General features: G+C 47.6%; 1 protein-coding gene across 2 annotated transcripts; it reads right to left on the bottom strand.

The window, feature by feature from the left end:
* Positions 1 to 35,883: 35,883 nt before the first annotated feature.
* GATA5 (GATA binding protein 5) lies at positions 35,884 to 46,986 on the bottom strand. 2 transcript variants are annotated; one of them, XM_062504914.1, is made up of 6 exons: positions 46,467 to 46,986; positions 44,198 to 44,364; positions 38,598 to 38,723; positions 37,585 to 37,672; positions 36,961 to 37,085; positions 35,884 to 36,039 (listed from the first exon to the last, which is right to left on the bottom strand). In XM_062504914.1, exons 1-6 carry the CDS (start codon positions 46,984 to 46,986, stop codon positions 35,884 to 35,886), a joined length of 1,182 nt encoding a protein of 393 aa, XP_062360898.1. The 2 variants fall into 2 exon arrangements, with proteins under 2 accessions (XP_062360898.1, XP_062360899.1); XM_062504915.1 differs by having other exon boundaries at positions 35,884 to 36,056; positions 36,984 to 37,085.
* Positions 46,987 to 71,272: the final 24,286 nt, after the last annotated feature.

Genomic DNA, 71,272 nt, shown 5'->3' with positions numbered 1-71,272 from the left:
TTCCAGTGCATCATTCAGTGTATTTAGTGTTAAATACTTAATTAAATTCTGAAGGTGTTTTCTTCTTTAACCCCTGACATTCACCTTTCTTTAACCTGTCAGACCACTTTTCAATTCTCTTCTTTCTCACCAAAGAAAACCCTCTGGATTTCTTTGGTTGTCAGAAAGCAAGACTTTGAATTTGGGTTTGATCCAGAAATACTTCACTCACTCAATGCCAAAGGAAAGGCATTTGCAATTTTTTTTCCCATTGCACAGTGCAGAAAGATGTTTAGAGAAAGTGGGGTTGAAGGGTGGCCCAGGGTGTGCCACATTCCAGGGACCATCTCCTGATGGAGCCACCACTAGAACCTAACAAAAACCAGCTGTTTTCCCCCCTAAAACCCACACAGCCTATAGGGAACCTTGATGAGGACATGGCCTGCAGGGAAGGCTGCTCTACCCTGCAGAAAGTGTCTCTGGAAGCCCTGTGGCCAAGGGATGGCCGCTGGGAGCCACCCACCCAGGGGTCTGGGAGATTGCAATCAGGAGTCAACAGAGATGAAGGATGGCAGAAGGAGAAATCCTGTGTTTTCTCTCAGGGTGGTGTTTTCTCTCCTTTATCTGGTGCAGGCTGTGTGTGTGTGTTAACTGTCAGTGCCTGAGACACTTCACATATTCCCTGCTGCTCAGCATCCCAGGGCAATCCCAGAAAAGGCAGTGGCTGCAGCAGCACCATTGGCAGCTCAAGAGCCTTAGCCAGGGTAGTAAGCACCCATCCTTCTCCAAAAGTCCCTTTTTGAGTCCTAATTCTGTGCTTGCTTATGGGCTCCTCCAGCTTCTGGTGCTCAGGATGAGTCCCCAGCCTGTGGGGTTGACAGGTCAGTGCCACAGCTCAGTAAACTCTGGTCATTAATGGTAAATAAAGGCTTAATCATTTGTGTAATCTTCCTTAATTACCAAAGAAAAGCAACTGGTCTGAGCCCACCCAGAGGCTGCAGTGTCAAACACTTCTCCCTGTGGTGATTGATGCTGGGTCCCCAAAATTCAAACTGATAGGACCATGTTGAGTGAATGATGATGGGCAGGAGAAGGCACCTGGAGGGGACACATCAACCCAGGGCTTTATTTTTACCTCAGAGCCCCTCAGCCCATGGCTGGCAGTGGTTTCTACCAGGGCAGTCCATCATTCTTGCTGCAACCATCCACTCATGAGAAGAAAACACATTAAAATGCCACTCCTATTATTTTTGCTTTTCTTTCAGGCCAGGATACCCTGTTTCATTGCAAAGAAACTACTTTTTATTTCATTTTACCTGATGGTTATGTGCTTTTCTTCTTATGAGATCCAAGTGCTATCCATGGGTACTGCCCAGGATTTCAGATCTCTGTGTCCATTCAGGCCTCAGTGGAAATGAGGGAGAGATTTCTTTAGTTGTGTGACATCTTTGCAGCATGAATTGCCTCATGTTTTACAGCCCTGACTTGCAGCTTGCTGTGCATGCACGCTAGAGCTGATAATTTTTTACTAACACTGGTATTAAATCATCAAATAAAAACTAATGAAGGAGAGAGCCAGAAGATGTGATGATGATGAGGGGGAGGAATTCAGAGTAGCAGAGGGGGCCAGGCATCATCCACCCAGGGCTGTTGAATTTATGTGTGTGTTAATTAACATTTTGATTCATTAAGCTTGGCTCACGGTGGGGATTCATGGATGAGCAGAGAATTTAGGAGTTGGTGCCAAGCAGAAGAAGTTTCTCCATCTCCCATTCTCCCCTTCTTGTGCTGGTGAAGGAGAGAAGTGGATCTTAAGTGGAATTAAAAAGAGGGTGTAAAAGAGAAGGTGAGGGTGGAAGGCAAGAGCTGGAGGCACTTGAGAATGGCCACAGAAATGCACAAACAAGGCTCCTGCCCACATCAAGTTTTCTGAGACATGGCCGTGGTTAAGAGAGCTCACCAAAATCTGACATCTGGGTCCTCCAGCCTTCAATTATACCTGTACAAAGCTCTGTGCATCTTCTCCTGGATGTCATTCCATGGCACAGAGGTTACTTCCATGGGGAGAGCCATGAACACATCACTCTTGCAGCCAAGTGCTGAATCACCTGGGTCCCCTTATGAGATGCCATCAGTATGTGCTATATATTTATTTTACAGAAGGAATATTTCCAGGGTGCTTTATAGAGCATTAATATCCTTTATATGTATTGCTTCTTTCATCCCTTTGCATAAAAAGCCAGGTGTATTTTTTTTTGCCATGAATTCTGGCCACCCGGGACTGTGAAGAGAGAAGAGTTACAGCTCAAACATTTCAGAAATGTCTAAAATGTACCTGTAATGGACTCCTCATCCAACACTGCACTGTTATTTTAAGCTTCAAAACCCTGGGACATCCCAAGGCTCCAAGTGAACATTGCATGTACTCTTTTCACACCCTCCTAGAAATTATCGACCACAGTTAAGATGGACCAGCTTCTCATGGGTGTAAATCAGCTCAGCACCAATCCAAGCCTTGCTGTTGTACAGCAGCAGAATCTAGAGATCTAGATAAGGAAACACTGATCCAAGAACCAGAGGGAAAGGAATGATTCTTCTTGAGGCACTTCAGTATCTTCTCCCCTGTTCTCAAAGCAGGAATTACAGGGACTCACAAACACAGAAAACAACATGTTTAAGTCTAACTCAAATTCAAGAAACAAAAGGGTCAAAATCAGAAACTGATAGTTATTGTGGCCATCCTGTTCTGCCCAGTGCCCATTGTCCAACATTTTACTGATAATGCTTTTCCTCCAGCCAAGTTACTCTGCTGGCTCACTGTACTTTTAAGAAGTGCATTTGGCCTCATGAGGATGCATCAAAATTTTGATGTTTAGCAGAAAATAAAAATATTTGCACTTGGTTCATTTATAGAGCTGCACATAAAATCCTCCCCCTCAGGGCATTTCCAAGGAAAAGACTGGAAATAAAAATATAAATTCTAAACAGCAGTAAAATGTTTATTGCTTTGGGGGTTATGAGTGTTCAGCTTTTATTACTACAAAAATCAATTTACTGATCTTGGGTTTACTGCAAAATCACAAAAGTGAAAAGCTGAATTCATTTGTTGTCCAGGGTTTTGTTGCTTTTCCCTTCCAATGTCTGGGGAGAGATGTGTCCTGCACATCCCATCTCTTCCTCCTCCCCACCACGGCTCCTCTCCTGACACCAACACTTCCCTCCCTGCCTGGCTGCCCACCTGAGTCCCTCTCACTGCACCTCTCCAAGGAGACCAAGAGTCCAACCTGAAAAAACAAAGTCTGAAAAAAAAAAAAAAAAGGGGAAACAGCCAATTTCCTCTGGCAGGGATTTTGGTTGTCTCAAGAGCCCAGTCAGGAGCTGCAGTTTGGGATAGGAGCGCAGGATATGGCTGAGGAAAGGGGCTGCTGAAAGGATCCTGTGTGTGAAAATACTCATGTGGACTTCATGTGTGGATTATCTGATGGAAAGTGCTAATCTGCGTGTGCAAAATAATATTGTGATGTTGTGTTAGTAATTCCAGTGGTCAAAATAATAAAATAAGAAGAAAGGAAAGCAAAGTAGATGCTTAGATGTCACTCCACTGTGACACTTCAGTGGGTATCATTCAGTGCAACCCAATGCTCCCGAGTAGCCACTCCTCTATTTTAATTTTAAGGCAAAAAAAAAAAAAAAAAAAATCAATGCATATTTTAACAGATTTAGTGGAAAGCAGTGCAAAGAGTTTGGATTAAAATCTTCAGGCATGCTGCCTCTCAGCAGTGGCTCAGAAGGCACTCATGGCTGTGCTGCTGTGATGGTGAAACTTTGCAAATCCTTCACAGTCTGAAGCATTCACCTCCCAGATACTCAGCTCTCAGTCAATCCGAGTATTTAATATAAAGAGAATTCCGGCCATGCTGACAATTTATAGGGAAAAAATGTAGTAGAAAAAGACATTTTTTCTCCAAATATTGAAGGAGGGTTAGGTCAGCTCTACAAATAGTCAAATCAAATATTTTGGGGAGCGATGAGGAGGATGAAAGCTGCTGAATTGAGTGAGTCAGCAAATAGCTGGGGATAGCAGCAAATTCTGGGAAGGAGAGGAGCAGGAGAATGTGATGGGGTGGGAGGGTGAGACTCCCACCTGACATTAATGGTTTTGGCCCTCTCTCCATGCTGAAATGTGGTCAGAAAGACACGGAAACAGCGTGCAAGAGGGAAGGTTCGTACAGGTTGTGCTGGCACCGGTGATGGGCAAATTTATTTAAATCCCATTTTGCCCGTGCCGTGACACCCCCGGGCTGTGGCAGTGACAGCCTTTGGACTGCACTTTGAGAAGCTGAGCACAGTTTGCTTCCATCCTTGCTAGGATGTCTGGATGTCACCTTTGTGTGCTCTGACAACGTGACCCACCCCAGATGCTGATGGGACTCTTGTCCTTTCCCTTACACCTCCCCACTTCCCCAGCAGTCCCACCCCAGGAGGATTTTCCAGCTCTTGCACCTAAGCAGCCACACAAGATTTATCTTGCAAAAGATGGAAAGTGCTTTACAATTGTTCCAGGGGTCACCTGATAACCCTGTCAGGTTTAATTGTGCCATAATCAAATCCCACTCCCCCACCCTGGCACAGGGCAGGATGGATCAACTGAGAGCAAACACCAGTGACAAACCCCACCAACATGAAAGGCATGAGCTCACAAATAATTAATTAAAAGTGTACATGTTGGAGAGGATTAATTTTCATTTCCAAAAAAAAACCAACCCAAAACAAACAAACAAACAAACAAAAAAGGTGTCTTGGCTTGTAAGGCAGCAAATGAGATGGGGAAAGGCATTGAACTGCACACAGACATGCTCCTCTTGGCTCTGCAGTGCTCAGAACACAGATCTCCCACATCCTGCATGAACAACCCCTCTGCTGGCAGCTGATGAAAGAAGGGGAGCACCTTTCCACGCTGCTACCAGCACCCCAGTCCAACACAGTGTGAGCAATGTCCCGATTTCCAGACTCCTTTGACAACTAACACCTGAGTGCTTCTTTATCAGCAAAGATTCCACAGTTCTATTCACCGAGCTGTGCAAGCCAGCAAGGATTCCACAATAAGTATCTCGATTAATCAACCCTTAAAGCTACTGATTTCCAAAAAGAAAAGTGTAGATGCTATGTAGATTATTTGACAGACTTCTCCAAAGCCACCAACCCCTCTCAGTTCCCTCAAGCCGTGATAAGAACCATGATGACACGGAGCTGGCACCATTGTTTCCCATACAACTACTGCAGAAGTTCCATCAGAGCAACCTCATTTCCTCCAGGACCAGGAGGAGCAGCTCACATTAAATATGGGAAGTGACTGCCACCTCCAGCCCTCTGCCTGCTACTGGAGCCAGCGGCTCCCAGTCCTCCATGGGTGACTCTGGAAACTTTTTTTACTGCCTGCTTGGGCTGGAGATATAAACAGTGGGGCTGGAGAGCAGAAACACGAGATGGCAATTAGCCCAGAGCTATTAGCTGTGCCTGAATATCATACACTCCAAGCTTCCTTGATCCACTGGAATTTATATGACTGTTAATGGGCACTGTAAATTGTTGTCAGCGTGGATAACTCAATCCTTGCTTTTTTAGAGAGGTGAAGCAATGGGGGAAGTGGAGGGGAAGAGGGGAATGTGGCCTGAGATGGACACAAGGAGCTGTACAACAGCTTTAAGGCACTGCTGTCTACTGGCATATAACAGATAATAAAAATATGATTTAATTTAGAATGCAAGGATATGGTGTCAAAATAAAATGTCTCAAGGACAAGTAGGGAACATAAAAAAGTCATAGCCCATGCTGCGAACATCAGCTGCACTTCATAAAGATACATTAACGGTATATTTCTTTAAAAGAAATTTTCATACTTCGGAGTTTTATGAGAAATAAGATTTTTAAATATCAAAAGTGGAAATTTTATGATTGGAGGGGAAAAAATGTTCAGACAAAGGTGATGGGAACAGCAAGGGCCCAGAAATAAAACACTGGCACCTTTGGTGGTGTTGCAGTGACCAAGGGAGGTGACCCTGCTGTGCTGAGCCTGGTGTGCCAACCCTGCTCTCCATCCGTTCTGCAGCCATGGAACCAGTGGGATTTTTTTATTAAATGGGAGCACAGCCAGGCCCCAGAGATCAGAGATGCAGGGACAAAATAATGTTGGATTGTAAAGCAACAGGCAAGCAAAGATGCTTAAACCAGATCCACTTGTACGCCACTGGTCAAAAATAAAATCAATGAAAGAAATGTGTTTTTTTTGTAAAATTCAAATGTTAGAGATAAAATCAATTAATCTGTGTAGGGATTATTCTGTTTTTATTCTGAGCTCAAATAAATATTATAGAAAAGATCACAGCATTGGAGCATCTTTGGTTCCTGGGTTCATCTGGGCTCTGGAACAAAAAGAGTCCCATGAGTTCATTTTTATCAGGGGAAAAAAAGCATTTTTAACCCAGTGACTAAAATATCCATTCCTATTGTTCCACTTCTCTGTCAGCCAGTGGGAAGAATAACCTGGCATTTCCTTCCCATGTCCTGCAGCTAGATCTGCAGGTTTCAAGGGAAAGCTCACAAAAATGGGGAATTATAAAAAATTTGATCCCATGTACAACCATCAGTGGCAAGCAGATGTTGTTGGCCACTGTTTGTTGACATGGTTCTGATATGAATTTCACTGAGAAGACTCTGAACAGTCTTGCAATCATTTGCTGCTTTAGTGTGCGTCTTTAGAGAGTTAAACTGGAAGAAGGCAGGTTTAGATGAGACATTAGGAAGACATTTTTCCCTCTGAGGGTGGTCAGGCCCTGGCACAGGGTGCCCAGAGAAGCTGTGACTGCCCCATCCCTGGAAGTGTCCAAGGCCAGGCTGGACAGGGCTTGGAGCAACCTGGGACAGTGGAAGGTGTCCCTGCCCATGGCAGGGGGTGGAATGAAATTAAATTAAATCCCTTTGAACCCAAACCATTATAGGATTCTGTGATATTTTTCTGTATCTCTTAAAGATGAAGAAATTTTGCTGCAGAGCAGAAGGGTCTAAAAATGAAGGGCATTGCTTGCCCAGATTGCATTTGGGATCTCATGTTCGGAGGATGGCGCCTGCCCTGCTCCAAGCAGACACAAAGGACCATGTGAAGAGAGCTGGGCTGCATGGTCAGGCTGCCAGCACATCCCCAGCCTGGGAATGGCAGATCTGGATCAGGAAGGACTAAAATTCCATCCAAACCTCTTAGAAAGGCATCTTTATCACAACTATAAAGCCAAATTTGCAATGTCTTGGAGAGTATATTGTGCTGTGTAGTGTGAGTGCTCATGATGAATGAATATCAATGCCCTGCATCCAAAACTTCTCTCAGGGCACTCAGTGTCCACCAGCAAACCCACATGGCCCACAAGAAGAGATCCCTCCCTCCTGGCATATAAAACCTGTTCTCAACCCAGTTGTGAAAAAATGGCAACTGTGAGCACTGCTCTTGTAAACCTTCTAGGACAAACATCCTTGAAATAAACCAAACCCTTTTCTCTTGGACTCCTGAAGCCACAACAGCATAGCCAAGGACCAGGAGGATTCTCCATGAGGATAAGGTGGCACCCCTCTTCCCCATGGTCCATAAAATGTGCCTACCATTCATTGTTGGGCTGCTCAGAGCCTTGTGTGGTCCATTATATTTTATGCCAGTTTCCTAAACATTCACAGTTAAATAAACTATGATAACATTTCATAAACATTTTTCTAACATGTGGAATGTTTGACATGAATTTCAGCTATTTTAAAACTAATAAACAATTGTCAATCGGATGTTGGAGACTAAGCAGAAGCCAAAACTGTTCTTATGGAACATCAAAGGCATAATAAATATCTGATTTTTTTTTTTTTAAGTGAGTGTACTTTTGCCTATGAGCCTCTGTTGAGAGCGTGAAGGGATGAGCACTGGGGCTGTGTGTTATTCACTGCTGTGCTTTGGGTTTTCAGCAAAAAATAGGAGAGGTTGCACTTCATGGGATCAGCTTACTTTTCAGAAATCTCCTGGTGTTTTGAAAACAAGCTGAGCAGACACCAGGCTCCTGAAAGTGCGGATACACTCTCTTCTCACAGGTGAAAGGCACCTTGCAGAGCTTCACTGGTCCTGCCACTCCTCTGGCATCACTCCTGGGCTGAGCATGACCAGTGGCACTTTGATGGCCACAAAGCTCACTCCCCAAAGGGCATCTCTGGAGGATCCACACCATGTCCCTCAGCATTTGGGACAGTGCCACCAGGCAGGGATGGCAGCACGGAATCAGGGCCCTGCAGCCAGCCCAAGCACTCACAGCTCCTCCCAAGGGCAGGACCAGCCCTTTGATCATGCCCTGATGGGTGGAAAGGGGAGACGGCTCAGAAAAATATTTGTCAGGAGAAATACTACGTCAGTGGAGTACTTTTTTTCTGAGGAGTGCCCTGGGTTTGGGGAAAAAAAATAAAAAATGAAGAAAAGAAAAAGCTGATTTCAAATAACAGCTCATTTAGCAAGAGATAGTCTGTCCCCTTTAATCTATTGTTCACAACATCCCTACTGGTTAAAGGCTTCCCGCCCAACAACAAGAGCTTGTGAGCTTCGGAGAGGAAATCAGCACAGCCTAATATTTATCTCTGGGCACATCCATCAGGAAGGAGGCACCCCTGGCAGCAGAGCAATCAGGCCCATGCTCATCTCTGCTGTGCCACGAAGGATGTGCAATTCCAGAGAGATGAAAGCTGTTCCCCTGTTTGGGATGACGGATGGTGGCCAGTGGGGGGGGGGGGGGGGGGGGGGAATAATTGTGCTGCTTTGCAAAAACTGGAGAGTTTTGGAACCAAATCTGAGGGAAAGTTGTACAGTCTAAGGACCAGATGCACTGAAATCTCTGTTCTCTGCCATGACACAAGACAGAAGCACTGGACAAGCCCTTTAAAGCTGCCCGTGAGGCTCACAGGGATTTGGGATGCTCTTGCCAAGCTGCTGCAGAGCCAACAATCCCCAGTATAGGTCTGTCCTTGTGCCTGAACACCTCTGCCTCCTGGAGCCCCTCTGCCCTCACAAATCCTCCACTCACTAAAACCCCAGAGGTTCCGAAGATGAGGAAACTGGAAGCCATGAAGCTGTCAAGTCGCTCTCCCCCGTTTCCCCAGTGCTTGCTGTGGGCTCCCAGGTGTGATGCCCAGGAAAACAGTGCAGGGAGCTGCTGCAGCTTCCACTGGCTGGATGCTGCTCTGCTCCACTGGACAAAACCCTCTCTAAACTCACACCTCAGCTCATACCATTGTGAGCAGTCGCGTCGTGCAGCTGCTCAGGCTTTGTTCCAGTCCCTTCTGCTCTGGGGTGTCACTTCTTGCTGACGTATCCGTGACTCTCACATCTCTGGTGCCTCTGTCCCCTGCATCAGAGCCACAGGAAGGTTTTTCTGGCCCATTTTTGCCCCTCCTGCCCTGAGTGGCTGGGACAGAGCCGTCACCCAGCTTTTCCCACCGGCAGGAAAAGGCTGGTGAGCCCCACTGGAGCCAGTCTGGCTGCTCTCGGCCGAGCTGGGCGCTGGGGCAGATAAGTAAACACTTGCAGCTCTGACATAAATTACTTTAGTCCTTGACAGCAGGACACTGACCAGGGTCGCCTGATAAGGGAGGGAAAACCTTGCATGTCTCTCAGTCCCACTCAGATATTTCACAATAAATGTCACTGGGAAAGAATAGACACTTCTGTAGCCATTAGGCAGCTGCATGTTCCTGTCACCTTGAGAAGAAGGGACGCATTGTCAGAGCTGTCGGAGCAGGCAGGAACCAGCTGTTAATCTGCTCTGACATCCTTTTTCACAGAGCAAGTGTGAACGGGGCGTTGCTAAAACCCAGTGGAAAGGTGATTAAAAATAGGCCCTCCATGACCATCTACAGGATCTGTCACTGTGCTGCTGCTGGGGAGCCAGAGGACAAGGATGGAGGCACCATCTCCTCCTGGGCTCAGCTCCATCACACTCTGCAGTCCTCTCCTGCCCATGGCTGTCTCCCTCAGCAGGAGTCACAAGTCCAAGGACAGGCCATTTTCCTTCCCTTCTGAGGGTGGGCTCAGTGTTTCAGGCACTGATTGCTCAAGCCCAGGTGACACGGTTGCAAAGCTGGCAGTCTAAAGATGAGCTGGGTGGAGCAGCACTGCTTCATCTGGATGGGTCCTGGCAGATGTAACAGTGACACCTGAGGATGCCACCAGTTCCACCAGGACACCCTGCTCCTCTGCCAGACACCACCCAAGGGAACCTGCCTGTACCTGCAGCATCAGTGTGCAGCTCCCTCCACTGCTCTGGCTGGGGGGTCCTGCTCTTACAGACCCTCATTACAGGGACTGCTCACACTGATGACAGAGATGCTGGGAACAGGTATCCAGGGAGTCAAATGTACCTGATGGATGGCTCTGAACTTCCTACTTCAGATGGCACTAAACCTGGGAATCTCTGTGGGTTCACTGCAGGCAGGCAAGAGACACAAAGTCTGGGCAAGGAGCAGTGTGTCTGCTCTTCCACGGGTGCTCTGGAGAAAGTGGGACATGGAGCTGGAGCTGTACTACATGCTCATCTTAGAGTCTGGCTTCAAATGATTTCCAAGTCAAAGATCCCTGCCTCCACACCATCTCCTTTTCTTAGGGATATTATTGACCAAGGCAGAGATTTCTGTGGTGGAGATGGGTTTGGGGTTGGTCCCGGTGGGTGAGATCCCTGCAGAGCTGTTCCTGGGCTTGCTGCTTACAGAGAGACTTTGCTTTCACTCCATCTAAGTCACCTGCACACACTCTGCCAGATACTTCATCTATTCTTGGATCACCATGTCCTGCACATCTTCAAAGCTTTGCTATGAACTTTTTAGATACAAATCCCATTTATTTAAGAAATCTTGTATGGAAGACATCTGCTTAGTGTCTGAAACATATAGGACACTCATTAAAGGGATATTTCCTTTGATATCTCATGTTTGACCATGGGAGGAGGATGCTGGTCAGTCTGGTTGCAGGCTGCCACATCTCACCAGGGTCCCACCATGGCACAGGCTGTGCTCCTCAAGCCCCACACCCCCTTGGGGACCTGGCCTTGGCTCCTGTCCGGGTACGAAAGGTCTGGTCAGCACTGAGAGATGAAAGCTCCCTCACAATCCCATGTTCAATATTTGATTGTGCTCTACTGCTTAGCCTTTTAATGTGGTTCTGCTTATTTTTACAGGTTTCCCAATCTGCCCCCTCCCCAGATTGTTTATATATTTGGAAAGCCTTCTGTTTAGTGCCTGTAATACCCCTGACGTTCTTTCTCTGCAGTGGTCTTCCCTCACCCGCCCCTCTGCTGAGACTTAACTGGGATTTGTTTCAATACTAATCTCTCAAATTGTTTATTAAACCACCTCCTGATTTATCTGCGACAGATTTTTCTTGAAGTTATAAAATTTCAATCAAAATTCCTCTGGCCATTTCGCATTCCCTACTTGCAATCACTAAATCCTATTTGTTCTTGGCGTGACCCCCCTTGGCTCCCAGCCCACGCTGGGGAAGTGGGAATGCACTGCAATGAGGGGATGACTGCAAGCCAGTGGCTCCAATTGCCCCCCTGCAGCAGCAACCTCCAGACAAGAAGACTTCTTGACTTGCTCTGCTGAAACCATTTCTTCCCTTTCCACCTCCAGCTGCTAGCAAAGCTTCCCTGCTAGCAAGAGGGAGTTTCCTCGTTGTTCCATCCCCTGGCACCTAGTTCCAAGCCCGTAACATGCTAAATAATTCCTCTTCCACCTTGGTGTTTACATTCTTCAGATACTTTCTGCTGCTTTTCATGTCCCGACTCATTTGGCCCTTTGCTGGGGGGTACCCAGCTCCTTTCATCTCCACCCATGGAGCAGCCTCCCAGCCCTGGCTCCCTCCAGCCTGACAGGTCAGCAGCACTAGCACTGCCCAGACTGTTTTCTCCCCCCCAAAAAAGACTTATCTGCCCACCCCAGTCTTTTTAGGATGAGGTTGGTCCAAAGGATGAGCTCGTTCCCTGTGCCTGGGTCCCATTTATCCATCAATATTCCTGCCTGTCCCACTTCTCCTGGCATAAATCAGGTATAGATTGTATCAGGCAGGGTTTTATACTCATTGCTTGCTCCACAGGGAATACAGCTGACCAAAATCCTGGTTTGAGAGGCAGCCCCATGGCAAAGCTTCATCGTCCCAGGCTCTGCTGCTCAATTCCATCTCCCACACCAACATTGCAGCTTTTCCTACTGCCCAGGGCAGTTTTCAGACAGAGATGAGGACAGAAAATATTTCACCTGCGTGGTGAAAAAAACTTTGGTGGCCAGCCCTTCAAACAGCTTTTGGAATCTATTTAAAAGGAAGGAAACCCTTTAGTGATCTGAATACCAAATAATGTCACATCAGGGATTCAAATCCTTCCAAGGGTTTTATCCTTGATGTAATTTAAATATACTTACTAGAGCAAATGAATGATAAGACAGTAACTGGAATAACACATCTATGCAGAGAAGAAAAGACCCAAATTTTTAGTTTAATAGACACTATTTCCCCCAAGCACAGTTACTGACCAAAGTCAGCCAAACTAAACAGTCCACCTACTATACCAAGGGGACTTCAAAGAGAAAATTAAAAGAGACAAACCGATATGAGAGGATGAGGAATCGCAGAGGGTCCTTATCAGGATCCCTTTCAGTAGATGTTCCCATGTTTTAGTGGGAAAAAAAAAAAACAAAAACGCAACAACAACAAAAAAGACCCGGGAACGTGAGCCTCTGTGGCTGATAGAGGATTTTCCTCTGGCTAGACACAGTCTTTAAAAAAGCTGCGGCAGAGTGTGGGATCATTAAACACCTTCAGATTCCTTCCCCACTGCCAATCACGGCATCAGCAACCTCCCTCTCCGTGGCGTCTGCTGATCCCACTTTGAAAACCTCCCCATTTATCACTGCTGGGAGAGATCCTGCTGAGACCGCTGGAGCCTGCTGCTTGTCAACAGGGCACCTTATCTTCTCCAAACATTTACTTAACCCTTTGTCTGGCAGGCCGGGAACAATGGGAGCTGGGGATCCCAATTCCAGCCCTGCCTCCGCTGGTCACAGGCACCGGGGAGGGCTGAGCAAAGGGAGGATGCTGGAGATCACCAGCTTCCACCTCCATGGAAAAGGTTCCTTGCATCCTGCTAGAGCAGAGAATTATTTTTGCAGTGTTTTCTACCAGGCACAGATAGAAGGAGCTTTTCTAGTTCTTAGCAGGTAATGAAATACCTCATCGCAATTTCAGTCCCCCAAAATCAGCTACATCAGCCCAGAGTTGCTGCAATGCTACTTGAAATTACATGACCTTCAGAAGATGGAGTTCTTGCTGTGCACTGCTCAAAAGATAATGTAATTTTACTCTAAACTCATTGCCATTTTAAGTAGAAGATTCCAGATTTGTCTTCATTCAACTATTTATTTCAAAACAGGTTTTCTCATAAAAGCTACTTTTTTTTTTTTTTGAGAACTTTCCTATGATGTAGTGAATGAACCAAACTTACAGGTTCCCAGTGGAGGTGGGTCTGACGCTTGCAAGAGGAAAATGAGATCTCAGCTCTTGACCCAGAGTACAACAGGAGAGAAGCTCACAGAGCAGATGTGCACCAGCACTTACGGAGTCAGACAGCAGCGATGAGGCCCCCGCTGCCAGGAAGGATGCCTCTGGGGCCACAGATGAGGAATTCTGGCATTTTGGCATGAAGGACCCCAAGGCTGCACATCCTCACTTGGTAACCAGCCTTTAGCAGCCCTGCAGCAGCTGATGGTGGGGACAGACAGCACCGAAGGATGAAAATCCCTAAGGAACCCGAGGACATGGAGATGAGCTGTCCCAGCTCAGCTCTCCCAGTTGTGAACAACCTGCAGCAGACTGGCCGGGGCCGAGGACAGTAACAAATGGCTGCGTGCTTGAAGCTGAATTTTTGGTCTTTGTGTTGTCGCTGTAATGCTTTGTGTGTTATCTGTGACAAGAGCCGGGAGTTCACATCTTTATCTGGGAATAAAGACTCACAGATCATGGCAGTGTTTGACAATATGACAGCCTTGGGAAATCTGGAATACAGAAGGAAACAAACAGCCCTTCCAGCAGAGCAGAGGGGGCAGACTGATGCTCCTTTCTCAGTCCCAGTCTGGATTGTTAGCTTCTTTGAAGTGTTTTAATTATCTGCCTTTCATGTACTTGTTACCAGCCACTCCAGAAGGGAAGTGAACTCAGGTATCTGCAGGCCATCCCTCCAGGACAGGGCACCATGACCAGTCAGTAAGAAACTGGTAACACAGGCAGAGAGCTCTGGTCACCTTCTGAAGGGCACCAGCATTTGCCCTTCAAACATTGTCCTGAATTTAGGCAAGGGCCAAAATAGTATTTAAACCAGTCCAAATTTCAGTAAACTAGGAAGTCTGTTGTGGCCATTAGATTGGACAACATGCACTGATTTTTTTTTCTAGTGTGAACTGGGCCCCTCTACATAAAGAGGAGCTCTATTTAGAGTTATTCAGTTACTCAGAGAGCTACACATTGGTGTCAGATCTACAGGAAATTTTAATGATATTTTATTACTTTCTGTACCTTCTTTGGACAGTGAAAGTGCCAGCTTGCTCCAGCTGATAACTTATCATTTTCTAAAGACCTGTGACTGAGAATGGTGTTTCTTTAGTGCTTCTCCACCCCCTTATGCTTGTTCTGCAATTTTGGACAAGGAAAACACAAGATTTGTACTGCTAAAATGGAGACAAGATTCCCTTGTCTTATGCCCTAGTGTTTAAGGGATATTGTGACAGAGACAGAAGCACATAGAAATGGGTCAAAGAAATGGTGTTGTATTTGCTTGAGAATCAAGGTTCCATGGTTATTTGTATGCTAAAAAAAAAAAAAAATAAAGCCAAAAGAAGTCCAGGGTGTAAATGGCTCTGCTAGCTTTGGATCTAGAGGTGCCTCTGATGGAGAAGGAAAGCAGACTTTGGATGTAGCTTGTACAGCCTTTACCCCAGCAAGAGCTATAGGAATGTGACATATATTTAGCCAGCATGCCTTGAGCTTTAGAGGACACTGCTGTGCAACTCATCACTCCCATTCCCTCATGTTTTTATTGAGGAAGGCTCCCAGGAATTGCCAGACATCTGAAGTATTCCTCAGGGAGTGAAGATAGTCCTTCTGGCATGGAGACACCTTTTGTTTTCACAGAGCGTTGCTGGACTGAGTGCTGAAGTGGCTGTCACACTGCTGTTCCCCAGCCGAGTGACATTGCTGTCCCCTTGGCAGCAGCAGGGGTGTTTCTCTGTGGTGGAAGCATTTGGAGGAAAGCCCTGCGTGCTTTGGCAGTGCCAGCCAGGGAGCTGGCGAGGATCACCCAACACCACTGTGCTGGCTCCATCCCACAGGTGATAACGGGACCTGCAGCTCTCCCCAGGCACAACCAGCACAAGGACAATGGAATCCAGCCGGAGCAAAGGGGAAGGCATCACTGTCCAGAGGGAGGAGTTACGGTGTCTCCTGTCTGACTTGGGACAGAGGGACAGAGCACAGCTCCACCTGCCCAATGCACAACCACAGTGCACAGGGCACAGTCCTTCAACACAAGCAGGATTGATTGGAGAAAGGCAGCAGAGCTGCCAGTGCACTTTGAGTTATCACACAGTAGACTCATTAGTGCAATTATGACTCTAACAGAAGCAGTTAAAGATGTTTTCCTGCACCCCACTACTGATGGGCAAGGATTTAGCATTGGCATTAGGCTGCCAGCACACCCAGGAAGAGAGAACTAGTCTGAAAACACATCCTAAGCTCCTCTTTCAAGCATTGAACTGAATAAGTTTCTTTTTCCCCTAACCAGAGCTATTTTGGTTTAGTTTAACAGAGCAGGATGACTGCCAGAAGTCGAAAACCATAGTACCGTTTTGTTTCCTGCAGCTTACAAAAGCCAAATCTCATAGTTTCAGATCAGATATATCTGCATCAAGCCCACCAAGACAAGAACTGGCTTTTGAGCTCCCCCTCTTCAGAGCCCTCTTGCCCCTGCCCTGCCCAGAGCAGTAGTGCTGCTCTGGTGGTGGCAGTGTCAGGTAATGAGCTAGCTGCTGTGCAAGGATCACAGGGCTGACAGCAGCTCACTGATCTGAGGCATGAAGGAAGCTGGGAAGAGGGCATTAAACCCATGAAACCTCAGTTAAGACACCATGGGGCTTTTTCAATCAGTAATTAACTGGCTGCCATAGACCAGAAGATCAGCTGCAGTAGGTTACTACCCACCAGAGCAAACATTGTCACACAGACACTCAGCTTGCCACAGCTGTGACAGGAGAGCCAGTAGGAGCCTTATGATTATGTTCTACACATGAAGAAAACCCCATATTATTAATTTAACTTGATAGAAGATGGCTATAAAGCAACAGGAAACAACATGAGATACATCCAAAACTGTCATCAGGAACCATGGGAAGGATTAGAATAAGAATAATTGCTTAAAAATGCTCAGTTTTTATCACAACAAAACTACTAAAGCAGCCAAGACTGCCTGCATCACCCCAGGTACAGATAAATAGCTACAGGTACAGCTCAACAGGTGAGCTTCCCTGGGCCTGTCCTGCCAAAGCTGAGCCCAGAAACCCTGGAAGTGCCCTGTCCTCATCAGCAGTTTGGGAACAGGAGCAGGGAGGTCAGACCCCATCACCACGAGGAAAAGGAGAAGATTTCAAGATTCTCCAACAACGAATGAATCACCTCTGGAAGGAGGCAAGGATACCTCAGACCCTGAGGCTGCATTCCTGAGACAACACAAACTTTAACACACTGCAGGGGCCCCAGACAGGAGCAGGTCTGTGGTTCTCACTCTCTCCCTTTTCCTGGGCTTGCTTGGACTCTGAACCTCAAACACTGTACACCAGGAGAGCAACAAGTGCTCACATGGGGCAAATGCTACATCCCTGAAAGTTGCTGCTTACCTGAACCCACCTGGGGTTCTTTTATCTCCCTGCTCCAGCAACACCCAAGCACCCAAATAACCTCCCTTATATAGCCAGCCCCCCCTGCCAGGGTTGGGGGATATCCTGCTCACTTCCCCACCTCTCATTTGGGCCACACAACACTGATGGAGCATCCTTTGCTCCCTGTAAGGAAGCACAGAATTAATATTTTAAGCATAATTAGTAATTTTTCATTCATTGCCACTTCCATGAAGTGAGTCCAATCTACAGCGACTTTGTCTGGAGTGATAAAACGTGATTTCAAGTTCTTACACTTCCATCAATTTAACATTTTTCCAAATAATCTTCCCAGTTCTTACATTGTTTCCCTACCTGTCACGGTCTTCTTTTAGACATAATTTTGTTATCTCTTACTTTAATCCCAAAATGGTAAGGGAGTGCTATATGGAAAAAAAATAATGGGAAATAGGCCCAACAAATGGAGTTAAAGAGAGATAGGAAGGAGCCAGGACCTGTCAGCTCCCCGGGGCCCTGCAGGATGCCTGGGAATGACAGACAGCATTTCCCTCAGATGAGGCCAAACACATTTCTTGATAAACAAATTAAGCAAATGTGTTGAAACAATGTGAGTGTGACTAGGTGCTCACTCCTCTGTGCATGGCTGGGGCTGCTCCCAGGGCAGGAGGCAGCCCTGTGGGAAGCAGAGCATTCTGCCATTCTTCCAGGGACATGGGACCAAGTAAAGTGCAATCTGGGAGTGGGTCATGACCACTGTATCTGCAGTGCCTGCTCCGGGGAAGCTCAGTGGGTGCCCATCTCTGGGACCATAGTGTGGGACAAGGATCACTTTGTGGGGTTTGTCTGATACAATCTGGGGTGCTGAGGCAGGCTGTGGATGTCACTGTCCCTGTTAGCAGGGATAGCCCACAAGAGCTCAGCCCCAACAACAGATGTGGAATTTTGTGGGTCACACTGGCAGGAGCATTGAGGGATGTGCTGCAGGGACCTTTGGGCAATAGCTCTGGGTAAAACCAGCTGCAGGAATTACTGAATTACTGGTGCTGCTGGAGGTACTGGCAGGAGCATAAAGGAAGATAGTGGTGGTACCCTGGAGAGAAGGGAAGCCCAGTGCAGCCATCAGGTGAGCTGGGAGGCAGATGCTTTGGGGTACCCTGAGCTCACTCTGTGTCCATCACTTCAGTGCTGTGCCTGCAGCCTGCCTCCTCTGCTCACACATGTGATCTGGGCCCTGACCATGGGACATTCTTACCTTTAGACCTTCTTCTCTTTGATGACACAAGAAGCATCACTGAGTTCAACTTGATGTCCCCATCATTCCCTGTTTTGTATTTTTCCTGCAGCCAAAAACAGCTAGCAGGAGAGTGGTGCCAGGGTGGCTGCTCCTTGCCTGGGCTGGGGACTCCCTTCCTCCACCCCCTTAGAGCCAGACCATCAGCAGCAGTAAAATGAAATATTCCCATCCCACATGCTTGCTCTCAGGATGAAAGATTACATCCTATCCTTCCTTCTCCTCCCTCTTGGTCCTCCACTGCCTTCCAAACATGACATTGGGCCACGTGCATCCGGAGCAGCGTTCACTCAGACACGACAACCTGGACTTGACCCCTGAGGTTCTGGCTCCACTGAGTCTTCCTGGCCATTTCGGGCAGCAGGAACCTCTGTCAGCACTGGTGATGGATGGGTTCAATGGGAGAGAGGCCTTCAGACAAAAAGTATCTCAAACACAGCGACAAGGAAAAGTAAAATAGACCCTGAGCAGCAGCAGCAGCTTGTGGCAAGCAAAGTTTGTGGTTCAGAGCTGCCAAGGGCTGTCCCTCCTCAGGGACACTTGGTTGTCACCACCCCTTCCTGCAGTCTGTGGTGTGCTTGGAGAGCTTTTTCTCTTGCCAGGTATACGTTGGCTTTCAAGCTTCCCCACTCTTCATCTTTACCACCAAGAGCTGGAAATAAAGCAAATAGTAGAAAATGTTTCTCTAGTGTGTCAAGAAGTGCAGAAGTGGAGGGTCTGCCCGGGTGGAGGAACTGCCACCACAGGCACAACAGCTGCTTGAGGACACAGCTCTGGTTGTCCAAAAATGAGCTCTCAGGAATGAAGATGGTCCACGGGTATCTCCAACTATTTGTGATCAGCCTGGTTTGACCAGCAGACAACTTTATTATGCCAGGCAGGGTCAGGACAACTTCTGAATCGGATGCATCTCCTCAGAGCTGTGCTATCTTCAAGATGTCACTGAACTCAAGGTGATCAGGCATCCCAGCCCAGCACCCATCCCTTGCAGCCCTGGCTTGGAGTGTTGGCTTGCACTGCAGGAATCCCTGGAGAGAGACAGCCTGGTCTTGGAGACGTCAGTCTCTTGAATCCTCTGCAGTGTTGGGGAAGCCAGTGCAGCCAGAAGAGGAAATGAAGGCAGAGGAGAGAGGATCTGACCTTGTGTTTCTGCCTCCTTTTCCAGATTAAGCCATTTCCTTATGTAAGACACACACACCCTGCAGTCCAAATATTAGCTGAGTTTCCATTTCAGGCAATGCCATCAGCAGCAAACCCAACCCCAGCATGCGCCTGTACCTCCTCTCCATTGCACAACATTTTAACATTGAAACCCCATTAACTGTTCAGACAAGTCTTTCACTTGTGTATCCAGTGCGGATGGCAAGGTCCTTCACAGCTCCAGTAGCCTGAGCACTGGACAGGGGGAGCATCAAATTGGAGGGACAAGTCACAGCAGCCCTTTGCTGCTGCCCTGACTCCACATGGACATGAGCAGAGCAACTTTGCTTTTGGGGACAGCTGAATTCATGTCACTCCTTTTTCCATCTCCAAAGCAGCAACGAGCAGCCACATTGTGCAAACCATTTCCTACAGCCAGGGGTTCAAGGCTGAGGACTAATCCTTTGGGAATATTGGCTGTGACCAAGGAATAGGGGCTGCTGCTGGATGGTGACTGAGCATGCTCCAAACCCTTGCCCTTATTGCCTGTGCCCCTCATTCACCTGGTGCTTTATGATGGGCTTTGCTAACATACATGAAATTTAATTTCCGGTTATTAATGCACAAAAAGGTATTGCTGTTTTCAGAATTACACTGCTTCCAATTAGTGTTGCCCTTTGGTTTATGGTATGTTGTTTTTCTGGAAAACCTTTGAACCAGGCTGTGCACCAGCTGAAGGGCATTCTGGGGCTGTTAATAAAGATTAACTCTTTCCAGCAAATACCTGTTCTGATTCATGAGGAGTGCACCTTCACAAGGGAAGGGGATCTCAGGCAATACTAGATATCTCTTGGTTTTCCCTTTAATTTTCTCCATATATATTTTCATGCTTTCCAGTTCCCATTTTCCTGCCTTGCTGAAGGCAGTGTCCTTCTTTCTGTTGTCACATTAGGATGGTCATGACAAAGTAAGAATTTTCTTCAGAAACTGGATGTTCAGCCACTGCACTCCTGCAAGAGAAAGCCTTTGGGCTGGCCTTGTCCCATCTCTCTGTAAAATTTGTATAGAGAAGAAAATACTTGTGACAGCAACAGGAGAGGAAGTACTTACTGTCACTTAGGAACAGTGATGCATAAATTTATTTAATGTCTTGCTCATTGTTGACTCTCACCGCTCACCTCTTCCCATTCAAACATGAAATTTTATGTCTCCAAGTCAGCTTCAGTGTTTCTGTTTTCTTTAATGTTTCTTATAATTTATTCACCTCCTTACCTTCAAACTACCAAATACAAAAACAAAAGTGTCCTCAGTGTATGTGCTTTCACTCTGACTGGCTTTCAGCTTATGTTATTACATTACACTTCTGTTGTGCTGCAAAGGCTGTAGTCTCCCATGTTCGTGCATTTTGTTCTTTCATTGGACCTTCCCCAGGCAAAATATTTAAAATGGAGAAAAAGAAAATAGCTTAGGAAATGAGCATTCATTGCTGACTTTCAGCCAAATGGTTCTGTAGACTTCTTGCAGCTCCCCCAGGAGACAGATAGTTTGCAGTGTGGGTACTTGTGCTGTACCTCTGCAAGGCAAGTCCCATCTCTGAAAACCCACTGCTGAGTTCTTGGAGTACCAATGTGTGCAGAACTCCATTATCTCTAATTTCAAGCAAAAAAGGGTTAATTAGAGTAATTTGTGAACAGGTTTGATGTTTAGGAAGACTAGATCCACATGGATTTAACTGCAGTTCATGCAGGATCATCTCACCCCTCAGATGCAAACCCAAGGCAAGACCTATGCGCTGGACAGCCATAGACAAATATAATTATATTGGCCAGGATCATTCCTTATGGAAATGGGTGCTTCATTCTCTGTCTGTTTGAACATTCTTGTTTAATCAGCTCTCCTGTACTAGCATGTCTCCTAAAATCTGGTCTGTAGAGCAACCAGCCCAAGAGCCTGAGTGGGGAATCCATGGCAGTTCCCTGTTTTCAGCTTGGCTGTATGTCTGCAAGGATGTGCAGTGAGCTGAATGACTCCAACCTTGGTGGGTCTGAGGACATTTGTTGTGAAAAGCAGCTGGGGAACCATCAAAGTAATTGCTCTGGGCTGATGTACGTGTTTCTAATGAGTCTCACTGCAGAGGGACTTATTCAGTGTCTGCGTTATTTACACAGGACAGCACTATCAGTAAAAGGCCTTATTATCTCCTCTGTATTTGTTTCTATATCTCTCAGTTTAGCAACTCTCAAATTCAGCGTGGCTTGTGTTTTTTTATTATTTTTATAGCTTGTTTCCTCTTTAGTGATATTATCATGGAGCCAATAAAACTGCTTTCCTTCTACATCTGGTCAAGGGAAGATTTTGCTGGGTACACGAGTCATATTTCTGTAAATGCCTCCAAGTGAATATAAAAAGCTGTTGGAAGCAATTGAGTTTACTGTTGCCTTATGTACTGTCATTAATTAGGAAATAAAGTGAACTGCATTTTATATCACTTGTAATCAAAATGTTACGGTCTTAACGTGAAGTCTTCCAAGCACAGAGCTTCAAAGCAGGGTCTGTTCTTGTACAAATGAGCAGTGAGGAGGAAGAAGACAGAGATTCTTTAAATTTTAAAATTCATGGCCCAGATTTTCTGAGTGCTCCATGCAGTGAGGCAGGACAGAAGCAACTGCACCAATGGAGTGGGCAGACAGGATAACTGCACCTGGATAACCTTTGCCATTGTGTTTTATTCCACCTCTGCAGCGTCCCAGTAACTCTGGTACCTGGGGATGGCTCCCATATTGGGTACCACAAAACACCCATCTTCAGCAACCACTCTTTACTTCAGGTTAATTGATGCTTTCACCTCCTAAATCTGTTTTCATAGAATTCAGAGTTTTCTTGATCCCATTTCCTGCCTCCCAGTTTAAAACACCAAGCAAGATAAAATATATATAATAAAAGAAACACAAACAAAATACTTGAAAAGAAAAGAAAGAAAGAATAAGAAAAAAAAAAGAGGCATTTCATCAGCAACCCTTTTTTCATAACCTTTAACATTGGGTACCTTTGTCAAGTCCATTAGGACCATATCTGCACTTTCCGGAGTTTGAATGCTTTCATATATTTGGCTCCATATGAACAAACTGATGGAGCAAACATATTAGTAGATCATTTGCCATGTACATGATTCAGATACCCAGACATGTACAAAACCCAGGCAGGGATTAAGCAAGTCTGACAGCACTGAAGTGACTCCAGTTCTGTGTATGTATAAGCGATAATGAACCAAAGGCCCTGTTTGCCTTCAAATAACGCACAAAATGATTAATTAGACAGAGGGCATGAGTAATAATCACAATATTATATGCTCCACCATAATGGAACGCTGCTCTCTTCTTGCTTTGTTCCTCTAATCTCTGAGAAGCAAATATCCACTGGGTGTTACCAGCAGAGTGGGAGGCAGATTGTAGTTGCTCACAGGTTATGAGCAGCACTTCTTTCCCACTGTGATTTTATACCCCCGGGACATACAGAAAAGCTCTTTGGAAAATACACGATTGCTAAAGGATTAAAGGGATCTGCAGGGGGGAAAAAAAGCAGAGTTCTTGTTGCAGATTACAGATTTGAACATGTTCCCATTAAATTAAATGGCAAAGTTTTCTTTGATTCAGTGCTGGATCCTGAATGCTTTACCATCATGATACTCTTTGCTAAAAGTCATAGTTTGTCGTAGACATACATTAGAAAAAAAAAAAAAAAGGAACAGTTGCTCAACCCCTTATTTCCTGTTTATTCACCTCTTTCTGCTGTGAGGCAAAACTGCCCTTTTGAGTATTTAACAAGCAGCTCTTCTGGCAGGGGGTTCCCACCCTGGCTGGGCACAGGCACTGCTGGGTCTCAGTCCTGGAGCTCCAGCTCTGCCCCCTGCCTGCACCTGGAGTCAGCAGATGGAGCAGCAGCCTTGGCTTGCTTCTGTCTCCTTGTCCCTCCAAGGAGCAGCATGGATGGCAAATTTCCAGCACAGAATGGGAGCTAAAGATGATATCAGGAACCACCTTACATCTTGGTCCCCTGCCCAGAGACCAGGCAACAGCAACTGCACCAGCACAGTTCCAAAGTGTCTCTGCAGTCCCAGTCCTGCCTTCCCTACTTGGCTAAATAGCAAACAGGACAAGGGGGAAAAATCTACCAGTAACACTCAGTGCCTTTAGGATGTGATCCATGCTTCTCCCTAGCTCCCCCAGGAATCCCACACAGCAGCCCCAGGAGAAGTGCACACAGGTACAGAGACAAAAAATGTTGTTGGGTCTGAAATTCAACAGACACTAGACCCAACTAAACAGACACACTCTTTGTTTTCCTCGTTTAAGCAACAAACCCATTTTTCTGTATTAGCTATTTATAGCTTTGCCATCCTCCAAGGTTAAAAATATTATAGGCAAATTCCTGTCTTTGCCTATTTTTAGCGGCTATTGTCCCCTCTGACATTTTGATGCACATATTGACTTGGATGCTCATGGAGCTGGCAGAGGCTCTGCAGGGGTTGTTCAGTATGAAGTGACCAGGGAACACAAGCTGTGATGCATTTCTGCATTTTAATTCATTAATTAGAGCTCAGCCCAAAGGGAACTGGTGCACTTCCCCAAGCACCACTTTATCTTCTCCCCAAGGGACCCTCGGTTTTGGAGGGAGAGAGGAGGTGATCAGACTGCCTGGGTGGCAGCAGCCCTAGACAATGGAGTTTACAAATGAATATTTGCTTTTTGTTACCATATTTTTCCCCTTCACATGAGTCCCACCTCTCTTTCCTCAAACATGACCTGGTTTGGGGGTGCACTGTGCAAGCATGCTGTGTTCAAGTGAAGCAGAATCAAGTTTTTCAGTGTCCAGGGTATTTCTGTTGTATCATCACTTTCTGGTGAAAACTTTTATCAAGGATTGCAAAAAGTGATTTCTCATTAAGTCAGTGCAGTTTCTCATTCAGTTGATGTTTCCAACATCAACTCTTGGTCCCTCTCTGCCTCCGAAGCACATTTTGAAGCCACTGATGGACGGTGTAAATGGAGATGTGAGAGACCCTCACAAGCAGTACCAAGCTCCTGCTTGTTTCAGTAGTACCTGAGAAAATGAAAGTGTCTACCAGACACTCCAGAAACACTGCCTGGATAAGCTTGGGAAAACTGGTAGTTACTAATGATTTAATTGTCTTTGTAACATTCAGCAGCCTCTGAAACATAGAGCCAGGCAGCTCTACCAGCATGAGTCATGAAAATCAGACTTATCCTCACCATGTCTTGATCCACATTATCCTGTTCCCAGCTGTTTCCCTTTCCACAGCTCTGAAGCACCCTGCAGCCCATAACTGCTCTCCTTGCCAGACAAATGTCTCCCTGACATTTGCACTCTCCCTCCCGTGACAGATCTCGGCAAAGTTGGAGTCTGATGCAGAAGGGAAAATATTCCCTTCACTTGACATACCTACGTGTTAAAATGAAACAGGCTCACACAGGGAAAAACCCTCACCCTTATCAGTGTGACATTGTGGAGTCTCACGATCATAATCCCGTATTAGTGTGTGATAGAGGTCCTGCTGGTGGGACCTTGTGAGTGACCTCTGTGAGGCTCACCTGCCTCAAGCCCCCCGCACTTCCCTCAGACAGGGGGATTTGTGACTTTGGGAGGGGAGAAGAAGGTCTAGGACACTTCTTTCCCAGTCCCTGCCCTTGCGCAAAATGCTCTGCAAGAAGGACAAGCCATGGGAATAATCAGATCTCTCTGAGTCTCCGTCATGCCCCAAAAGCTTCCTAATTTTACATCAGGAAGGACTGTGGGAAATGTGGAGAACTCTATGCTGGGGAGATGTAGAGAGATTGAAGAGGAGGTTGGAGGCAAATCAGTGCCAGCCTCCATCAATCCATCCACCAAATCTGGCCCTTTCCCCCACTTTGCAGGCCACAATCTCCTTTGGGTTCCTGCCCTTTATCTTACAATTTCTCAATTATTCCAGGTTTCAAGGACCTCACCTTTTTGGCACCTGAATAATCCATTCAAGGGTAATCTCTGCACTCCATGCCCACAGTGCAGGTGATGGTTGGCTCAAAGGTTATTGTGTGAAGCAGAGTTTGGCCCCTGGTTCTGTTTCTGGATAAGGATGTTGGACATCAGGATGCAGCTTTCCATGGTCACTCTGCTCTGAGCCTGTCAAGGCTCAGCTGAGAAGAACAGAGATTAAGGCCATCAAACTCTCACATCTAACAGGGATCCATTAAATTCCCCTTGTTCCCTGATCCTGCCATCAAATCCCAGCCAACAGGACCCAAAGGGACTCTGAATCTTCCCTCTTTTTGTAAATAAAGGGATGTATATATCAAAGCATTGTACTTGGATGTGAACCTGGAAAAGCTCTGTGCCAACTGATGGCTTACGAGCATTAAATCTTTACCTGGAGGGTTGCACCTTAGCCCTTCTGGCACCTTGGCATCCCCCAAGCCTTCCTAAAGCCCTGCCTGTAGCTGTCAGAGCCAAACTGGCCACATGTGCCTGTTCATATTCATCTTACTCTAATGACTCTGGCTCAAGGAAGGACATTTAACATGTCAATCATATTCCCATTACTGTAGAGATTCATTAATGCAGTGGAATGAGATCTTGAGAGAAATTATCTTGAAGGAAAGGGGTGGAGAAACAGACTGGGGGATCTGCAAGGTTAAATCCCTGGAGAATTCTTTTATTTTTTAATGCAGTTCAAATTCAATCATGTTTAGCAGCTATTTTAAGGAAAAAACAATTACCTCAGGTGCTAAGACACCATGGAGACAAGGCTAACTTGGGACTGGTCTGAGTTATATCCCTAAATACAGACCAGATTAAAGTTGTTCCAAACCAGGGGCAGGAGAAGCAGGACAAGAAACGGCACTGCTCACGTAGGCAGCCACAAACCACCTCCCCCAAAACCTTCTTTTCCTTTATTTTCCACAGTCTGTGCCAGATAATTCCATCAAAACAGCAGCTCAGGCAGCAGCCCCTGCTTATTTGCACCCCAGACAGATCAATGGGATGCACAAGGGCTCCTGAACACCCAGCATGGGCTGGCCCAGACTCCAGAAGCTGCTGAGAACATCCATTTAGAACAAAGACAGTGGAGATTCCCTCTCAGCACTACAGAAAGGCTCTTTACGTCATAAATGGTATTTAAAGACGCTTTCAAGGAGACAAGCAAATTTAAGAGGGCAGTTACCTCCTGGCACTTAGATGCATAACTTTATTTGAGTATTCAATTTCCTCCTTCATTCATAAAGTAAACAATCTGAGTTATCTGAAAGTGACTGTATACTCCTGCAGTGTTTTCTTAAAAGAGTCAATAGGAGCAAGGCGACATAAAATGCTTCAGAGAGCATGACACAGGAAAACACCAGCCTTTAAATTATACACATTCAGGAAACGGTTGAATTCAGCATTTTAGATGGAAAGGTTAAAATGTTTCTGCTGAATTGTATTAAATCTTTCACCAGTAAATCCTGTAGGAAGCAGAACATTTGAAGGAACCTACTTATTCCCAGTGTCTAGGAAAGACTCCCAGAGTTTCAAAGGAAAACGTCCATTAATCTCATTGGACAAGTGCAATCTAATAAAAGCTGTTGTTAAGTTAAGGCAACTTGGTTAAGTGTTTTCCAAATTTAGTTGATTCCCCCACACTCCCCAGAAACCCCTTTTTTGGTCTGAAATGGAGAAGCTTTGTTGTTTTTCAGCCTGAAACGACTGTTTTAGAAAGATTTTGCCAGCCTTTGGAGAGCTTCAGCTGGGTGCTGGCAGGGGTGGCCAGGGTGCATCAACAGCAGCTCAGCTCCACTCTAGGATGGGTTTGTAGGTTCAGGTCCCTCAACAGGACAAACCCACTGTCCCCTAGCAGTGGTTTCACTTCTCAAACACTCCTCAAACATGGATTGGTTTTAACCCAGTTCCACAACAAAATGCAGAGCAAAGAAACCAAGGCCATTCCTGCCACTGACCTCCTGCTGGACCTTTTTCAGGTCACTTTGACTCATGACATCCCAGCTCCAATCACTGATGAAGTGTGGATGTGACAAATAATTTCTGACATGAAGATGACACCAGAAAGTGCCTTCATAACTACAGGGTTAAATCTTGAAAGTCGGATAGAGTTTAAACATTTTACCTCTGTTTGACCAAAGATCTCTCTGGGGAAAGGAAGGAAATGAACTGACAACAAGGCAGCATATTCACAGCCTCTTTCCAAATTAGAACAGAATTAAAAATTTCAGTAGAGGACTGAAAGTTCACAGTTATACTTTTTTAGAATTTATGAATTTATAAATAAAGAGGAATTTAGCACTTCTGCAGTCCCGAGTGCCTGATCCAAAGCATTGAAATTTGTGAGCTTCCCTATGGTCAATTCAGCCTTGGCTGGGAAGGGAAATTCTCAGCTTTCTTACAAAACAAACTAAAAGCAAAACAAACCACTTTTCCTGGTGAGACTTTCATTCAATTCTGCAGACTCAGGAAGCTCCTGAGATAAGCCTCCACTCCAAGGATACACTCCACACTGAAGCCTAGACCTAAGCTGGCAATTAGCAGGAGCAGAACATGCTTAATGAATTACCACGTTTGGGCAGCTGACTCAGGAGGGAAAAAATAACCTAAACCTTTGCCTTGTGTTTTCTGCAGACCAATTGTGCACTTCAATAAAAGGCATCAGTGATAACGAAAAGCATGTCAGTGTCCCAAGAAACCTTCTGAGGAAGTCCCTAGATTTCCTGCTTCTGAGTAAAATTGAGAAATCACAGCAATTTCTCCCTGACGTTTTTTTCTTTTTGTACTCCTGGTTTTGGGTTTCAGTGAGACATTCAGAAGCACTTAAATACTGAGTTTAAAAAAGCTTATAAACCTCAGATCAGATTCTGATTTTGTTTGGATTTGTTTTCTTATTAAGAAGTAAGTAGATTTCTATTTTATCCAAACCAATTTCCCATGAATTAGGGACTGATCTTTAGCCAGCTGCTCTTTAAAAAATCAAAACCAAATTTAATTACAGGAGTGGAAGCCAGCTATTTTAGAAATTGTGGATGCTATTGAGGTTTTATTTTTGGCTTTTGCCTCTTGCAAGTGGAAGAGGGTTTGGTTGCCATTTATCCAGGCTGCCTTTAAAAAGAAAAGGCAACTCCATCTCCAGTGACCTCACTCAGCTTTCTCCAGATGTGTCTGATTTTGTGGTTATGTTCCAAGCCTCATTGACACCACTGTGGCCAAAATGATTGGTGAGGCACCAACCAAGCCACAAAGGCAAAGCAAGCCAAGAAAAGTGAAGAGGTATCTACATTACAGAGCAACCATAGGCTTCAAGAAGTTTAAGAAAACTTTTTGTGTGAGCACAGATACCTTATGAAACCTGTTGCTCCTGAGGAGCAGGTGCTGACATCTCAAGGCAGTTCGTGGTGTCTCCAGTCTGCCCTGGTGTCCAAAATGGTGTAAAGCAGTGTTTTACAGAAGTCCTGATTATACATTGGCTTAGATATGTCTAATATTTCCAGGGGAAGGAGTCAAAGGCAGGTCCAACACCCTGTCCCCATGAGCACCTTGGGTGCTCTTGCCCTCCCAGCTCTGTGACTTTGAGGTGATGGGGAAGGTGTGGCTCTTCTCTGCCCAGCTTTGGTGCCATTAACACCACAAAGGTATCACTGTCCCTGAAATTGGAGTGCCCAGGGCACCCCACACAGCAGGGAAAGGGGGGAACATGAGGACACAGCTCTGCATCCTTGTCAGAAGGTGAGGGCAAGCAGCAAGCTCAGAGTCAATGAGCTCAGAGCACAGCCCATCCCAGAAGGAGCATGGTTATTAAAACTGCCTGCTCAGAAATGAGCTATCCATTACTAATATTTTAAATTGCTAAATCCTTTCTAGCCGTGTGCTAATATGAGGCAAAGCCTCATGATTTAAAAGCAGAGCTCAAGCCACTGTCAGTCACTCCTGGGCACGTAGCAAAGTCTGCTGCAGGAATAGTGATGAAACCAACTTTTCTTCTGGGAGAGATGCTTCTGGAACAGCTTTGCTGGGTCCTCGGCCTCCTTCCAGAGAAAGTGAGGGATCTTTCATGTGCTGGGACTGTCCTGTGATCCACAGACACTGCATTCACTCTGTGTGCAGAGCAGAGGACAAAGCTGGCACAGCAGGCTCGTGCTCACAGACCCTTTTCTGTGGATGCATGGTTGGATTTAGAAGCAGGCTCTGCAATGAACCAAGAGAGAAACACACTCAGGAATAGTTTATCTCTACCATTTGATTTTCATCATGGGCTTTCTAAGGACTCCCATGGAACTCCAAGATCCTTCTGGCACCTCAGCAGGGAGGAATGGTTTTCTCTAGGGGAAAGCCTGGTTTTAGGCATGAATTGAAGAAACCCAAGCTGAAGACAGGAAGTTCTGGGTTGCTGTTGGCTGGGATGGACACAGAGATGGAGGAATGACAGCCTGTATTTATCGCTTTTTCCTCCTGAAGGAAGGTGATGACAACATGTTCAGCTACATGGATGCCAACTCAATCCCAAATCCTGGTTTGTCATTGTATCTGCATTATTTAATAATAATTATATACATATAACATCCATGATGACCTAATACGTTAAAAACGTTTTGGGACAGCAGAAAAGCCATCTTAAAATGCTTCCAAAGTCACTCCCATGGAATGAGGCTCAAACATCTCCATCAGTCCTTTCTCACCATTAGCTATCACCTTCCCTGTAAGTTCCCTGCTCCTCTTTGGTGCTGTGACATTATTAATCAGGGAGGAAAGATGTCAAGGCTCAGAAATGGCAATCACCCCAGGCAATGGTGGCCTTGCCAGTGACAGCAGCCACAGCACGGGGAAGGTGCTCCCACAAAGCAAACAAAGGTGGATCTGAATCAAGTGCCTCCCCAAAAAGCCACTCACTTTCTGGTGCCCTTTGAGCAGCAGCAGCTTCCCCGTTGAACATTGCTGCTGCAGATCCCTACAGACACACACGGAGTGTCTGTTTCAGCCACCAAGGGTAAATGATTAACACCCATTCCACCTTGGCACTCACCTTAGTCCTGTGCAGCAGGGGTGGGGTCTCCAGCAGTGTTTCCCAACCCCCTGGCTGAGGCCACAGCACTAAAAGCAGCTTTAGCACCCCCCAATCAGGTGTCACAGTGGACTCCTGGGGCTAAATGCCCATCATTTCCATTCTTTTAATGAACTGGAGCTGTTCTTTATTGCAAGCAAGGAGTGAACAGATGGGAGGAACGACACCTGCAATAACAGTGACAAGAGGGCCCTGCTCCACGTCCTGTCTGTGCCCAGTTCTCTTTTCCTCCAAACAGTGCCTCAGGTGCTCCCACCGAAGGGAAAGTCCTGTGTCTTTCCCTAGGGAAGGGAAATGTGAGCACAGGTGAAACTGGAGTATGGGCTGGAAGGTTCTACCAGTCCTTCCTTGGAGCCATTTTCTTGGTTTGGAGGAAAAAATCGTAAGAAGCATCTTACTTTGCTCTTTTCTATCCAGCTTTCCTCATGTGTTTTTGTTTGCACTCGTTCCCAATATGAGGGCTTCCAAAGCTTTACCAGGCATGAAACAATGAGTTTTCCACCCAAACCAAGACAGAATCTTCTACTTGAATGATAAAATTTTCCTACTTCCTCCTGTTTTCTTCTAGGTCATCAGGAAATGCAAGTAGCATCCCCTTTATGAGGTTAATTGCTTCTGTGGGAGAGTTGCTGAGCAATATTACCTTGCACCAGCTGAGAAACTGGCCCTGGAAACAGCTCAGCCTCCAATATTTTTAAACAGCACAATGGTCAAGGTCTGCTGTTGGCCACATTTAGCACTGCTGGGGAAATGTTTGCTATAAAATCTTTCTTGAAATTCCAATATTCATGCATTTCCTAACAGTGTTAAGGAGAGCCTGCAAGAACAGGGAAAAGGCTGGTAAACCCCAGCAGTCCCAAGGCATTAGAAAACTGTAGGTAAAGATGCTTTTTGCCAAGTTTGACCATAAAAACTCTCCAAAACTCCACTGCATCCTTCTTCTTAACACCTGCTGTATCCCTGACATGTCACCTGTGGTAGTGCTCTTGGGTAGAAGTTTTACTGGAATATGGGATTGGTATTTTTCAGAGAAGACAGCTGGATGAGGAAAAACTCCCTTTAACAAGAGCCCTTCTGGAATGTGCAGTTCAACAAGCTTCCCTTTGAGGAGGGACTTCTTTGAAATAAAATCACTTTGCAGAAGGTGTTATTGCTCCTCATTAAGTGTATTCTATGTAAATTTGATACTGAACAGAAGAAATTCTTGGAGACACCACCTCCTACCAACCCCTGGCCACAAAGCTTTCACCAGGAAGGACCACCTGATGTGATGAATGGACTGGTGTAGTTTGTTTTCTTCTTCTATGCATACAATGGTGAGATTGAATATTCAGCTCTGCTTTAGCTGCTGCTGCAGGAGTAAATAGCTTGGATATTTAATTACTGCAGCACATTGACCTGGAAAGCAATGTGAGTTGTTTTCCTGGCTGGCACTTGGCACCAACTTGGTAAAAAACACCCAAAACATTGGAGAGGAGAAGTGAAGCAGTGGACAGGGACTGGGAAAGAACACTGAATTTACCTCTGCATATCACCAATCACTTCTGGAGAGATTAAAAGGCAGAAACAGAGCCCTACACCCCTTCATGACCTAGAGCACTTCTATACTTTCCACCTTCTTTCCAGGAGAAATCTCTAGGATCCACATAATGTTTCACAGACTTTTCAACCACAGGACCAAGGAAAGGAAGATTGATGCCCCCATCCCTTATAACAATGGTGGAGGTATTCCCCAACTGGGGCAAACCAGCCAAACCTGGAGCATGGCTTCTCCTCGGGGCTGTGTGTCCCCAAGGTTTGTGCAAGGATCACTCAAACCCCTCTGCCAGCTGGGTGGTGTTTGCAGTTTAGGCAGAGCCAAGGAGCAGCTGAACTGCCACACAAGTTGTGCTGAACTTTTCTGTGTGCAGCCCAGGAAAAATGATGGTTCTGTGCTCCAGCATAAGTGACACCCCATTAGAGAGTATGGGGCTCTGGGGGTCCAGCAGACATGAAACCACAACTTTCTATTTTCCATGCAGAAACCTAAAGCAAACAAACTTTTTTTTTTTTTTCTTTTAGCAGCTGCTTGGGTGAGCAATTATTTTATTGTGCTATTAATATGACCATAAACAAGAACAACATGTGTTTATAGGCTCAAGTGCTTCAATACTCACTCGCTGACTTGGTAGAAATCACCGTGGCATCAGTTTAAAGTGCAAAATGGAGCAAATCATTGTAGCCATGTTGTAAAATCATCTGTGCAGGCAACCTTTGAACAAAGGCAATTGATAGCTCTGAGGCAGCTGTACAACAGCAGTAAACAAAATAGCTGTCCACAAGCCACCAGACCTGCAGGAGAGCAAATACACCCCATACCTTGGAAGGGGAGGGAGCACCAAGGAGGCTGGGAAAGGTTTGGGAAAGAGAAGTAAAGGTTGTTGTCTGAAGGTGACAGAGCTGCTGTTGGCACAGAGGGTGAGCAGGGTCCAACCTGGCTGGAGCTAGGAGGGGTGAGACAGTGCCTGCTGTGGGGGAGTCCATGTCCTGGTCAGCTGCAGGGCCTGGTTCTCCCACACCCCAGTTTTGTGTCTGATCTCCTCCAATCTTGCCACCCCAAACATTCAAATTCCTGTGACAAACTGTGTGGGCTGAGCTGGGCTGTGCCACCAGGAGGCTGTAGGAGCAGGACTGAGGATGCAGCATGAGCTGGGGAGATCCAAACTTTCCCATGGTTTTTGTTCATACCTATTGGGGCAAATTTTCCTCTTTGTCCTGTAATAGGGGGTACAAAGGTATGTGGACCCCCTAGGGGAGGAGTCCAAAGTGGCAGCTGAGGAGGAAAATAATATTGCATGGATCTCCCTGGATGTGTGTCTGCATGCCTGGGACCTGCACAGGGTTGCTGGCTCCTCTGCGGGTGCAAAGACCTGGAGGGAAGGAATTTCCTCTACCATGAGGAGAACAAAGGACACGAGTCTGCAGGGATGGCTCCTGCCTTGGGAATGGCAGATTGGAAGACGCCCCCAAGAAGTGAAAAACCAACATTGTGGATGATGTCACCCAGTGAGGGCAGGGAGTGGGCAGGAAGGAAAAATTACACATGTCCCAGTTGTTTCACTTCTTGTCCCTCTGCCTCATTTCGTCTGTCACCAGCCCCCGGAGCATCCTGACGCTCGGTCGACGGTTACCAACAGGCAATAAATAAAACCTCTGGAGCCACTGGTGTCAACATCTTGGCATTGTTTAGGTCTCCTTGTTTGCCTTTAAAATAACTCTCCTCCTCGGGGTCATGCAGATGAAAAAGCGAGGACCCCCTGCCATCATCCATAGAAATCATTTTGCCATGACTTGCGCTGTGCTGCCTTTTTTTTCCTGCCCTGCAAAGTTTGGGGTTTGGGGAGCTGCCCAGCAGTGCTGCTCTTTACCCAGGGCTCTGGTGCCTCTTGCCAGCCTGTGCCTTGACACATCACCTCGGGCGCCAGCGGGTCGCCTGAGCTTGAGCCACATCACCCATTCCCTGACTCCTAGAGGGAACTTTTGGGCTGGATTTGGGGTGGTGTACCCCACCAGCCCTGTGCTGCTAGCTTATCTGGCTGTGCCTGGCTCTGCCGAGGATGTTGGCCAGCCAGAGAGTGGAAAAACAAACGGTGGAGATGTGGATCCACGGTCAGAGCCTGGCCCAGCAAACATGGTGTGCCAGTGCCGGGCCTGGCACTGGAGGAATGCCATTCCATGACAGCCTTTGCCCTGGCACCGGAGCTTGGCATCATGCAGGCTGCTAATGTAACTCTGGGGGCACAAGAAATACTCCTCCAAAGACAGTTTTCACCCCTGGGTTTTGATAAAAGGGTGGCTTGCACCCCCACCATACCTGCACAGAGCAGCTCCTGTAGGGGACCAGTGCTCCCCAGTGCCTGGAGCATCTCCATTCCTTCAGCAAGGGTTGCATGGTGCAAAGCATCATCCTCCATCTCAGCTGAGTTGTGACTTGATGTCAGATTCACTCTCCCTGATCCTCTTTAGTCTGTTGTTTATAATAAAAATCAAGCGATCCATCTCTTCTGACAAGAGGAAGAGTTGCTCCAGGAAGCCCTGGACAGGTCAACTTCTATATTAAGGAACTATTACTTGACAGTTTCCTGGCCATAAATAGCTGTACAGCGAGGCTGGGGATTTTATTTAGAAATAACAAATAAAGTAGGCCATAAGTAACTTCATGACCTTGCTCCCCCTTCATTTCCTACCCATCTCCCCTTCAGTAGGGTCTAGTTCTCATCCCCAGGTTCCTTGGGACTTACAGGACCCCCATTTCCCACTTCTGAGATGCTGCAGAAACATGCTGTTGCCAGCTTTTGGAAGTGTGGTGTGGGTTTTACATCACTGAAGATCTTTTGCTACAGCTCAGCTCCAAGAGATTGTTTTCTGCTTGACCTTCATTAAAATAATTAAAAAGCAATCTGCCCTGCATGGCTGAAAGCTGGAAATCCTCCACTCAAAACATCCCCGAAACTGGATTCAAACAATTACACCTCCAACACACCCCATATTTTTTCAGTCCCTCAAGACTTTCTTTTAAATTTTGGAGGACTAACTTCTGATTTTCTAATGCTCACGTTTGGCAACATCAAAACCAATCAGGAAATACAAAAGAAAAACCCAGCATTTTAGTATTATTTTATTATTGGGAGGTTTTGACCATTTTTGTCATGTCGTTTGCCTAAAATAATAATGAAAACCTCTTTGTTTGGAGCTGGAAAGGGAAGAGCAGTGTGTTTATTTCATGTATGACTCATCAGCTCAGTGTTGATACGCAAAACGCTTCAGAAGCTAACACTCTATAGAGATGACCGTTTTTAATATAAAACAGTAAATGTTTAAAACAACCATTTTTTTTTTTCTCTTTTCTTCCTGTTGTGGCCAATAAAACATAAGGCAGGCCACGTAGCTTACATTTTAATAAAATTAAGTTATTTGGTGCCATGTTATTACAGTCTTTTATTGGAAGGTGGAATAAATTGCACACAGTGGAGTCATAGGAGGGAGAAATCACTGCGAATAAACATAGATTCTGGGATGCATTTATTTGCTGGTTTCATCTCAGAGGAGGAAGGCTTTCCTCAGGAAAACGGAGGTGACCCCAGAGTTCCAGCCTTGGGGAGGCAGCCCTGTGTTGCTCTGGGGAAGGATGAGCTTTTTGGGGAGCTTCTGCCACAGTGGGATCATCCCAGCCCCATCCAGCTGGCGTTTTCCGTGGGCATCCTCCAAGAGAAACCTATCCCGTGGCTGCGGCTCGACGGCCGCAGTCCCGGGGCGCTGGGGCAGCTCATCCTCCTGCCCTTCAGACAGCCAAAAACCATTGGTCCTGAGGCTCTCTGCTGGAGGCTGGGGGTTCCTAGGCGAGTGCCAGGGCACACCAGGAGTCCTGCCGGAGGGGCACGCTCAGCCCAGGCTGCGGGGCCATGCTGCTGGGGGAGAAGCTGTAGTCCTCGGGCTCGAACTTGAACTCGCCGTGGCCGCTGGCCAGCGCCTCGTCTGACTGGCTCTGTGCCTGCCCGGGGAGGGAAGCATCAACGACCACTGTCATAGGGCACAGGTGGGACTGGGATGGATTGTGAACAGGGTGGGTCATCCCTGATGCTACAGCTCCCTGCAAGCACAATGACCAGGCAAAGAGGAGGCATGCCAGGGCTGATCTGCATTTATTAATTGATTAACTATACCCAGTTTGGAGATCTTTAGGCATGTGTACATTTCTTCAGAGTACAGCACAAACCAGATTTCTTGGTTTCAAACAAAAAAAACCCTATCCCATGTGGTGTAACCAGTGTTGCACCAGGGCCTTGGGTGCTGGGGCTGAACTTCCCCTCCATATACACATGTCCAGGTCGGGGAGGGCTTAGACTCAGCATAACCACTGTGTTGGGGCATAAAATTTTCATGCAAGGGTTGATTTAGAGCCTTTTTCTTCCTGTATCAAGGTGAAATAGAAACCAACCCCTAAGAAAAGCTTGGGACAAAAGTGTGGCCTCCGACAGCATCACAGCTCTGTGGTCACTGAACACCTCAGGGTTACAAGGTGCAGATAACACATGCCCAGGGAGCCTTTTCTGGGGAGCTACAGAGGATTCCACCCTGGGCTGATCTCATCAACTCAGTGTTGTGCTTTCATGGCAGGAAATGGGAATTAAACTCAGCTCTGCGCTGAAGCCCAGCAGAGCTTGGACACCCCAGTTCTCCACTGCAGCATGAAAGATCCCATGGGAAGCCAACAGGCTGGAGACCTTTCTCATCCGCAGTACCTTGGCTCATGCTCCTTGCTTTCCTCAGCCTGAGGGAGTCCACCAGGCTGATGCCCACAGTGCAATGAGTTAATTGCTTCACCTCATCAAGATTCCCCCCAAAACAGTGGCCATGGAAGTGTGTGGATCACCCACCCCAGCAGGAGATGGCTCTGAACCCTGTCCCTTACCTGAGACACCGACACGATGGTTTGTCCGGGGTACTGGGAGGTTGTGCTGGGCTCTGACTTTAAAGTGACCGTGCTGTCTGAGTTGGTAATGGAAGAAGGGGAGTTGGTGGCTGAAGTCGTGGATCCTGGAAGACAGTTGGTAGAGGGCAGTGAAGCAATGTAGGTGCAGAACTGCTCTTAAAGACATTTATATTTTAACAGCAACCATAATGTCTCATGGCATGACTCTGTTGTTTTCCTTCTACCACATCTGTGTCAGAAAACACTTCTTGTTTTTTGTATTAGGCTGTCAAGATGCTGATGGAGGAGGAGCAACCCTTTCACAATCCGGCAGTATTTTTTTCCCATTACTCATTTTAGCCCAAATCTGCTTAAACATGAGCACTGCTGCACTGGAGCCTGTTGCCCACAGCCCAGAGGAACCTCACAAGAATATGAGCACTGAGATTTCCCACCGAGCATTTTCCTATCACACGAGGTCTATGCAGAAATACAGGCCTCAGATCTAAAGCAATCACCAAGGAAAAATTCTCATTATTTTCCAATTATCATAATTTCCTGCAGAAGAGGAAACATTGTGAACTGTGCTCCAAGACCCCAGGATGGACCATAATAGCACTGTACCTGTTGAGGCTTTGCCTTTGGTAATGTTTTTAGGCTTCCTTTTCCTCGTCTGGATGCTTTCCTTTTTCATGGCCAGAGGTCGTGGTACCTTGACATTCATAAAGTTTGGAATAATTAATATTGTATTTTATTCAGCTCTTTCCCACACATGTTGCTCTCCTATTTCTGTGCTGTAGCTCATGCAAAGCACCTAAAGTCCTTGTCCTTCACTAAGAGCTATTTTTCTCTGCATCAGGCCTTGGCTGGAAGATATATAAGGCAAACAGCTGAGGTTTTCCCACAAATTTTGGTTTTTTCCTTTATTTCCTATTTTTCTTTTCCTGATTTATTATTGACCTTTGTGACGGGGCCCTATTAAATTACACTGACAGACTGAGAGCCTACAGGGCTCAGAGGGAATGGAATGGGCATGGGGTAAAGAGGCTTCAGCCTTTATGGAGGGATGGAGTCTCCTCTTTGGCTGGTGGACATGCTACCAATAGCTCCCGTCCTCTGTGGGTAAATGTTATCAGCCAGCCTCCGTGTGGGCTCCTCAGCTTCCTTCACCCACTCTTAACTAGGACACAGAGAAGAAATATGTTCCTTATCTCAGTCTGGGTTTGGGGAGCTTCAGCCTTCAGCTACTGGAGCCTGGTAAGCTTTAATTTCATGGAATCCTAGGATGGTTTGATTTGGAAGGGATCTTAAAGATCATGTAGTTCCAGCTCCTGTGCCATGGGCAGGAACCACTTCCACTATCCCAGGCTGCTCCAATGCCCATTCAGCCTGGCCTGGCACAGCTCCAGGAATGGAGCATCCCCATCTCCGGGCAAGCTGAGAGCATTCCAGCATTCCAGCCTCACCCTGGAGTACGCCAGTAGACCGGGCTTTTAACTGTTCAAGGAGATGGGACTGTGGTACAGCTCTTCTGGGTCCAGTCTAAAGGCTGGTCCTTCCAGAGCTGATCTCCCAGACCTGCTGGGCAGTGATCCCAAATCCCAGAGGGTCCCTCCCTGTGTGGGTGTGCTCCTCACCCCATGGAGCTTCATGTACAAGCCGCAGGCGTTGCAGACGGGCTCGCCCTCGGCGTTCCTTCTCCACAGGGTGGTGTTGGTGGTGTGGCAGTTAGTGCAACAAAGGCCAGCACGTCTCGATGAAGACTTCAAGACAAGAAAACAAACAAACAAACAAACAAACACGTGAGTGCACGCACGGCAGTGATGATCTGGGAAGTTTCCTTCCATATCAAAACGAAATCTCCAAGTACACCATATTCCCAGAAAACATGTGCAAGAGCCAAATTCAGATCAAAGAAATGACATTCAAATGAGATCACTCTAATTTGCAAGTGTTTGTTTGTTTTGGTTTTTTTTATTATTATTATTTGTTTTGGTTTGGAGGTTGTTTTTTTATTTTTAAGATAAACCTGGAAAATACCCTTGCAACTCATTTCACAAACTTCCAACAGATCTGCTGGAAGTGTTCAGGACTCAGAGCACAGAGAAGTTCCCTCCAGGACATCCACTCAGATGGAGAAAGAGATGAAAAATGCCATCTAGGCTTTTAATGAATGAAGAAAACTCATGCTTTAAGTGAACTCTTCTGTTTTCCTGCACTCGGAACTACCACTAAAGTTAGAAACATCCCAGCTAATCTCTGGGTTAAGACAATTGGAATCAGTTGGCTGAACTGAGCAGAACCAAACTGAACTGGTCCATGACAAGACCAGGGAGGTTATTCTTCAAGTCTCACAGATAATCTCTTACAGTCTGTAGAAACACCCTGCAGACATTAATTAACAACATATTTTTTGACTGCAGTGATTGCTGGGTCTTACACATTAGTGGTTCCAAATGGAAAAGTAAAATATCCTAGCAGAAGCAGCAAACTAATTTCCAACAACTTCCCTCTAAGCCGCTGGAAAATTCACATCTCTCTTTATACAGACTTGTCACCTCAATAAGCATTTCATTTGAGAATCTTTTAACACCAGGTATTGAAACTATTTTAATAAAAGACCTCACTAGGTGAAAGATATCTGTGGCATAAGTAATACCTCAGGTTCTCCACATTCAGGTGTCTAAATATGTTCTTCAGCCACCAGAAAAATTGCTTTGAATCCACTCAATGGATGGAGGCAATAAAGAACTCCCTGTTTGTTTATTTTTCCATTATTGCTTGCTATCCTGACTAAGCAATATAACGAATGAGGTGAGAAGAGGAGGAATAAAAATGAAATGTTTTTACAAGGTTAGCAGTCAAATAAAGATCAGCTTTGAATTTCAAGAGGCACAAGTGACATGCCCTAGATTTGATTCACTCGTTGCTCAGCAAAGAGGTCTCAGCAACTATTTACAAATAATGGCATCACTTTGGGAATTATTCAGCTTGCAATATATAACCAGGCAAAAATAATAGTACACCAAAGTGTTAGCTGACAAGCCTGGCACAGAGGATGAGACAGCAATCTTTGTCCCTGATAAGGGACATGGTGTCACAGCAAGGTCCTGGGGCAGCTACACAGTGGCCTTTAGAGCCTTTCAGCTGCCAGGGCTGTGCTGCTCTTCCCTGCAACCAGGAGGGAACCTGGGCTCCAGTGGGAGCAGAGAAAGGTGCTGAGCACCTGAGGGATGCCAGGATTCTGAAGTTCAAGTCCTCCCGTGGGTGAATTTGGAGCCATTCAGCCCTGGGATAACTGTGCCTGCTGCAATATGTCCTTGCCTGCACATGGGGAAAGACCAGTGCAAAGCCCTTTGGAAAGTCTCAAATTTTCTGGGCCACCACAGGTCCCTGTGAGGGAGGGACACACTCTCCCTGTTTCATAGGACGCTTTGTCCACAGCTTGCAGATGAGGTGACAATGACACCTGTGGCCCTGGTGGCCCAAGGGCCATGCCAGCCCTGCCAGAGCTCTGCCCACCCTGCCAGCACTGTGTCACAACCTGCTCATGGGCTTCCTGCTGGGACAGGGACAAGTGCCTGTCCCTATGAATCCTGAATGTCACTCTGCAGGCTGGCTCCTCCTCACATAGCCAGGGAGAGAAGAAACCATCCTACATCACCAATATAACAATTGATACCTCAGAAACCCCATGAGAACCTGCCCCTGCACCACAACCTGCCAGCTTAGCAAGAAAGAGACAGTCAAGGCTACCACTGTTCACTGAAGGACGAGGGTACAATACATTATTGCTGGTTTCCCAGCAATTCTCTTGAAAGAAAATGCATTTCTGCCTGCCTCCACCCCACTTGCCTTTGTACCATTCTGACCTTGTCTAGGAAGTTGTTGACTTGAACATTGTGCTCGGTGTTTATTTATACAAATGCACCATGCACTCAAACAAAAACTCTCCACAGACCTGGCTTGACAGCCAAGTGCTGCTGATAAGCTCAAGGAATGGTGAGTTGGTGCCTATTGAATTAGCTGCATGTGAGAGCTACTTGGAGAGCCCAGGAAATTCAAGCCAGCAAGGAAGGTCCTTCTGAGGAAGACCAAGCTGTCAGGGACTTTGCTTCACCTCCTTTTCAGAGGTGGAAAATAAACCATTTGATTTCACAGAAAAAAAAAAAAAAAAGAAAAAAAAAGAAAAAAAACACTGAACTTCCAGATTTAATCAATCCTTCTATGTCCTCATTTCCAACAGATTTGAGGGGACCTGTGGTTTACAGGAAAGAAGTTACAGCAAAGTGTGCTGAGATATCTGGGCTCAGCTCCTGAAAGTGGGGAACTCAGAAGCTCAGAGCCAAAGTCAGCAGCATCCTCTGAGATTTGCCTTTGTTACTACAGCTCTGGGAAATCCTGCACCTTAGTGGATGAGGGAAGAGTAAGAGCTGAGGGGCAGAAGAAAACCAAGGCACACACCATGAAATGGCTCTAGGATCCTGTTAGACTGTCCCAGGGCTGTGATTAATCCCATCTTCACCTTCCCTGAAAGTTTCACCAAACCCACTGCACATTGCAAATTGTAAAAAAAGGACAGGTTGAAAAAATTCCTCCTGGGCTCCGGTGGAAAAACATTCTCCGAGCCAAACTGGAAGAATTCAGCTCCAGGTTAGTCCTTCAGCTCTGGGCGGTGTGGGAGCTGCTGAGAACAGAATGGCCACTGCATCTGCCCCCCGTGCTCCACTGTGCAGAGCAGAACCCATCCTAACAGGGGGAATTGCCTCTGCTGCTGCAACCAGCTGCTCCTGGCTTCAAAAGTGATTAGGATTTTCAGACTAGGTCTAAGATATCATATTGTGAAACAGATCGAGAAACTTTGGCTACAAAAGGTGCTGTCTAAAATGAAGTGCTGCCTCCACCCTCCTCTAACACAAAGCCTTTCTGCTGAATCCAGACACAGGCTGGAGCAGAGTGGCTGTCCCTGCTGAGTAGAGGATGTTGCCCTTATCTCAAAAAAAAGAAAAAAAAAGAAACAAAAAATGAAGTGGAAACTACACTACTGCTGCTCTCCCTCTGCCATGCAGGAGCAGGCTGAGCTGCAGGACATCATTCCCTCAGTGTTACCTGGGTCGTGTTGTGCTCTCTTCTGGGGGACTTTGCTTTGTGAAAGCAGAAGTCAGAATAACTCCCAGCACAGTGTCTACATACAGAACAAAGGTCATAACGTAAAGGATGAAAGAAACCATTTTCCCCCTGTATTTGTATTTCACTGCACTGTGAAAAGTGATTTCACTGTTCCTACAGTCACAGAGTCACTGCATTCACTGCTCTGCTCCCAGAGCTCGCACCCTTTTAACCATCATCAGTAGATCCCTCTTCTTTCAAAAGGGCAGAACTTGTTGCAGCAAGACATTTCACATCCTTGGGAAAGCCCAAGGTTTCAAAACGTTTCATTCCAAAATCAGAATGGAAAGCCAAAATTGCAGCTCCTTTTCAAATCCAACAACCAAAATCCACTTAAGTATTTCAACCCTAGCAAAATGCTTTCCCTGGATAAGAATCAGCTCTTTCATTTAAGCTTTATCATTGTTGTATTTATTGCCAAAATAATATAAAGTTTGGAAGTACTTTGGTAATTCCCAACTATATTTGCTCATTCCTGGGAAATGGTCTTAATTCTGCAAACAAGAATTTTCAATCAGGAAACTTTGTTGAAATGTTTGTTGGAAAATGCCTGATGGGTGCTATAGATGAGGCTGAGGCAGGGTGCAGGCATTGCATGGCTGTCTCTATTCCCATGTGCTGAAGGAAAGTATGGAATAGCAGCAAGATGTCTACAATTCCCTCCGGGAAAAGCTGCTCAAAAATCCCCCAGAAATTATTCCAGTGACACATTTGGATGCCAGTCTGAAATGCAGGGTTGGATTTGAGCTGGATTGCATCTCTCTATATGCTCTATGCTTGCCCTGAAGAAATCAGCAGTGTAACTCTGAGATTTGTGACACAGCAGTGACTGGGGTTCAGATTTAATGTCATCACATTTAAGGACACAGAGGAATTTTGGAGACAGGCAAATCCTGTTGGATAATACTGAATGTTTCACGCAAATACCTTGATTTTAATGTGATGAACAAAACGGGGATTTTCCATGGAGCTACTACTCATTTCATTTTGCAGATCCAGAGCTATGTTTCCAAGGGTTGGAATCAGAATGGAACATCTTGCTCAATCTCAACCTTTCCTCTTTTCCTGACTGGTTTTCACACACAGGAACTTGTCACTTTCAGAATATTGCTAATAATTTGTTTTGCAATACAAAAAAATTAACTTCAGGAATACACCCTTAGTGAAAGCCCAAGAAGCTCCCAGCTGTTCCCCAGAACAGCTCCAACAAACATCCTGTTTGTAATGACAGCATCTGATGACAAGCTCAAAAACTAAAACTGTTACCACCAAATTTAAACATCCCAAAGCTACTCCACAAAAAAAAAGAAAAAAAATTTAAAAAATAAAAGGATGTGCCTTTCCTCTCTCACCATGGGATCCCAATTGGAGGAAGCCCAATTGACAGAAGGAATTAATGTTTTAACCAGCAGGGAAAGCGGGAACTGCCAAACCCCAAATTTTCCCCTTAGGTGGGAGGGTGAAGGCAGTGGGGAGCAGGGCCCCATCCTGTTCCCATTGTGAGCAGCCACAAACCCACTGGGCCAGCTCAGGACCAGCCCTGACTCCTGTTCAACTGCTCTGCCTAGACCGTGTCTGTCTGCATGGAGAACTAGGAAAATAATAATAATAATTATAATAATAACAACAGCAACAACAGCATCAGCAACAACAACAACAACAACAACAATAATAATAATAATAATAATAATTAAAAAATACAAGACATCCACTGTAGGAACAGAGCCAGCTGAAGCCTGCAGGGTCCCGACCACAAGCAAAAGTGATTGTTTCTGCTCGGCTGTGGTGCAGCCCTGGGACCCCTCCAGTCCCTTCAGCCCTGTCTCCACTGCCCACCATTCATGCCAGGACAGAAACCCTTCTGGCTTCATCCCATTCCCCCTGACCCCAGCCGGTTCTGTGCCACAACAAGGGTGTCCTGGCATTTAATCTGTGGGAGGACAGGGGGTCAAACAGACCCTAACACAAGTACAGAGACCCCAATAGCCACAGTGAGAGCCCCCCCAGCCCTGCCCTCCTGCCAGCCCCGGCTGGAGCAGGGGATCCCGGCGGGGTTTCTCTCTCTTACCAGCCTCTTCTGCGGCTTGAGCGGCCGGTTGATGCCGTTCATTTTATGGTAGAGCCCGCAGGCGTTGCACAGGTAGTGCCCGGTGCCGTCCTTCCTCCAGAGCGGGGTGGACATGGCTCCGCAGTTCACGCATTCCCGGCCATCCCCGGGGAACTCCTCCAGGTACTCTGGAATAAACACCGCGGTTTGAGGGTCAGGAGCCATCCCCAGCGCACGGGGATGTCCCCGGGGACCCAGCGGGAGAGGGTCTCCAATCCTTTGTGCCCCAATCCTAGGGGAAATCCCTCTCCGGAGGGGGTTTACCTCCACCCTGAGAGCGTGACCCAAACCCCTTTATTTCCTCCACACCTTAATCTTTTAATATTTTGTTCAGAGCCCGCTTATTCCCCCATCCTTTCCCCAACAGACGCCAAGGGGATGAACATGGCTAGGGTCTCCCTGGGATGGGGAGACGCACGGTCATCAGTGGGAGTGCGATGTTTTCCCGCGGTGCAAAAATAAATGGGAGAGTGGGCTAAATGGGGAGATTTTCCTGATTTCTATCACGAAACACGCCCAGCCTCTGGCCGGAGGGCACGGCCCGGCCGGGGAAGGCTCTGAGCTGCCCGCCGAGAGATGCCGGGCTGGCACCCGCGGCGATCCCGGGGTTCCCAGGAGAACATCACCGGCAGCCCGCGTCCCCAGTTCCTGCTAGAGAGGCTCTTCCTCAGTTTTTCTGTCCCCGCGGGAAAAAAAAAAAAAAAAAATTCCAGGGAAGGAGCCGCGGAGCACCGTCCGCCGTCCATCCCTGCCCCGAGCACGGCTCAGCAGCAAATCGAGAGAAACCGGGGCACCTCGCAATCGAGAATCGGTCCTCCTATCGCTTTTCTCTCTCTTTTAAAAAGTAACTTATTCTTCTTCTTCTTTTCTTACCAGGAAAAATATCTTTTGTATTATTGTCTTTTAAATGTTCGATCGGATTAATAGCCATGCAACGGAAAGAAAAAGGAAAGAGAGCAAAACTTTAAAAGGAGGGAAATGGAAAATAGAAGTAAAATGTAAAGAGAAAAGGTAAACAAAATATTGCAGTATTTCACTGAATTAAAAAAAAGAAAAAGAAAAAAATGAAAAAGAAAAAAAAAGAAGAAGAAAAACATAATAATTTAGACTACTTCAGAGAGTTTACACTATCCAAGAGCAAAAATAAACGGCAGAGAGGACGGCAGCCGCTATCCTGGAAGCACCGAATTCAAAGTGCAGAAAAGATTTCTGAGACATCAATTCTCTTAACAGGACGATCCTTTCCCGCACAATGCAAAGGATTTTCACAGAGAAAACCCTGGAAAGAAACCGCTGCCCAGCACCTCCGGCGTGGAAGGAAAAGCCGAGCCGGGGATGGACCTCGGTGGGGAGGGGGCTGCTTCCCTGCTTCAACTTTGTTCTTGGGGTGAAGATAAGATAATTCGGTTCACCGCAGTAAAGATGATAACGCGGCTGAGATCTTGAAGTGGCTTTTAAAGGACTTTGCAAACCGCAGCCGGAGGAGGCTGGTGGAGTGCCCCCGGGGCTATAAACCCCGCGCACGAAGAGTCCTGTTAAATTGAGCCCAAAACTTTATTTGCTCAGCGTTTAGTTTAAAGGGACTCTCGGAGTGGGTGCAAAGGAATTGAAGTTTATTGTTCAACGCCTGAGCGCCTTTCGGTGTCTCCCCAAAGGCCGCAGAGCAAAGCAGCTGCGGACCTGTTTGGGCGAAGGCAAATGAGGAGACCGAGAGTCTGTTCAAATATAAACTAATTTACCACAATAAATTACTTAAAAGGGAGGGAGCTATAAATCTGCCCCGCTAATTTAAACACAAGGGTAAGTATTGAAGCCCAGGCACAAAGTCGATATTGTGGGAAGGAGATATCGCGGGGGTGGTGGTGGGGTGGGGAGAGAAGGGGTTGAACGGCCTCTGCTTCTCTGACCGCCGCGGGAATTGCTCTGCTTTGAAACGTGGTCTTCGCCCTTCTTGTCACACTCGCACCCCACTCCCTTATCCCACCTCTGCTCAGGGTCAGCCCGTTCCGGGACTATGTCACCGTCCCTGGATAAAATCAAGGGATTTTATCGTCGGGGATGCCCGCGGGACAGCTCATCCCGGGGCCGGGCCACCGACACTCCGAGGAAATGGGGTATGGGACCGGGATGCGGGTATGGGATTGCGATGCGGTCTTGGGATGGGCTATGGTCTTGGGATGGGGATGGCTCCCACCCGGCACCCCGAGACGTCGCTGAAGATCCGACCTACCAAAAGTGGACCTGCGGCCGGGCAAGGCCGCCTGCCTCGTCTGCAGGCTGTGCAGCACGCTGCTCTCAAAGTGTCCGGCCGTCCAGGAAGGCGGTATCTCGGGGGTCACGTAGGCGGGGTAGGGGCTGGAGTAGGACCCGTTAACGGAGCGCACCAAGGCGTTGCCGTACTGCTCCCGGCCCCCGCCGCCCAGCAGCAGGGGCCCCTGGTAGGCGCCGTCGCGGCCCGAGGGGCTGCTGCCCGGCGGGCTGTGCGAGTACGAGAAGCCCGACGGCGGGTGGGGGCTGCCGGCGTTGAAAGCCGCGGCCTCGCCGCCGCTCTGCCCCCAGCCCGGGGGGTTGCCGAGGTGGCTCTGGTGCGGCTCGCAGCCTTGCAGGTAGGGCAGCGTCTGGAGGACCGAGGGCACCCGGGTGGTGGGCACGTAGACGGGCGAGCCGGCCGACGAGTGGAGGAAGTTGCTGGAGTCGTGGGAATAAGCCGACTGGCCATGGTTGGGGGTGAGGGCCAGACCTTGATACATGTTCCGTCCTCGGCGGCGGCGGCTGCTCAGGGCCCGGCCGGCTGCGGCCCGGCGGTGCCGAGGGGCTCACTCAGAGGAACCTGGAGGGAGAACCGAGAGCAGCGGGCTGAGACCCCGCACACACCGGCTACCCGACGGCCTTTCCCTCGCCGAAAACGCCTCTTCCCTGCCTCAAGCGGGGACTGAAATTTGTGATTTTTCCCCCCCCCCCCCTTTGTTTTGTTTTCTTTTAAACTTTCGTCTGAGCCACGGCGGGAATTAACCTCCTTGGAACGGGCAGCCACCCCTCCGGCACCTTCTCCCTCCCTGCCGCCCGCCTCGGCACCTCCAACGGACCGGAAAAACACTCCAACAATTAATTTTTTTTCCCCAATAGTATTTCCTCTCCCGTTCTACTTTTCTTTTTTCCTTTTTTAAAAATTTTTATATATTTTTTTTCCCAACCTAGGGCCTGGAGCGCAGCTCCGGGCCTTGTTGGAGAGGACTCGGCCAGCTGTGGCCCCTCGGGTTCCCTGCGGGAGTGGGGTCCCTGCGGGAACAGGGAAAAGATCCAGGATCGGGAGCATCCCCGGTGTCCCCCTGCCACCAGCGCTGCCGCTTTCCTGTTAAAAAGCGCAGTAACCCTTGGGCAGGCCTCTCCGTGCGGACGGAGGGCTGCGGCCGCCGAACCCCCCAAGAGCATCCCGCCCTGAGCCGCTCCTCCCGCACAGGTACTCACATGGCAGCGTGCCGGGAGCGGTGCCGGGCATGGCCGTGGGGGCATGAAGCTGTGCACAGACCATCCAGGGAAATCCCAGGAAAACAAAAATAATAATTAAAAAAAAAAAAAATACAGTGAAGTTCACGGAGGAGGCAGGAGGAAAAAAAAAAAAAAAAACAACAAAACAGCAGGACCCCCTGGAAGAGAGGGGCTGCCCTCCCACGGCGTCCCCCTTGTCGCCTCCCCGTCTCCCGTGGGTGCGTCCCTGGCTGCGCCCGGCGGGGAAGTGGCGGCTGTGGCTCCGGCTCTGGCTCTTTACGGCAGCCCCGGTGCGGGCCGCCCACGTGACGGCCGGCGGGGCAGCCCCGGTCCCGGCCGGGATTGGGCGCCTCCCGGCAGGGGGGGACGGGATAAATCCCGCCGGCTCCGCTCCCGGCGGGGGGGACGCGCCCGCAGCCTGCCCCTGGCGCGGGGCCGGGCGGAGCGGGTGCAGGATGCGGCCCCCCGAGCGCCCCGCACCGCCCGGGCCCGCCGGCCGCCCCCGCACAGCGGGGTTGGAGGTGTCCGCCCGCCCCCGGGGAGGGCTGGGGGGCGGTTCCCTTCTTTGCGGGCCCTGCTGCCTTTCTGGGGTTCGCTCCCACACCCCGTCTGGAGGTGATGCCCCCCCCCATCCCCATCACCCGTCCCGTGCCGCCGGGAGATGCTGGGGAACGCACCAAAAAACTTCCCGGCTGGGATCTGGTAGCCGAGGATGGGAGAGGGTGATTTCCAGCTCCGAGTGAGGTCTCTGGGTTCTGTTTTGACATAAACCCCATCCTTACGGGGAAGGGGCGTCTCAGCCTGCCCCCGGCCCCCCCGACTTTCTCAAGCGGCCCACGGGCCCGCCGAGGATGCGGCGATGCTCGCAGTCCGCCCGCTCCGGCCGTGCCCGGCTCAGCGCGGCTTTGCCACTTTCGGAGAGCAGCTCCGGCCCCTCACCGTCCCGTCGGGGCTGCCCCGCTTCCCGGCGCTCTGCTCTTCCCCGAGGGAAGCAGCCGAGAGGAGGATCCTCCTCCCTGCAGCCCCCCGGCCCAGTCGCCCTGCCCCGGCGACGGGAACAAAAACAAAAAAAACTTCTCCCGGTTGTTCCCCGTCGGCGAAGGGATTTCAGAGGGGAAGGAGCTCTTAGTCCCAGCAGCCCGCTTACCCAGGGTAATTCAGCCGATTTAACTCTTCTCCGGTACCGGCTAGCGAGGAAATAATTCCATCGTTACCGGCATTTGTTCCCCGGAATTATTGCGCTTTCGCACAAAGTCGCTGCTCCCCTATCTCCTCCCCAGAGAAACGGGGGAAAACCCTCAGCGAATCTCACCCGCCCCTCGCTCCATCCCTGGGCCGACAGCATTTTGTCACCCGCAGGCCTCTCCCGACTGGATCGGGCCCCGCTCGGCCCCGGGAGCGCTCCGGTAACGCAGCCCCGCGCTGCCCGCCCGTGCGCTCCCGGCGCCCGGCGGAGCCCGTCCAGCCTCGCCTCCGCAGGGAGCAGCGCTGCGGGAAGGGTGGGAAATTTCAGCTCCAAAATAAACTGGTGCAGGAATGCCAGCTATTTCCCTCGGAATAATGCAACGCAACTGGCTGGAGATATATTTATTTGCTCGCGAAAGCGGCCGTTTACGGCTCGCAGGGTATCCCTGTGTCCCTGTGTCCGCAGAGTAAAAGAAGAAAACAAAACCAAAACAACTAATTCCTCCCAAACAAACAAAGAAAAACCGAATCTAAACAAAATTTTTAAAACCCCTAACAAATAAGAGACAAAAATTAGGGAGAAAAAGGACATTAAAAGAAAAAAAAGGCAGAAAAATATATATATATATATTTTTAATGTGAAAAAGCTATAGAAAAGGAAAATAAAAACCCGGGAAGCCCCAGCCCCGCGGCGGCACGGATAAAACCGTACCTATAGAAAACCAGCCCCAAACCCTTCGTTGCTGTGGCTGAGCCACCGCTGCAGTTTCCTTCGTTTCGTTTCGCGTGGGTTTCCACTTCTCACAATTTCAACATGTTATTTAACTGTAATTTATTACACATTTTTTTTTTTTTAATTACGTACGGACTGCTCTCTCCGATCGCTTCTGGCGTTCAAATAAATGTGAAAACGTTGAAATAAACGAGGCACTGCTAAATCCGGAGTGATGTGCCCGGTGAGTGTGTTCACTGCGGAGGAAACCACCGTGCGCGAAAACCTGCCCGCGGACCTGTGGCGTGTCTGCGGTCAGATCCATCTAGTTGTTGGGTTTTTCTGTTTGCTTATTTATTTATTTTTTTTTTTTAGCTAGTTTTTCAACGCATTTTCCCCTCCGGCGGTATCGGGGCTGCCGGGTTCTCGCCCCACCGAGGCCGCGGCGAGAGGTGGCGGGTCCAAGGAGCGGCTTCTCCCGCAGCCTCTCCAGCAGCGCCCGCGGGCGCGGAGCAGCTCCGTGCAGGTGCTGCCACAACCGAGAATTCCAGCACCAGCCTCCGGACTGGCCCCAGCTCCAGTCCCCGCTGAGCACCGGCCCGGGGTGGTGTTACCCACGCCTGAGAGGCCCCGTGGTTTGGGGTGTTTGTAGGATTTTGGGCTGCGATGGGTAAAGGGGGCAGGCAGGGGGCCCGGAGTTCTTCCTCTGCGAGGAAGGCCCGGTGGGCGATGCTTTATATGAAGTGGGAGGGAAGGTGCCAGCGTGGCAGCGGTGGCAGTGGCGAAGTTCCGTGCGCATTGTGCTCGGGGAAGTCACACCGGAGTGGGGGACATGGGGACCGCGCGGCTCTCCCGGTGCTCGCTGCCCCGCCGAGGGCACCCCGACGTGGCGGCCGCACACCGCTGCCGAGCTCACGGAGAGGATTAGATACAAAAATTCTAACGCAGCTCGGGTGAGGGTGATGCCCGGAATCCCCGATCCCGTTTTTCCATGCCCGTTTGGAGGTGGGACAGGCGGGAAGGCCTCTCGGGAGAGGTACCCTGGTACCTCCGGGAGCTTTGATCCCGGGGCACAGACCTTGCCGGACTCGCGGTCCGTTTGACGGGCTGAGTCGGACCCGGCTCCGCTCTTCCCTCGGGATTCGACCGCTTATTTTGAGGGGTTTGGAAAGGGACCGACCTCTTCCTAAATACCGCCAGCGGCCCCTCACCGCACCGTGCAGGCACAGCTTGGCTCCGGCTGAGTTCCAGAGGGGCTAGTGCTGCTCCACACGGCCCCGAGGGAGCCCTGACCCCTCCAGGTGAGGCTCCCCCGGGCAGGGACAGACTGCCCGGCGCCCCGGCCCCCCGGCCCTAATCCTGCTCCGGCTGATTTGTGAGTCCTGCGCGGGCTGGACGCGTGGGAGAGTCCTGCACCGTCCCGGAGGGGGCTTTTAGTCTCCCCCTCCCTCACGGAAAAGCCAAGGGAAAAAAAAAAAGAAAAGGCAAGTGGAGAGAGAAGGGCAGAAACGTTCCCACTTCTGCTGCACCGGGCAGCGCAGCAAGGCTCAACCCGAGCGTGGAAACTTCGGTTACCTTTCCTCTCTGTGCACTGGGAGGTGGCAATTAATTATGTACCCTTTCCTTCCTCTGCCTCCCCCGGGCTGCAGCATCCTCCCCCGGGGCTCAGAGGCATTTCACAGCCCACTGCCCTCGGGGATGCCGGGCAGGGTGAGCTCCGTGCTCCGAATCGAGCCCATGCGATGCCCGCTCCGGGCTCTGCCCTGGATCGCCGGCCCAGCCAGCACCGGGCCCCCTCCGATCCCCCCGTCCAGAGCCACCAGCTACAAAGGGAAACCCATTGCACATTTCAGCCCTTCAGCTCTGGGGTGGCATTGAGCTGCTCCCCGGCTCTGTTCCCAGCTCCCAAACAGAAGGACAAACTGCCCCGGGGAGCAGCAAGGACCCAGGAGCTGCTTCCTCCGCCTGTGAATGAGGGAGATGGACAGGATGGGACCAGAAGGGCCTGTATCTCCTGCATCCCCAGTCTCCATTGCTGACACATTGCCAAATCCACATTCCCAGGTTTGTATCCCTCCATCCTACTCCCAGCCCCTTCCTACCCACTCTCCAAGGGATGCGCTGGTCCCTGCCCAGGGACCAAGCTCGGGTACCTCCTGCAGTAGAGGCCAGGCTGATTCCAAAGGCGGTGCTGTGATGGACACAGCCAGGGCTGGGGGAGGCCCCATCCAAAGGGAGGCTGTGGGCAAGGACTGAGCTACCCCAGCTCAGCCAGAAAGGGACAGACAAGTTTTGTGCCTGGAAGAGTGAGGGGATGCCAGAGGGCTGTGTCTCAAAAGGGTTAAATAAACAGCAGGGTCTGCCAAAAATATTTATCTCCTGTTATATGTGCTTTTGTCTGTGGCTCTCAGGAAGAGGGGTTGTGATAGAGGTGGGGGAAAGTATTTGATTTTTTCCCCCTTCTTGATCTGAGATCCTGTTTTCTTCCTAAGCCCACAAGGATTTCACTGGCATGGGAAATAAAAGGTGTCCTGTAGAGTGATGTTGCTTGCTGTCCCGTACAGACCCTTTATTCTGGGGTGCTTCAGTCTCAGCCATTCTTCCAGCCTCTCAAAATACAAAAATGGCTACACGTATCAGCCCTTTTCCTTCAGTATTGAAAGGGTACAAAATGCCAACTGCAACATGTGCCCCCTCAGATGGGTAATTTAGCATGTGCCTCCTAAAAGTGACCTTTGCTTGTGTGATTTGGACCCAAATTGTTTAAAATTAATTTTCCTTCCAGGAAGATTTGACAGAAACTCCAAGTTGCAGAGTGGTCAGGAAATCCTTTGGCTGACATGGCAGACCCAGTGAGCACAGGAATTCCCTGTGAGGGATATACCACATAATTTTCTTGCAGATGGGCAAACTGGTCTCCATGTTAGTTTAATGCAGGGGACTCTGAGGGCTCTAACTTTGCCCCAAGCCCAAAGGACAAGGAGTTCCAGCCCAAGGAGGATACACAAACCTAGGAGGGCTCAGCATCTTGCAGGGGATGAGGGTCTGACCCCATCTGGGAAGTTCTCCAGGAGTTTTGCCATGGGCAGGAGCGGTGGGTGACTCAAGACGTGGGCACGCTGGGGGACGCCTTGGGTAAATCTTTGTGGGTTTGGAGCTGGAGGGCACAGAAAGGCACCAGCCAGGCAAGGAGAGGCAAAAACCTTCTGTACTGTGTAATGGAAACTATTTCCCTGTACAAACTCCAGCCTGGTGGGCTGATGCTGGGCATGCCAGCCCAGTCCTGGCAGGAGTCTGATATCAAACCACTTCCAGAGACTGTACAGCCATGCAGGTTTTTCTTTGTGCTCCCCAGTGCCACTATGGACAAAAAATGGGGGAAGAAAAAAAATAAGGGGGCTATTTTGGTATATTAACCTTCTTGTGGCCAGGTGAAAGGTTAAATTCACATGATTCATTGGCGGCTGAGAGACAGCACTTTGTTGCTAGGATTTTGGGGAATGCGGAGGGCTCCAGAGAAGGAGTCTCGCTAATCTTTAAGGGAGGGAGCCAGGCTCCTGTCTGACGGCTGCAGGCCCAGCAGCTCTGTGTTTCATTTCAGACTGTCACTCTCCTATCTCTCAGCTCACTCCCAGCTCCAGCTTGCTGCCAGATCTTGGGAACTGTTAACTCAGACAAATTTATAGATGGAAAAAGAACAGTTAGCCATTGTTCCTGGGGTGGGGGAGGGAGGAAAGCGAGGAGCTTCGGCCACCAAAGTCATGATGTAACCTGGTTGTTGCTTGGTTGGGAGAAACGTGCAAAGGATCTTCCTCTTCCCATGCCAGCGAAGGAAATTGGGACCATTATGTTACTACTAAATGTTGGGAGGTGCGATGTTGGTGCCCAAGTAATTTGGAGATATTTGTATAGTGTTTCCATCAAGTGGAATCTCCCAGCTGGACATCTCTGGGGTATGAGCTCATTTGCTTCATCACAAGTCTCGTGATACTGGGTGTTTTTCCGTAAAGCTTTGGGCTCTGGAGTAATGAGCTCTAATATCAACAGCAGTGTTCTCATAAACAGAGCCCCTCTCTATGTGGGATGCCAAGAGGAAGCTGGAAATACGAACATCTCAAGGATTAAAAAAGAAAAATCCATCTGGCAAGTAGGGAGACCCTCAGTTCATTATTCCTTACAAGTGCAATGACTTTGAGGAAGCACTGCTGATTTCATCTGCTTTGAAGAAAAGTGGGAGACTGAGAAGTTGTCTGACTGGTGCTGTGGCCCTGCTCTCTGGTTGGATACACTTCCAACCACCCTCCATGGTGGAAAGACTTCAAGTTGTCAATACAACATTGAACCCCATATTTGAAAATGAGACAACACCCACTCACCTTAAAATTTGCTTTACAGAATTTAGATGCTCTGTGCTTCCTGAATATGGGTCTGTTTTGGAGGTTTGCCTTCCCAAACTACTCAATGAACAGAGGTGCAGATTTTGGTTGTGTTCACCCCCTACACAAATGATCTTCCAGCAAGGCTGTACCTGTGTTACCTTCCTCATGGTTTCTGCAGCCCTTGCCCATCTGGAATCATTCCTGGTTCTTTGAGCATCTTTGCTTGGAGGGAAGGATTGTGGAGGGTCTGGAGGGTGTCACCTGCAGGTGAGTCTACCTGGCCACATTTACATGTAGTTGCAGGACAGGAGTCCTTGTCATGAGCATGGGATAAATCCTGTTTTTAATAGCTGCTTTGAATCCAGATCTCCACTTTTTAAATCCGTACATGTGTGTACAGAGTAGAAGGAAGCAAGAAATTTTTCATTTAAAATAAAAATAGTAAGAAGTTATGCACTTAGTAAATCCAACCACTTGAGAATCTGGCTACATAGAAGGTGGTTTCTTCTTCCAAGGTCTGCAGAAGTCTGTTGTTTTAATCAGGGGGCTGCATGGATTTGATTCCGAAGGCCCAGAGTACGGCACCATCCCAAAACATGACTCTCCCTCATTTTACTTACTGGAGTTTTATTTAACTCTGCACTAACAGAGACAGAATTTCACATCTTGTACAATTTCTTCCCTAAATCACCTATGCTATTAATGCTTGTTTTCTGCTTTATTTGGTATCTATAACTAGAAGCACTTTTTTTTTTTTTTCCATTTCAGGCTTGGTGTGAAGTTCCTGACTCAAAAGCTCAGCATTACACAGATTTACTCTTCTAAACACAGATCTGAATGAACGTCTGGTGGAAGTCTTCCACTGGAGTTGATAAAGGTGCCCTAGGGACGAATTTGGGACACTATCTGCATTATGGGCTCCTTTTCATTTTACATCTCTCTCCTGTTGTGTTTTATGGGTCTAAAAATAGTTTTCGTGAGGGAGAAATGGCACTGTGACTTCTCATAAGCAAGGATAAGAAAGGATATGACAGATGAATGGCACAGTCTTTTCTACCTAATAGAACTAAATTTAGTGTTCCCTGCATTGCTTTGCTGTGCTTCATTTGAATATCCCCATGCCCAATATTCTTCCTGCCCACACTCACTGCAGGTTGTGCTGTCCTTTCACAGCTTCTCTGCCACATCTGAGCTGCCTTGGTTTGGATCAGCAAATCTCTTCTACCTCATGGAACTTCTCTTCCCACTCCTCTCTGCCTCTTTGGCTGCATCCCTGACCTCTTCTAGCTTTATTTTTCACTTTCTCAGCCCTCACTGGCTGCATTTTTCATCTGCTTTGTCATGAAAACATGGCTCCAATCAGTTGGAGAGGTGGTATGGAGAGGGAGAGGTGGAGAGGCAGCTGGTTTGGCCAGAGTGGGAAGCAAAGCACTCCTTTGTCTCTCTGGGCTGCCCAAGAGATGCAGTGGCTTCCATGGTTGAAAGCTCTGGAGCTGGGGAGTGAGACACTAAAGCTTTTTATTACTTTTGCAAGTAGAAAGAAAAGCCAGAACCTGGGATTTGCACCATGAGAGATTTAGCCCTGGATTACAGCTGGTCCTGCCCAGCTGCTTTCTCCCAGCACAGTGGAAGCCCACCAGTGCTGTGGCCAGGGAGAACATGGCCAAGGGCCACTCACAATCTCCTGATCGCTCTTGAGATTCCACAGGAACAGCCTGAGCAAAGCCATGTGTTATGAGAAACCTCTGGAATGATTTTAAGAGAGCAGAGATATGCAGAAGCAGAAGTCCTGGCAAGCTTTCATTCAGTTCCCCATGGAAGGGAAGAAAATTATGAGCATGTATTTCCCATCTGACTGTACCCAGGCCAATCTCTAGGTAGAGTTTAACCATTGTCCAGCTCTTCCAAACCTTCAGACTCACATCTGGTCAGCTGGTCCTTTCCTTCAGCCAAAAGTTGAGGGTCTTCCTTTCAGGGGCCATTGGCCAATCTGCATACAATTGGTGGTGTGGGTTGAAACAGAGGTCACCATTGAAATCATGTGTTTCCCAAAGCTGTTTGATCAAACAGAATTTACAGACCAGGACAGTTATTGACAGAGCTGACAAAAGAGATGCTCCAAGGATTTATAGACCAGGTGTGTTGTCAAAGCAACATATTTACCTGAGATCCCAAGAACTGTTAAAATTTAATCCCTAGAGACCTTCTCTGCAGCCCCTTGAAGGGTCACACCTCCAGGACCATTTGAAGTCAACATGCAAATAGCCAAAAGTTTAGGAACTTCCAGAGGAAATAAGAGCAGATGCAGTGATTTAAAATGGTTTTAATGGGTATAAAATTGGAGAGGTGAGCTGATATAGGATGCCCTTTCCCTTAACCCAAATGTACAATTCTCCACAATAAAGCTCTTTGAATATATACACATTAGTCAGGATTATCTCTGAATGTCTAGCAGGCTAAGAATATGGATCCTGGAGACGTCAGCAGGAGGATTCATTAGAGGAGATGGAAAGTGCTTGGAAATGGGAAATGTATTCCCTTATAAACACAGCCTGCACTGGGGCAGACCTGAAGACCGAACAGAATTGGCTGGACAGATGGGGAAGGCAGGGAAAAAAAACAAAGTTCATGCACAATTGTCTCAATTTTTTTGCAACAAAACTCCTTATCGAGGTTTCTGTAACTTCTCTTTGTGTTCCAGTTTAGGGGAACTCTCACCATCAGCTGAGACCACTGAAAAGGCAATGTCAAATCAGCCTGAGCTTATTCTTTCCTGGTGAGAAATATTTTGTAGGATTTGGGGGTATGTGATGTGACTTCTGGGGGGATTCCCCCACTGCTGATGTGATGGAACTTCCACGGGGTCAAAGCACTCCCCACATCTTGTCCCACACATCAGATTACTTGTAATTGTCTCTTAATTCTTACTCTCCTTTTCAGCTCTTGGATATCAGAGTTCATGCATTTGAGTGAGTTCTTGTACTCAAAGTGAAAGATGCTGAATTCAAAGCTGTCCCATGTGTGCTTGGGCTGGTTTCCCCTTCATTGCTGCCTCTCCTTGCTCCCTCATTTGCCTACTGAGCAAAATGAGGGGAGCTAGCACAGAGTATGAAAGGAACTCAGAGAGCCAACATTGACTCCTACCTCATATCTATTAGCTGTAAATTACTTTAACATGAGCGACATCACACTTGACTCTTGGTAAAACAGTGTTAAGTTAGTGGGTAATAAAACAGCTTGACACTAATGATGGGTTCTGTGTGATAAATTACTGTCAGTGATCAGATAAGGGTTCTTGAGACTAACCTCCCAACTAAATCTATTTGGTTGCTACATCTTGTGTGCAGTGTTCCACTTCTCACTGCGGGGATTAAGGGCTCAGAGCCCAATCCTGCGCCGTGCTCGGGGCTGGAGGGGCAGCTTGTGTGCAGGAGCATTTCCAGAAGCTGCTCCCAAGCATCAGGCTGCTCCCACGAGTGGAGCAGGGAGGGTTTGGCCTTAACCTTGAGAGCAGCATCCAGCTCCATGGGCCTCACGGTCACTGAGATGCCGGAACAGCTTCCAGCAGTGACTTCAGTATTCAAATCTCTGCTATTTTTAATTTAAAAAAAACCCCAAAAAACAAAAAAACAAACAACTAAAGGAAAAAAAAGCATTACACAATTAAGGAGAGGGTCCTGAAAGTTTCATTTTTTGGGGAGTATCATGTGATGGATTTCATTATGGAGTATTTTTTTGACCTCTGCATTAGGTTTGTCCTGCAAACTGTGGATGTTGATGACCTCAGTGAGAATGGAGCATGCTCAGCACCTGGCTGGACCAGGTCCTCATTCAAAAAACTTGTTTTACTTGCAAAACTTTGGGAGAAAGCATTATACCCAAGAACTGGGAGCTGGCCAAAGTCAATGTAAAGCTTGGGATTTTGAATATTCTTTTGCATGTATTTTCTTTGGACTATAACCAGGGTGCTGCTTAAAAAATGCTTCCCAAATTGTTTTACATTGTTATTGTTATTTGAGGCTCTGTTTTCATTTATCATTCAGGTAAGATGCCTGGGAGATGTTTTTTTTATACTACTACTTGTGTAAACCATTGTATTAAAACATTTTCCATCGTTCATTTTCATGGATAATCACTGTTATCCTGGCCTGCTTATTGCCTGGAATAATCCTGGAATACTTGTGTGTTACAAATGGCTGCAACAAAGAGAAGTTTTCGCTGTGTACATCCAGATACCCCATTAATCTGTGGTTGTGACAAAGCTCATATTAAGAGCACTGGTTTTAATGCAAGTTGTAATTAATTATGGAGAGGACAGCCCTTCAGAGGGTGGCTCCAGTGCAAGAGAGAGGAATGTGGGGGAAAATGGCTGGGTCTTCCAAGGAACAGGCTCTGCTGAAGCAGGGACACCCCATCAGGGACACAGTTAACAGCTCCTACTCTCAGTTCTATGCTAAAATACAACATTTTTATTGGTGCTTCCACCCCAGCAGTCAAGTAATGAAGAGCCCTGAGAGGCCATTTAAATCAAATTATTAATAAATCCCAATATCAACCTATGGGCAATGGTTAGTTCTGCACGAAGGGCGAGCTCAAGGGTGGAGATGATGGCTGGGCTCTGTCTGTGCCCCTGATCTCTGCTCTCAGGGCAGGTGGCACAGGAGCAGGGGCTGGAGGGGTCACCATTCCTGCAAAACATCTCCAGTGAATAAAAAACTATTTTGCTCCATGCATTTCTCCCATTGAATACCATTTTTCTCAGAATTTCTTGGCTGTTCAGTTCCATTTGAAAGGAGTAGGCCTTTTTCTGCATGATTCAATGGAAAAATAATTTCTCTTGGCTTTTTGTTTGTTTGTTCATTTGTGCTCCTTCCTATCCTGTATCTTGATTCCCTCTGGAAAAAAAAAAAAAAAAGAGGTAAGGAAAGAGAAGGAAAGTAACACTTCTGCTTGGAACAAAAGGGAGGAGCCTGTGTGGGAGATGTCAAATGGAGCAGAAAATCCCTGGACTTTTTCCAGAAACCCCCATCCACTTGAGCTGTGGATACAATCAGTTTATCAAAACACCCTCTGGTGCATTGCTGTGAGGGAGTGGAGACATCCCCCCATCGGGAAAGGTTTTTAAATGGTCCCTTGGGTTTATACAGCAGAGGTGAGGTTCTCATCTTTATCACAGCCCCCGTATGCAAAGCAGAAAGGTGCAAAGGGGAGACAGAGAGCAGCTGGCACACTCTGATGTGCCCCAGTGGAGCTGGGAGGAGATTTGGGTGTGGTGGCACTGGTGACACTGGGGACAATGACACTGCTGCTGTTTGCTGACCTTCTGTGGAGATGCAGCCCTGCTCCCTCCTGCCGCCCCTCACAAACCCAACCACCCCAAAACTCACCCGTGCCCAAGCCCTCCTGGCCCTTCCTCTCCCTCCTGTCCTCTCTGCTTCCCAGGCAGATGCTGTCCCGAGGGGAGAAGCCCAGAGCTCTCTTGGTCACTGATCATTTGCTCTCATCAGCACTGAGGAGCAGCTTGCAGCCCGTCCTCCCACCGCTCAGTGCTGACCCGGGTTCCTGCATTCAGGATTTGGGGAGCACTGGAGACACGAAATCCTCACTGGGAGCTGGTCTGCACCCCAGACTTCCCTGCAGCTCCACTGCTTGGAGGGGGGAGCAACATTTGAGCCAGCAACATTTGGGCAAGATCTGCAGGCATAGGCAGAGCTGAGGAATTCCTTCTTTCTTCCATTCCACCCTTTGATTTGCTGAGCACGACTGGGGGCACAGATTTTACATCCCTGCTTCTGACAGACCAGCCCATGAATGTGTCACACACATGCTCACAGACATGTCCGGGCTTAAATGCTTTTGTCTTCAACATGCTCCCTTTTTCCCCCCTTTCTTTCTCTTCTCTTCTCTTCTCTTCTCTTCTCTTCTCTTCTCTTCTCTTCTCTTCTCTTCTCTTCTCTTCTCTTCTCTTCTCTTCTCTTCTCTTCTCTTCTCTTCTCTTCTCTTCTCTTCTCTTCTCTTCTCTTCTCTTCTCTTCTCTTCTCTTCTCTTCTCTTCTCTTCTCTTCTCTTCTCTTCTCTTCTCTTCTCTTCTCTTCTCTTCTCTTCTCTTCTCTTCTCTTCTCTTCTCTTCTCTTCTCTTCTCTTCTCTTCTCTTCTCTTCCTCCCCTTCCCAGACATAACTTAGCCCAACCAACCAGAGACACTGTGACAACCATGATGCAGGAAAGAAACAATCTCTGGATGGAGCAGCAGGCTCCAAACAGCTTATCCAGCAGATGCATGAGCAGGAAATGCAGTCTCATGTCCAATTTCTCATACCTTATCCATGACTGCTGCACTCACAGAACACATGCAGCCCAGCAATACGAGGTGCAGAACGGTTTTGGTGTGAGCCTTTCCTCTTCTTCTCCAAAACAGGCACTTTTCTGGGGAGGGAAGAGGGCTCTGGAGAGGTGCTGATTTGGCTGAGATGGGAAATACCCGTGGGCTTACGTAAAACAGCCCAGGCACTGGGAATGGAGCCGTGCCCACGTTTGCTTTGCTAATTAAGCTTAGCTTGGGCTCAGAGGGACTTGTTTTGGAGGGGTAAGTGAGATGAGATGGAGCAGAGCCCAAATGCTCTCGCTGCTCTGCGGAGCTGCCTCTGGGGCTCAGGGAGGTATTTGTCTTATCCTTTTGGACCTGGATCTGCTCTCTCTTTCCCCAAAAACACCCTGAGTCCATCAAGCAGTGAAAACACTTGATGTCACGACTTCCCAGGGCACAAGCAGGACCTCCTGTCCCAGACAGCCCAACCTCTCCTCAGCCAGCCTTATCCTAAAGACAGAGCAAGGGGCAGAGGTCAGATTTCCACAACAGCAATGTACTTCAATATTCCTGGATTTGTGCAAGGCAAATGTTATCTATGCCCATCTCCTGCATGACAGGAGCTTCAGGTCAGGTACCTAAACTGCATCCTACACAAGCAGTTCTCCTGCTTTGCAAGAGGAGCATTTCAAAGAGCAGTAAAAAAAGTTTTGGTTTGTTGGGGACTCTAATGTTGTCTGGACAGAGCAGAATGAAGTAATACTTTAAGAAAAAGACTGGGACCTGTTTTCATGCTGTGATCTTGACTCCGTGTTTCTCTGACCTCTCCAACACCCAGTTTCAGCAAAAATCTTTTTATCATCTAATATTTTTTTCCCTTATTATACTATGCCATAGAAAAAAAAAAAAGATTGAGTGACTAGTCTAATCCAAATGAAATTCCTCTGGCAACAAGACCAGAAGAGCAAGGATTGTGCCCTGAAACACAGCACTGTGCAAGGCTGCAATAATAAAATCATTGAGAACTGTGGGAAAGATGAGTTCAAAGTTTTAGAGAAATCCCACCTGGGTGTGTTTGTGTGGGAACACCTATTTCTGCATGTCAGCACCACTTGCACAAGAAAAATTTAGCAAAGCTCAGCCCTGGCCACTGTTTTAAAACCTCATTTCTGCAGTTTAACCCACGTGGTAAGGTTTTTTTCTGAGTAGAGTTCACTGTGCTTTAAAAAGGTGCCCACAAATTTAATAATTATCACGACAAAGTTTCTACATTCTTGCCCAGATTCCAGGGTTTTCCTCTAAGCTGGCCGGCCATACTGTAAAAGTTGATCATAAATATCTGTCTTTGGTATAATAAAAGTAATGTTTATATTCTTGACAGAATGCATTTGTGAACTTACAGTCATTAGAGATGTAAACTGAAGGCAAGAAGATAACCTCTCTCCCAAATGTTCTATTTATTTCTGTAAAGTAATTTGTATGATTTATCTTATAGACTAAGGTTTATGGTTCACTTTGAACTCCAGGTTCTTAACTCAGCAATTGCCTGTTTGGGCTGAAGCGTATAAGTGATGGCATGACCCAAAGTGCTAGATGAAAGGAAAAAGACAAAAACAAGCCAGGCTTCTGGGATTTTAACCATCATTTCTATATTCCATTGACATCTCTGGGTTAAATATTTTCCTTTGGAGGCCAATATGATCATTCCATCTGTGTGCCATATCTCCCTGTGACAAGGCAGAGCGCAGAGCACGGGCATCTTCAATGAGCCATGCCAGGATGTGTCCGGCCGGGAATGCGAGGGGGTCAAACACTGGCTTCAGTCAGAGCTCCCAGTTTACAAATACCCATAAGCTTTAAAGCAGCATCTATTTCATGATTCATAAAAGAAGAATTTGGTGTGGCCCTGTGTGCTGCTGCTGCGTTGGGCTGGAAAGCCCACGGTTTTTAAAGCCCACGGTTTTTAAAGCCCATGTTTTTTAAAGCCCACAGGTTTTAAAGCCCACGGTTGTGAAAGCCCACGGTTTTTAAACAGGCTCCTAAGTCTTGTTTGCAGGAGATAACTTTTAATCCTGAATAGACACAATCTTCCTGACTTTGCAAAGTCTGAAATGAATCTGTAAGAGCTGTGACCTGCCCCATTCATCCAACAGCTGCCAGAGAAAGCTGTTGGTGCAGCAGGAAAGTTCCTACAAGGCTCAGTTTTGGGGCAGATGGTCCAGAGCAGTGCTGGGGGTCTGCAAAGCTCAGCACAGAGCAGTGCTGAAAAGATGGAGCCATCTCAAGTTTCTGTTTGGTTTTGTATTTTTGCCACCATTTTTAAAGTAATGTCTCATTCTGACACCTTGTGAGAAGGCAGTGGATGTGCTGCGCTAGTATATTTGAGGTTGGTTTAACTCTGCCTGCCCCTGAGTGTCTTTCTGTAAGCAGGGGTGACATCCTCAGGGAGAATGGCTGGAGGCAGTGTGGGACCTGTTCCTACCATGCTGTGGGTGCTGAGTGCAGTTCCTAGGCAAATGCTTGTTTTCATTCAGTCCAAATTTTAGCAGATTCCTGATAGAAGGATGTAATTTAAGACAGCTCATTTCTCAGCATCTCCACCAGTGCCATCAGAAGGGATGAAACAATTTCTCCATCACTTAGCCTGGCAAAACTCTTAGAAATTCAAGTGTATAAAATGACATTTACCTTTTTTTGTTTTTTTAATGAGTGAGAAAATCTGGAGTAGGAGGAAAATTATCATTCCCAGACCTGGCTGGAAGGCGGAGTTTATATTCTGTAGGAAACTTGGATTATTTAAACCATTTTTCATTCCAAATCAGTGTCAAAAAGTCACCTCTCCTCCAAGAACAGCTCATAAACTGGAAATTTTGAGCATTTTCCATTGAGCAACATCTGAACAGGTCAATAATAGAATAATATATATCATCTATAGATATGGGACATAAATATGAAATATATACCAAAATAAAACCACGAATGTCAAACTATTCATTTTGTTGCATTCCTCCTGCCTGTTCTCAGAGCAGTGGGGTATCTTCATGTTTTCAAGATGACTAAAAACAAAAACAGCTGACTTTAAGCAGATTATTTTGCTTTGAAAAACAGTCATGTGAATTTTTAGTAGTTCTGGGCAGCTCTAACATAGGAGAGTGAGATGGCTTTGAGAGCTAAGGGTAAATTTAGGAGTTATTTATAAAAGGTGCTGGCTCAGCATGCATGGGAAGTGTTCAGCCACCAAACACACCCAGGGCACAGGGACAACCCCATCCTCTCCACAACTCTGCCATAATTTTGTTTAACACCAGCACTTGTTTAATTGTGATTTTATCTGCTGGCACTGGAACCTAATTCCAGTTGGGAGCTGCTAGGGTGCCTGTAGAAATCCCTCCTAGATGTTGCAGGATTTGGCCCCTGGCTTTCACCAGATTAACAGGAAAAGATGATCTTTGTACCAGATAGACAGCAAGGCTGGAAGTTATTGAAGTCATTTAATCTCCTAATTGTTCTCTTATGAATTACCTGCCTTGCTGGGCACTTCTGCTGTCTAACCCAGCTGAATGTGATTTCTCAGAGCGAGGAAGAGCTGTTTGCTAAGTGCTGCCTATATTTTGGTGCGTTTAGTTATCAATATGTGGAATTCTGTCCAGTCCTGGACATGAAAAATCCGTATCTTATCTGGCCTCTGCCAGGTCAACATTACTCACAATTCAGACACCATTTACTCTGCAGGGCTGAGACCCGTGTGATGCCTGGCTCTGACCAGTACTATTATTCACTTACTCTTGAGAACACTATAATTAATCAGAAATACATGTTAACACCCTGTCTTCTCTCCCTGCCTCCATCAAAAGTCCCCACCAGCCACCCAGCTTCTGAAAACCACTGGATTAAGCCCTTACTGAAGTTAATGGGAAAAAGCTCAGCAGGAATTCATCATGCTGGAGGTCAGCCTCCTGCTTTTTCTTGTCTCCTAAGGTAGGCAGAAAGCCTGGAAAATGGGAGCAGGGTTAGGAGCTACCAGCTGCCTGTGTCTGGTGTTTGCTGCGCTGGATGTGGCCAATGTTTGCTGTGCAGAACTGAAACAGAAACTTCTCTGGAGTTGGGCTAACTGGAGGCAGAGTTTGGTACTGAAGCTGATGTGTGATGTCAATAAATTATTATATAGTACAATAAAAGTTGTGAAGGGAAGGTGGTAACGCACAATTCTTTGCAGGTGTAAAAATTACCCCCCTCCTTTTTTTTGTGATAGACATAATCCACTGATATAAAAAATCATACTTCAGAATTTCCCAACTGCTGTAGCACTTAAGAAGTTACTCAGTGCTTAATAGGGCTGACAAAAAGGTCACCTGCAGGCACCCCAGGGGCTCCTGGCTCAAGGACACCCATCCCTGCCCCAGGGGTCATCTCCCACCCAATTTCTTCAGCGTTTGCAGGGAAACCATCGCAAAGCAGGGGGTGACTGAGGTGCTCCCCCCATCAGGAACACAAGCTGTCCTGCCCACATTCCTCTTAGCACATGCATTTAACCTGAAACATGGAAAATCAGAGGCAAGACCTGGCCCCAGCACCGGGTTGTTGGGAGCCGGTGCAGGCAGAAGCAGAGTGTACAATGGACCATCTGTTTCCCTCTGTTTTTATTCCCAGATTGGATCAGCTGGGCTAAGGGAAAATAGAGAGAGATGGAGCACCAGCACAGCAGCTCTGACAAGGGGCACGGGTACTAGGGAAGGTGCAGAATTGAAATAGCTTCTTACAGAGGCAAGTGGAATGGAGAGAGTTCATCAGAAACCAGGAAAAATGAGAAATCCTCCGAAACCCTGAGTGTCGCATTCATTTCAGACAGCTGCTTTACCCCATCTCTGGATGATACCGAGTTCTCAATAAACCCCAGGCTGCTTCTCAGAGATGGGGTTGTTTCTCCTGTGCCCACTTGCCCCAAAATGTCTCTGAGCAGGGCTGCAGAAGGGCTCTGTGTGGGTCCCAACACAGCAGGCTGTGACTTGGTGCTCCACATGGGAATAATTTCTTCAGTGTCAGGGAAACTACTGGTGGCCTTGATGTTAAGCACGTGATTAAACGCTTTGTTCTTTTAAGCCTTGAATATATAAATAGTCGCAGGCTGCAAGGTGCACGAGAATAAAATTGGGCAGGATCCGGAGCCTTCTATGGGGTTACCCTGTGCATCAGCAAAGCTTCGCTCTCTCCTGGGTCAGGCATGAACACGGATGTAATTCTGGCTGGAAAAGCGCCTTTTTTTGGGTGGGGCAGGTACTTGCCATTACTCCGCATATATCGGCTTCGTATCAGAGCTGTAACCATGTGGGAGCTAAGGGATTAATGTGCCTGGAGCTCCTGTTCCCCCATCTGAGCTGTCGGGTGGTAACCCAGGGGTGACCCTCGGGCCATCCCCGCCGCCTTTTCCCTGCTCCCACCCCACGGGTGTCTCTGCGCCCGCCCCAAGCGCTGATAAGCGGGAGGCGATCGCTGTTTTCTCTCTTTGGGGCTGACCTGCGGCTGACCCTGCTCTTGACAGGTCACTCTGCCAAATCCCCTTGCTGGCACTGCAGGGACGGTGGGACAGGATCACCCTGCGGCGGTGCCAGCCTCGGGGATGCCCCTCGGGGCTCTCAGTGCGTTCGCTGGGCAGCACCTGGGGGTGTTTGGGAAGATGGGGCTGCTTGTTCTCTATCCTTATCCCATTAGCCAAGTCGGGAGCAGGGAGAGGTGAACGTTTTATGTATATGTGAAGTTCACCTGTGGGCTTTTCCTCGTATATATATATATATATATATGGATATATTTAATTAACTAGTGGATTAACTTAGAAGTTAAAAGGAGGCAGCAGTTGGGGGAGAAGGAAGTACACACTTTCCACATGTGTGTGTTACCGGCATCCTGCAGCCTCCCCCTAGCACTTACCTCTTTTTGAGGGGTATTTTAAGCTAAAAAGCCCCACTGGTTCACAGCATCCTGGCAGAACCCACTAACTCTGGATCTCAGTGGACATCTCACTGCACTCGGAGGGTAAGGGGGGGTGAGAGCCAGCCTGTGAGGCTCTGCTGGACCCTGCAGCAAATTCCTGCCCAAACTGGAGACAGGATGCCCCAGTGTTGTAGAAGAACCCCAACACCTCCCCCGGGATCATGGAGAAGGGCCCCTCGCTGTCTCAGCCTCATGAGCCCTGCCTTGGGACCTCCCCCTTCTCAACACCTTCGAATGCCTGAAACATCAGAGTTCACCATTTCAAGCTCTTCTTGGCAGCCGCAAGGTATAAAAGATGATAACAAATAAAAGCTGAGATAATTGCACAATCACACAGGAGTAGTGGAAAAGAAAAAAAAAATAAAAAGGAGAATCACTTTTTGCAAGATTTGGAGTTTTATCATCAGAGCTGGAATCATTATCATTAAAAGCAAATATTGCAGAGCTGAATTATCTCTGTTATAAAGTCAGATGGGAATTTTGCCCTAAAATACCTGGCATTTCTCTTAGCTGTGCCATAGAAGAACCTCTGGACCTGAGTTGTAAATGTGTGAGGTGCCCTATAAACAAATAATATCAGTATTTCCTTTGTGGTATTTATACCCTGCATAATGCAACAGAAATTAAAGTCTTGGCAAAAGAGGGCAAGGAAGCATAAAGAGATTATGAAACATGCAGAAGAATTCACTGGGAGAGACATGAGTGAATACAGAGCATTTTATCATTAATATCAATATTATTTCTCTTAGAAACACAAACTATTTAAATATGTATTTTGAATGCAGCCAGGAAATATAAAGGTGACATAGCAAAGTGATTTTAAATAAACAAGTAATAATAAATAACTTTAATATATCAACAATGAAAGCACAACAAAAAGGCTCATATAAATGAAGGTATTGATGACAGAAATGCATTTTGCACAATAGTAAATACAATAGAAATGCTAACATTTATTAGAAGCATAGAAAGATTTGCAGGAATACTGTTGGGGGGGGGCAGAAAGTTATTAATTTCAGGGCTTTTGATTGTCAAACTCCTTCAGAAAAATTGCACACTTTCATTTCAAGTCCTGAGAATTACGTATGCTTTTTTTCTCATAAGAAATAACCTCATTCATGTTTTCAGAAATGTTTTTTTCCTGTAAGTGCTTCAAAAAAGCTTTCACAAATAATCCCTCATTTTGGCTTGTGTTGATCTAATAAATCACTGAAACAACATTCTAAATTATTAGAATCAGTTGACTCAAGCAGTTTAACATTTAGAATTGAGATAAGAACCAAAAAGTCACTGAATGCAACTTTGAGCCCAAGAGTAGAACCAAGGGAAATCTGTAAAGGGAGTGTGGAGTTAATGGAAACACCACTTGAAATATTTACCTTGTCACTTAACAGCATTTTCCCTATAGTTTTTTGCATGTCCAGATAAATACCAACCTCTCTGGCTAACGACCTTTTCCAGAGCTTATCTCCTCCAGCAGCCCTGTGTCCTTGGATCTCTGATCCTCCTGCCTTTAGACCCCCTGCACACACTCCTGTGTGTGCTGTGGGAGGGCAGGGTCCTGTCTCTCCCAGGATTGCACTCATAGCCACCCCAGCTGGGCCCAGCCCAGGGACCCCCTGCCCTTGGAGGTGGGATGATGGGCAGAGGACCACGGAGTGACCCCGGGGTCTGCCTGCTCCTTGCTCCCCTCCATCCCTGGGCTGCCTCTGGAGGGAGGAGAAGTCGTGTCAGGCAGCTGCTGGCAGCGTGGCTGTTCCTCTCCTGCTGAGCCACCCCATGTGAGCTCCAGGCGGGTGTCAGCCCTGGATTTTGCCCGATGAGTGGTTTCCCCCAGCCATATCTTTTCATGACCCCATTTCCAAGGCTTTCCCCGCACCCAGGAACATGTGCATCCCTGCTTGGGGCTCGGGAGAAACCCACCGACTTATTTGAACCAGATCGAGAGGGTGTGAGCGGATTAGGGGAGGATGTAAAGAGGCTCTGCTCAGGCTGCAGCTGTCCTTCGTATGGGTCCCTATGGAAAATGCAAGAGCTGCTGTCTGTCCCTGCCTTTGACCCATCCCAAAAACGATTCAGCTGGAGGCACCCACGGAAACTTCACAGCCCATGGAGTCGTAGGTACCCGTCATACCCTCTGCACTGCTCTGACTCCAAGAAAACATAAACTAACATTATTTCCTGGCACCTGGGAAGCCTGAACATATATCTATTCCTACCCTCTGCTTTTTATAAATTAGTTCCCAGCATCAAAATATGTCTTCAGAACTTTCCAAACATTTTATGTATCCGAAGGATCATGCAGGAATAATCAATCCCCTGAGCATCTGGTTGCTTTTGATTTCTTTTCAGTTTCCACCAACCCCCCCCCCCCCCCCCCCCCAATCTGGAAACCTGCTGGGGAACCAGCAGGAGATGTGTGTGTTACTGAGCACTTCATTTATGGGGCTTATTCAGTAAAAACTCTTCCAAATGCATCCTGCTGGTAGAGGCCAAGCAAGGAGAGAAAGAGAAGGGAAGGAGGCTGGGCAGGGAAGAGATGTTCATCTGAGATGATGGGTTGAGAACAGGCATAGACGTAGAAGAGAAATTGTGGACATCAAATGAGACTGAGGACAGAGGTTGTGCATGGACCAGGAGAAGCTGGAAAGTTAGAACTGGGAGGGACACACAGGCAGAAGGGTGGGGAGGAAATCACTGAGTGATAGCAGGGTTTTCCATTACAGTCTTGGCACACACAGTGTGGGGTGAAATGATATTTAAAGAGTTGGAGACTCCATGGATGGTGGTCCATGGCAGGTCTTTTGTCCACAGCAAATGTGGCTGCTCATGTTGGGTGAGCTCATGCAATTTTTCTGCCAAAGTTGTATAAAAACAGCTGTATTACGATGACAGCACCTTTTTCAAATTTAGCCGATTTTACTTCGGATGTGGATTAGGATAAACCAGGAAAATGCCATCGTGAATAAGGAAAGAGTATCCATACAGGGAGTTTGTTGTTTTAGATGATGTAAAAAACAGGGGTTGTGCGGGTATGGTGTTAAAGTCCCCACTTGGGACTGTGGGCTGTGGTCTTTTCTCCTTGAGGAGATGAAAAGGCCTCTTAAAATCCTGTCCCGGCTGAGCCACTGGATATCTGACCCAGTGTCACCTCAGGCAGTGGAGCAGCCGCACATCCAGCCCTGCTCCAGCACATCATCCTGCCTCATCCTGTGGCATTAATTGGCTGTACTTGGGCAGGATCCATCAGCCCAACGCATTTGAAAGTTAAAAAGCAAAAGTCCCACCCACTCTCTCCAGCTCAAGGGCTTTCACCCCACTTTTTTGGAAGGTCGATCACGGTGAAATCACTCCCATTCAGCCGTAAAATAAATATGCGTGTAAATCGACGGGGCACACTTCAGACTTTGAACCGCAGAGCCGGGGAGCCCGGATCGGTGTTTTCACAAGCTCACGACTGAGCTCTAGCCCTTTGTAAACTTTTACTGGATTGCCTTGGACGTGGCAGGAGCAAACAATCTGCCTCAGCAACTGCAAACACGCGGGGAGGCTGCGGCGGCGGCCGGGGAGCCGTGCATGGCACCGCCAGACACGGGGCCGGTGACTCACGCCCTCCCCCGGCCATAAACCCCGAGGGGACCGGCAGGAATTGCATCCTGGCGGGGCTGGGACCGCGATCGGGGCCTTGGGAGCAGCTCCACCGAGAAGGCATCTGGGCCACGCTGCTGCTCCCCGCGCTGCCTTATTGACCGCTTAAATCCTCTGCAGATCAAAGCGGGGCCGAGAGTTTCTTCCTAATGCTGCTTGAACTACACTGACCTTTTCCTCTGGAACCTCTGTTAACTCCTGCCCATTACTCATTGTAAACAAAAGGGAGATCCAAAGGGTTTCCAGGGGCCGAGATGGATGGGAAATGCTAGGAAGCTGGTGAAGGATGCTCAGGCAGATGACATGATTTAGGGAAGGCAAGGAATTCAGACCCACACGGGGTGGCAGCCTCGCTCCCCATTGTGGCACCTTTAACTTTGTCTATGTCTCGTGCAGAAATGGCTTAGAAACCACGACGAGCCAAAATGCTGTAATGACTCAAATACAAACTTTATCATTCAGTTGTGGGTCAGAGTGGGAGGCAATCCCCAGCCCTGCTGAGCACATGCCCATGCCCATGGTGTGATTTGCAGCTATAGCCAACAAAATCATGCCATCAAGCAGGAGGGACCTTGAACCCTGGAGCAGTTCTGCTGGGAGCTTTGAACTTTGTGGCTTGTCTCTGCTTCCAATACAAACGCTGCACTGCCATATGGATGCTTGGCACCGTGGTTTATCCTTTCCTTTCATATCTTATCCTCTTTGGGAAGTCCTCTGGTAATACCTTACAGGTTCTTTTCATTGGGAAGACCATGTGTACAGCCTTGCAATGACATTAAACCTATCATGGGCCATTACTCTTGTTGTAAAAATGTCTTTTTTTTCATGTAATGCATCAGAAATATCTGTTTAAACTTCAGGGATGTTTCTGCACAGGCTGCAGAGCAGCAAGGCACCCAACTCCCCACACGTGAGTCTGTGGTCATCCTGCAGCATGGAGGTGGCAGCTGCTGATGGACAGCAGCCACAGCCTGTTCCCTGGACTGGGACTCATATTCTCCTGAGCCCTTCCTAGTGGTCAGAAAAGTGCTGGTAAGACACCAGTTGGGTTTTGTGTGCTATGGTTTCTCAGGTTCATATTCAGGGATGTGACTTACCTGACAGTTCAGATCAATTCTTCACCCTCTTCAGTGAACCGACTTCGAGCTGAGCCCGCCATGCCGGGTTCCTGCCTGCTTGTCCTGCCTGCAGTCACAATCTCGATGCAGGAGGACTGGGGGGGACCTCCTGGAGCAAGCAACCTTCTCCTGGCCACCTCCAGCAGCCCTGCTCCCCGGTCTGGATTTAGGCAGGCCTTGTCTTTCCCTGGCCGTGCCCCCACCCACTGCCT

The sequence above is a fragment of the Cinclus cinclus genome, chromosome 18, assembly GCF_963662255.1.
Source record: "Cinclus cinclus chromosome 18, bCinCin1.1, whole genome shotgun sequence".
NCBI classification, from domain to species: domain Eukaryota; kingdom Metazoa; phylum Chordata; class Aves; order Passeriformes; family Cinclidae; genus Cinclus; species Cinclus cinclus.
Note: the sequence above shows the minus strand (reverse complement) of the source record. Positions and strands in the feature narration are given on the sequence as shown.

Excerpts from the sequence above, each read along its gene's own strand:
- GATA5 (XM_062504914.1), bottom strand. The coding sequence starts at position 46,986 with ATGTATCAAGGTCTGGCCCTCACCCCCAACCATGGCCAGTCGGCTTAT. Across the intron at positions 38,724-44,197 it reads TCAAGCCGCAGAAGAGGCTG|TCTTCATCGAGACGTGCTGG; the intron begins GTAAGAGAGAGA and ends CTTGTCTTGAAG. Across the intron at positions 36,040-36,960 it reads CCATCGTGTCGGTGTCTCAG|GCACAGAGCCAGTCAGACGA; the intron begins GTAAGGGACAGG and ends CTCCCCGGGCAG.